The 63,606-nt window shown below is 58.2% G+C and overlaps 8 protein-coding genes across 28 annotated transcripts; 4 read left to right on the top strand and 4 right to left on the bottom strand.

Moving 5' to 3' along the window:
* Positions 1–4,137: 4,137 nt before the first annotated feature.
* Positions 4,138–11,707, bottom strand: RRP9 (ribosomal RNA processing 9, U3 small nucleolar RNA binding protein). Its single transcript, XM_066244597.1, has 15 exons — positions 11,570–11,707; positions 11,158–11,240; positions 8,319–8,422; positions 7,914–7,981; positions 7,793–7,834; positions 7,391–7,517; positions 6,664–6,788; positions 6,491–6,583; positions 6,011–6,111; positions 5,799–5,933; positions 5,663–5,725; positions 5,305–5,450; positions 5,147–5,226; positions 4,424–4,497; positions 4,138–4,305 (listed from the first exon to the last, which is right to left on the bottom strand). Exons 1-15 carry the CDS (start codon positions 11,654–11,656, stop codon positions 4,212–4,214), a joined length of 1,422 nt encoding a protein of 473 aa, XP_066100694.1. The 5' UTR covers positions 11,657–11,707; the 3' UTR covers positions 4,138–4,211.
* Positions 11,708–12,375: 668 nt separating this feature from the next.
* On the top strand, positions 12,376–18,461 carry PARP3 (poly(ADP-ribose) polymerase family member 3). Of its 5 annotated transcripts, none has more exons than XM_066245308.1 (11): positions 12,376–12,521; positions 13,117–13,351; positions 13,908–14,033; positions 14,212–14,400; positions 14,618–14,750; positions 14,832–15,064; positions 15,300–15,446; positions 15,655–15,741; positions 15,999–16,176; positions 17,327–17,482; positions 17,996–18,461. In XM_066245308.1, exons 2-11 carry the CDS (start codon positions 13,172–13,174, stop codon positions 18,184–18,186), a joined length of 1,620 nt encoding a protein of 539 aa, XP_066101405.1. In that variant the 5' UTR covers positions 12,376–12,521; positions 13,117–13,171; the 3' UTR covers positions 18,187–18,461. The 5 variants fall into 5 exon arrangements, with proteins under 5 accessions (XP_066101405.1, XP_066101406.1, XP_066101407.1 ...); XM_066245309.1 differs by having other exon boundaries at positions 12,401–12,504; XM_066245310.1 differs by lacking the exon at positions 12,376–12,521 and adding an exon at positions 12,574–12,777.
* A 4,183-nt stretch (positions 18,462–22,644) lies between these two features.
* On the top strand, positions 22,645–23,748 carry GPR62 (G protein-coupled receptor 62). Its single transcript, XM_066245389.1, has one exon. It carries the CDS (start codon positions 22,705–22,707, stop codon positions 23,746–23,748), a length of 1,044 nt encoding a protein of 347 aa, XP_066101486.1. The 5' UTR covers positions 22,645–22,704.
* Positions 23,749–24,423: 675 nt separating this feature from the next.
* On the bottom strand, positions 24,424–34,218 carry PCBP4 (poly(rC) binding protein 4). Of its 4 annotated transcripts, none has more exons than XM_066244700.1 (15): positions 34,041–34,218; positions 30,422–30,529; positions 28,931–29,018; positions 28,035–28,179; positions 27,844–27,867; positions 27,693–27,725; positions 27,406–27,522; positions 27,109–27,240; positions 26,818–26,946; positions 26,507–26,581; positions 26,291–26,335; positions 26,152–26,215; positions 25,995–26,047; positions 25,731–25,900; positions 24,424–25,309 (listed from the first exon to the last, which is right to left on the bottom strand). In XM_066244700.1, exons 1-15 carry the CDS (start codon positions 34,144–34,146, stop codon positions 25,021–25,023), a joined length of 1,578 nt encoding a protein of 525 aa, XP_066100797.1. In that variant the 5' UTR covers positions 34,147–34,218; the 3' UTR covers positions 24,424–25,020. The 4 variants fall into 4 exon arrangements, with proteins under 4 accessions (XP_066100797.1, XP_066100800.1, XP_066100798.1 ...); XM_066244703.1 differs by having other exon boundaries at positions 24,424–25,112; positions 34,041–34,149; XM_066244701.1 differs by lacking the exon at positions 30,422–30,529 and having other exon boundaries at positions 34,041–34,149.
* Positions 34,219–35,219: 1,001 nt separating this feature from the next.
* ABHD14B (abhydrolase domain containing 14B) lies at positions 35,220–42,894 on the bottom strand. Of its 3 annotated transcripts, none has more exons than XM_066244721.1 (4): positions 42,755–42,894; positions 39,097–39,337; positions 36,601–36,842; positions 35,220–36,222 (listed from the first exon to the last, which is right to left on the bottom strand). In XM_066244721.1, the coding sequence occupies exons 2-4, from the start codon at positions 39,305–39,307 to the stop codon at positions 36,043–36,045; spliced, it is 633 nt and encodes a 210-aa protein (XP_066100818.1). In that variant the 5' UTR covers positions 39,308–39,337; positions 42,755–42,894; the 3' UTR covers positions 35,220–36,042. The 3 variants fall into 3 exon arrangements, with proteins under 3 accessions (XP_066100818.1, XP_066100817.1, XP_066100816.1); XM_066244720.1 differs by lacking the exon at positions 42,755–42,894 and adding an exon at positions 41,280–41,470; XM_066244719.1 differs by lacking the exon at positions 42,755–42,894 and adding an exon at positions 40,781–40,893.
* On the top strand, positions 40,663–46,968 carry ABHD14A (abhydrolase domain containing 14A). Of its 6 annotated transcripts, none has more exons than XM_066244717.1 (5): positions 40,663–40,772; positions 44,189–44,400; positions 44,563–44,678; positions 46,206–46,441; positions 46,642–46,968. In XM_066244717.1, exons 2-5 carry the CDS (start codon positions 44,207–44,209, stop codon positions 46,822–46,824), a joined length of 729 nt encoding a protein of 242 aa, XP_066100814.1. In that variant the 5' UTR covers positions 40,663–40,772; positions 44,189–44,206; the 3' UTR covers positions 46,825–46,968. The 6 variants fall into 6 exon arrangements, with proteins under 6 accessions (XP_066100814.1, XP_066100811.1, XP_066100808.1 ...); XM_066244714.1 differs by lacking the exon at positions 40,663–40,772 and adding an exon at positions 41,119–41,207; XM_066244711.1 differs by lacking the exon at positions 40,663–40,772 and adding an exon at positions 41,754–41,974.
* A 783-nt stretch (positions 46,969–47,751) lies between these two features.
* Positions 47,752–53,893, top strand: ACY1 (aminoacylase 1). 6 transcript variants are annotated; one of them, XM_066244706.1, is made up of 16 exons: positions 47,752–47,904; positions 48,962–49,018; positions 49,236–49,347; positions 50,257–50,321; positions 50,412–50,516; positions 50,841–50,935; positions 51,230–51,306; positions 51,413–51,502; positions 51,606–51,662; positions 51,972–52,045; positions 52,128–52,177; positions 52,284–52,428; positions 52,531–52,599; positions 53,094–53,173; positions 53,277–53,337; positions 53,418–53,893. In XM_066244706.1, the coding sequence occupies exons 3-16, from the start codon at positions 49,254–49,256 to the stop codon at positions 53,580–53,582; spliced, it is 1,227 nt and encodes a 408-aa protein (XP_066100803.1). In that variant the 5' UTR covers positions 47,752–47,904; positions 48,962–49,018; positions 49,236–49,253; the 3' UTR covers positions 53,583–53,893. The 6 variants fall into 6 exon arrangements, with proteins under 6 accessions (XP_066100803.1, XP_066100807.1, XP_066100802.1 ...); XM_066244710.1 differs by having other exon boundaries at positions 47,752–47,928; XM_066244705.1 differs by lacking the exon at positions 47,752–47,904 and adding an exon at positions 48,178–48,457.
* Positions 53,894–59,335: 5,442 nt separating this feature from the next.
* RPL29 (ribosomal protein L29) lies at positions 59,336–61,750 on the bottom strand. Of its 2 annotated transcripts, none has more exons than XM_066245477.1 (4): positions 61,643–61,750; positions 61,193–61,237; positions 60,817–60,881; positions 59,336–59,896 (listed from the first exon to the last, which is right to left on the bottom strand). In XM_066245477.1, the coding sequence occupies exons 2-4, from the start codon at positions 61,227–61,229 to the stop codon at positions 59,447–59,449; spliced, it is 552 nt and encodes a 183-aa protein (XP_066101574.1). In that variant the 5' UTR covers positions 61,230–61,237; positions 61,643–61,750; the 3' UTR covers positions 59,336–59,446. The 2 variants fall into 2 exon arrangements, with proteins under 2 accessions (XP_066101574.1, XP_066101573.1); XM_066245476.1 differs by having other exon boundaries at positions 61,193–61,391; positions 61,643–61,731.
* Between the last annotated feature and the right edge of the window lie 1,856 nt (positions 61,751–63,606).

The following is a 63,606-nucleotide window of genomic DNA, read 5'->3' as shown; positions in this document are numbered from 1 at the left end:
CAATGAACAGTCAGAAAATTTTTGATATAGAAGTGCAAAGTAGAAGAATTTACATCATCTGATTTCAAGACAATGACTTATTATCTTAAAAAACTATAAAGTTACAGTAATCAAGACAACATGGATTTAGTGAAGAGACAAACAGATCAATGAAAAAGAATAAAGCCAAAAATAGACTTACATTTACACAGTCTATTGATTTTCTTAATGCACCATGATAATTTCATGCAGAAAGGAAATGCATTATTCAATGGGGGGGGGGGATCTTGACCCTTATCTAACATCATAGAGAAAAAAATTTATTCACGATCTCTCATAGGTCTAAACAAAAACTAAAGCTAAAACTATAAAGCCCATAGAAGAAAACCCATGAGAATAACTTTGTGACTGTGGAGTTGACCAAGCTTTCTTAGACAGGATAGACAGAGCACTAAGTATAAAACACTGATAGACTACACTTGGTCCAAACAAAAACTGTCTGCTCATCAAAGGACAGCATTTATTCATTCACAGGTTTAGGAAAAGAACATTTACAAAGCACATATCTGACAAAGGACTCACACCCAGAACACAAGATGTTCTACAACTCAGTAAAGATAGGCAACCCAATAAAAATTGTCAAAGGGCTTTAACCAGTGTTTCATAAAAGAAGATACACAAAGGCTACAAAACACAGGAGATGTTGCTCAACATCATTACTTATTAGGGAAAGTTAAAATTTAAACCACAGTGGGATACCATAACATAGCCATTAAAGATGGCTAAATCATAAAGAAAAAAAAAACCGAGAACCAAATGCTGGCAAGATAAAAGAATTGCTTGACCAGGAAGTAGCACAGTGGATAGAGCATCAACCTGGGACATTGAGGACCCAGGTTCGAAACCCTGAGGTTGCTGGCTTGAGCGCGGGATCATAGACAGGACCCCATGATCACTGGCTTGAGCAAAAAAAATGGTCACTGGCTGGAAGCCCAAGATTGTTGGCTTGAGTTCATGGTTGCTGGTTTGAGCAATGGGTCACTGGCTCAGCTGGAGCCCCACCTTCTTCCTGGTCAAGGCACATATCAATGAACAACTGAAGTGCTGCAACTATGAGTTGATGCTTCTCATCTGTCTCCCTTCTCGTCTGTCTGTCCCTCTCACTCTCTCATCACTCCCTCTTTCTCTCTCTCTCTCTCTCTCAAAAAAAAAGGATTTCCAATTTGGAAATCAGCGTGGCTGTTCCTGGTAACATTAAGCACACACCTACAGCTGCTCCATGACTTGGCCATTTCACTCCTAGGTATTCTCTCAGGAGAAATTTAAGTGTGTCTTCACAAAGACTTGTACAGGAACATTATAATGCTCGCAGCCTAACAGCCAAACACTGGAAACAAGTCAAGTGTTTATGAGCAGAAGAAAGGATAAGTTTTTAGTATACTCGGGGTTGTCTGGTGAACCCCGGTTGGGGCACATGTGGAAGTCGGTTTCACTATCTCCTCTCCTCTCACTAAAAAACAAAAAAACTGAATATACTCACAAAATGACATACTGTTAAACAATAAAAAGCAAAGAATTAATGATATATGCATTGACATGGAGATTATTTTTTCAATTACCATTTACATTCAATATTTTATATTAGTTTTGGGTGTGACAAGGATATATCTTACAGACATATCCAAAGAAAGCCAAACATAAAACAGAACATACTGTGTAACTGCATTTATATAAAGTTTTTTTTTTTAATTTTATTTATTTATTTTTTACAGAGTCAGAAAGAGGGATAGACAGGGACAGACAGACAGGAATGGAGAGAGATGAGAAGCATCAATCATTAGTTTTTCATTGCGCGTTGCAACACCTTAGTTGTTCATTGATTGCTTTCTCATATATGCCTTGACCATGGGCCCTCAGGCTGGTCAGGCCATTTTTTAAAAATAAAACATCGGGCCCTGGCCGGTTGGCTCAGCGGTAGAGCGTCAGCCTAGCGTGCGGAGGACCCGGGTTCGATTCCCGGCCAGGGCACACAGGAGAAGCGCCCATTTGCTTCTCCACCCTCCGCCGCGCTTTCTTCTCTGTCTCTCTCTTCCCCTCCCGCAGCCAAGGTTCCATTGGAGCAAAGATGGCCCGGGCGCTGGGGATGGCTCTGTGGCCTCTGCCTCAGGCGCTAGAGTGGCTCTGGTCTCAACATGGCGACGCCCAGGATGGGCAGAGCATCGCCCCCTGGTGGGCAGAGCGTCGCCCCTGGTGGGCGTGCCGGGTGGATCCCGGTCGGGCGCATGCGGGAGTCTGTCTGACTGTCTCTCCCTGTTTCCAGCTTCAGAAAAAAAAAAAAAATGAAAAAGAAAAAAATAAAAAAAATAAAACATCGTGCCTGGGCCCTGGACAGTTGGCTCAGTGGTAGAGCGTCGGCCTGGCATGCAGAAGTCCCGGGTTCGATTCCCGGCCAGGGCACACAGGAGAAGCGCCCATCTGCTTCTCCACCCTCCCCCTCTCCTTCCTCTCTGTCTCTCTCTTCCCCTCCTGCAGCCAAGGCTCCATTGGAGCAAAGATGGCCTGGGCGCTGGGGATGGCTCTGTGGCCTCTGCCTCAGGCGCTAGAATGGCTCTGATTGCAACAGAGCAATGCCCCAGATGGGCAGAGCATCACCCCCTGGTGGGCATGCTGGGTGGATCCCGGTCGGGCGCATACAGGAGTCTGACTGCCTCCCCATTTCCAGCTTCAGAAAAATACAAAAAACAAACAAACAAAAAAAAACATCGTGCCTGACCAGGCAGTGGCGCAGTGGATAGAGCATCGGACTGGAATGCCGAGGACCCAGGTTCGAGACCCCGAGATCGCCAGCTTGAGCGCTGGCTCATCTGGTTTGAGCTTGGACCCAAGGTCTCTGGTTCCAGTAAGGGGTTACTCGGTCTGCTGAAGGCCCGCGGTCAAGGCACATATGAGAAAGCAATCAATGATGGTCTACTTTGTGTTTTTTACAGCAACTAAAATAAAATGAGACCAACTACAGCAAGGCAGTCTCAGCTGATCATCCAGGACTGAGAGGAGAAATCATAGGAGGTATTATATTGTTTTAATGCCAAGGGCTTTCATCTTCCAACTTTAATTTCTCCCTGGGAAGGTGTCCAAAGGAAATGGGTTCATCTATTGGGGGCATTTCAATGTTGCTCATCACTGAGCACCAGTGAGCTCGGTCTGGGCAGAACACAGGGAGTGAATTCCATCAGCATCTTCTGATCATACAGGATGTTCAAGGCTTCTCTCTGAACCAGACCCTCTGGCCCCAGGGACCGATGGCAGGAGCAGGTCTGAGGGGGAGGCCCCACGAGCTCAGGAGTAGGAGGGAAGCTGTGTGGCTTCCTCCCAAGGAGCCCACGCTGCCCTCTGCGAACGGCAGGCTCAGCTGTTGGGCCTGACAGACCAGGGAATGCCAGACCAGAATCCTTAACCCTGTGCATCCCCACCGAGACGTCAGAGTTGTCTGTGCCCCCAGCTGCACCCCGCCCACCTCCCCGTCCCCTCTGCCTCTCACAAGAGAGCTCCAGCTGGTAAAACGAGAAGACCCAGCATTCCTGACACAGGGACCTGGCAGGACTGCTGCTGTGAGGGGTCACACAGCCTGGCTGTCACTCAGACCAAGGGCACAGCCGTTCCCGTGTCTGCAGGCAGTACAGTACCAGGTCTCACCCTCCTCAGGGCATCTGTCCCCTCCAGCTTCCTGACCTGGAGGCCTGGCTGTCATTTCAGTCCAGCCCCAAAGCCTGCCCTTACACACACGTGGACCGTGGGCTCCTTAGCTGAGGGGTCGGTAGCTTCTGACCCCGTCCAGCCCAGAGCGGAGGGCAGGGAACTGGCCTAACAAGGTCAGAGAGGACATTCAGGGGCCAGCAGCCAAGAGCTAGCTGCAAGCTCCAACCTCCAGTTCCCCAGAAAAGGACAAGAGCCTCAGGACAGCAGAGGAGTGGGACAGACAGACTGCTGAGTTCTGACCCTCCCCGGGCCTTTTAAAATCCACAGACCCACTGTCCCCTCCCTCCCCGCAGTCTCCCCTCTCCCCACGGAACCCCACCCTCCCCGCCGTCCCCCTCCCTCCCTCCCTGCCTCCCCCTAGAGTCCCCTCCCTCCCTCCCCACCCAAGAAGCTACAGGAGACGAGGCCCAAAAGAAGACTTTTACTACAAAGAGGGCCGCATGGCCTGGGATGGACTTAAATAAAGGGGAGAGAAGTCAGGAGCCCACGGCCGTGGGTCTGGGGGCCCTCCGGAGGGGGATGATGCAGACAGAGTTGCGAGCCTCCTTGATCCGCCACCACCGGCCCAGCCTGCAGGGGTGAGGGAGAGGCTAAGGCTGGGGGCTGCCCCCCACCCCACCCCCACTCCCACCCAGCTGCCAGTCAGTGCCACCGTCTCCTCCCCTCCCCCTCCAGGGCTACCTCATACCTGTGCTCCTGCCCTACACCGGCCACCAGGAAGTCCCCAGCACTGGAGAACTTGAGACTGTTGATGAAGCCCACCTGAGAACAAGGAGGGAGGGCACCACAGGCCTGAGAACAGATGCGCCCCCCCCCACCCCCGCCTGAGCATCAAAGTCAAGGGCTGGGCCTCAGACCTGGCTCCAGTCCTGCTCTGCATCTTGTCACCGCCTGCAGGGCCTCAGCCTCCGCACGGTGGCACAGGGAGGCGCAGCGCCAGCCTCGCAGTAGTTTGTGAGAATTAAGGAAGCAATGCCAGCCTCACAGTAGTTTGTGAGAATTAAGGAAGCAATGCGTGCCAAGTTGGTCAGGGCCTGGCTCCTGGCTGTGGGGTCTCAGAGACCCCACGCCCATCCCCGCTGACCCGCGCTCTGCACTGTCACCACAAGTCTCTGACAGACCTGCCACTCTTCCCGGGGTCACCTGAGTCGGCATGCCCCACCCAGGCAGAACCTCAGACCCAGCCCTCCACGCCCACACCCAGGCCGCCCCCACCTCCTACCCCAGCACCCACGCAGGGAGAAGGAGGGAGGGAGGGTCCCAGCCGGGTCCCAGCCAGCCCCGTGCTAGCAGCTGAACTAGAAAGAGAAGTCACATGGCCCTGCTCGGAGGAGGAACCTTCTGATAGGAAAAAGCAGTCAGGGGACGTGGGAAGTGTGGCAGACAGGCCGGGCGGTCAAGCCCCACTCACCAGGGGGATGTCACACAGAGGGTCCAGCCGCCGGAAGCCCTCCCCACACTGCCAGAGCCGCACGCAGGAGCTGTGGGAGCCTGCGGGGACGGGAGGCCATGAGCGCCCTGCACCAGCCCGCCCTGGGGTCCCTCTTCTCTGCTGCCCAGTGCACTCACCGGTGGCCACGAGGTCCGTGTTGAGCAGGGCTGCCACAGACGACACCCAGAGGGGCTGCTCCAGGCCTGGCTCCCCCTGCAGCCCATGGGCCTCACGCTGCAGCGCAAGCGGCCGCTTCTTGGAGAGGCCCCACAAGGCCACCGAGCTGGGGACAGGGAGCGGAGTCAGCGAAGGGGCCAGAAGCAGGCCACATGTGGAAAGGGATCACGTGTACTCCAGCCACAGGACGCAGACAAGGTCGCCGGGGCCCCTGTCCTCAGTGTCCTCAGCTATGCAAAGTGGTTACAACGGCTCCCAAGCACGGGGGACTAGAAGAGGGAGTTCAGGAGCAGTGGCAGGGATGAGACACACTCTTACCCGTCGTCCGCGCCTGACACCATGTGCTCCTCATTGATGAGCTGGACACTGTCGATGGAGCCCCTGAGAAAGAAGCAGTGAGGGGTGTGGCCCTGCCAGCCCCGCCCACAGAGCCCTGCCCACACCGCTGCCTTACTGGTGGCCATAGAAGACCAGCTGGGACTCTTCTGGGATCTTCCACACCCGCAGGGTCCCGTCTCGGCCCCCCGCTGTCACACAGCACTCCCTGCTCAGGGCATCCAGTGCAGCCACCGCATCCTGGTGCCCGAAACTGGAGGGAAAAGAGAGGACGGGGTCACCTGTGAACGTGCACACGTGCTCCCGCGCACCTTCCCCACGCACACTCACAGCGTCTCCACGTAGGAGTTCTCCGCCACGTTCCACACCTTCACAGAGCGATCATGGGACGTGCTGTAGAGCTGGTGGGTACCCCTGCGGAATGCCAGCCCCTAGGGGTGCACAGAGAGAGGGCAAAGGGGCCTGGACTACAGCAGGTGACAGAGAGGCCAGGCCCAGAGAGGGACTTCCTGAAAAGCAAGTCAAATGGCACAGGGAGCCAGCATTGCAGGGCCTGTTCCCCTGCCGCACCCGCCCCGGAACAGCTGCAGACTTCTCAGGGCCTCCCGCTCCCTGGCGAGCTCAGCTCAGTCCCCCAGCTCTCTCTTTGCCCCATTCGTGACTCTGACAATGCCGCTCGCTAAGCCAGAGTGCAGGTTCCCTGAGGACGGGAAGCCTCTGCCTCATTCACCTCACGCCCCAGGGTCCAGCACCGAGCCGGACCACTCAGGCGCCCGACCAGTGTCCGCCCCAGGAGGCCCAGCCGCTCACCGACACAGCGTCCCGGTGCCCAGTGAAGGTGTGCAGGTGCCTGCAGCTCTGGGCCTCCCAGACGAGAATGAGCTTGCTGCGGTCGCCCGACGCCTGTGGGGAGAAGGACAATGGCCACAGGCACCCGCTGTGTGCCCAGACTCCCACCAGCCCCAGGGTCCACCCTGCCTCACGAGGTATTTGCCGTCGGAGGAGATGGCCATGCAGAGGACGTGGCTGCTGTGGCCAGGGGGCTGCCCCTCAGCTCCCTTCTTGGCCCGTGGGATCACGTGAAGCTTCCGTCCACTCTCCACACTCCCTGACAACGGAGGGAATAAAGAGGCTACTGGGAGAGGGGGCAGAGCTGGCCGACAAGCCCCTCGACGGCAGCACGGAGCCACGGGGGAAGTCCTGCCCTCAGCTCAGACCGGGCTCAGCCACTGTGAGCCCCTGGACAGGTCACCTCGCTTTCCTCATCTGTCAAGTGGGAACAGTAACACTGAAGGGCAGCCGTGAAGCCCGGAGAAGGGAGAGGAAAGTGCTGCGGGACTGATGGTTCAAGTCCGTCCTGTTACGGTTGTGGGTGGAGGAGGCTGGGCGCCGTGGAAGACCAGGAAGTCGTCCCAGGACGGTGCAGAGCCTCAAGGGTCCTCTGGTCTGGCTGCTCACCAGCAGCACGGATTCCCACGAAACCATCATCCCACCACGGCTCGCTCGTGTCCAGTGACAGTGACAGGGAGCTCACAAGCCCCATTCCCAGGCAGAAGCCGCCGCTGTCACCCAGAAGCACTTCTTCGGGAGCAAACCTGTCTCTAGAAGCTTCCCCACTGGGCCTTAGTTTGCCCTGCTTTCTCCTTCCTCCCAGACCAGCCCTCCCAGGTGAGCCCCGGGGGCTGCACCCTGACTCGGGCCCTTACTCACACTTAATAATGGTGCAGTCTTTGGCGGCAGAAAAGATGGCTAAGTCATCGGGGGTGATAACCAAACACGTGATGGAGAGCTGGTGGCCCCGTAAGACTCGAATGTCGGCTGGGGACGGAGCCTGGATCTGGGTGGGCAGGGCTGGGTCACTGCAACTGGGGGTAGGAAGCCCCTACATGCATGCAGGCACGCTCTCACACACACACGCACGCATGCTCACACCATCCTTTTCTGCCTCCCTGACCAGACGGAAACTGGAACTGACCCTGTCTGTCCTAGTATCCGCCATGCTCCCAAGAAAAGACCCTGTAGCCTGAATCCCCAGTTGGGCCATCTGCCCATCAACCCAGGTGGAAACACCCATTCCCTCAAATCTTACTCCAAAGCACCCCGCCTACTCACCTCCTTTGCCACTGACTTCTGCAGCCTGCCCCTCTGCTCGAGCTGGAGGGAGAGGACCGGGGTGAGGGCCCAGGAACCAGACCAGCCCCCCCGCCCCCCCACATTTTTCCACCACACGCACCACGTCATCCTTCAGGCGCCCCGCCACCTGGTCCTCCTCAAACTCGCGGGCTTCAGCCTTCTCCTCCTCTGTGAAGGGTAGAGCAGACCAAGTAAACCCAGCCCAGACCTCACCACCTCAGTCCTGGGCCCCAAACATAGGCTGTATCCACGGGCACAGGGGAGGGAGAGGCAGGACTTTCCTCCCGCCCACCCTCTGCCTTTACTTATCAGATCTGTATAAAGCCCCCTGAAGGTCCAGCCCACCCAGGAAGCCCGCTAGAGCTCTGGCCACCCTCCCACAGGGCAGCCAGCACCAACAGCCCCAACAGGCACTGGGTTCCTGTGTCAGTCACCCGTCCAGTGGCAGGGGCAGCGGCAGGCGTGGCCCAGGCTCTGCCCCTCCCCTCCCTGCTCACAGGCTCACCCTGCTGCCTGAGCTGCTCCAGGTAGAGCTTGGCCAAGCGCAGCTTCTTCTCCTGTGCGGTCTCCTCCAGCTCCTCCTGCTCCTCTGTCCTCCTGGGAGCCACGCTGTGGGGAGCAGGGGGCTGGGTCCGAGGGGGCTCACCCCACTCCTCCAGTTCGGACACTAGGACCGTGCCTCCTGGCCACTTCCCCACCAGTCCCTGCCCCCACCCCCCGCCCACTCTCACGCCCAAAGCTTACAGGAGCAGAAAACTGAAGAAGTGATTTACCAAAGGGACCACCCACTGCCTGACGGAAGCGTGAAAACAGACCCAAGCCCAGAGAGATCACTGTGAAACCACTCAACTCTGGAGGGAAAGAAGGGTCTACAGCAGCGGTTCTCAACCTGTGGGTTGCGACCCCAACGGGGTCACCTAAAGCCATCGGAAAATACATAATGCATATCAGGTATTTACATTCCAAATCATAACTGTAGCAAAATTACAGTTATGAAGTAGCCACCAAAATTATTTTTTGGTTTGGGGTCACCGCAACATGAGGAACTGTATTGCGGGGTCACGGCTAAATTAGAAAGGTTGAGAACCACTGGTCTACAGGCTCCTGAGAAAAATCAGGTCTTAAGGGGTCAGGAATCAACATGGCTTCAGACATCTCAACAGCAACCCTGGCAGCAGGGAGACACATTCCACACACACAAAATCCTGAAGTGCTAACCCCCGGAATTCCACGCCACTTACACCATCAATGACAAGGTACTGGCAAGTGTCCAAAGTGCCACAGAATTGGCCTTTCAAGGATGGAGGGTGTGCTCGCCAACAGGAGGGCAGAGGAAGGAGGTCAGCACGGGAAACAGAAGACCCAACACGGAGAGCAGGGACAGCAGCTCCCAGAACCACCGCCACCCCCAGACGTGGGGAGCAGCCAATGCAAGGACCTGAGAGGCAGACCCGCTGGGCCTGTCACCACCTCACTGGCACGGCACTGTCCTCTACCCTGAGGACGGGATAGCAGGGAAGCTTCACCGGCCTTGGCTGGACCTAGTGTTGGTGCAGTGCCCGCTTTTCCTCTACACCCCAGTCCCGGGGCCCGCTGAGATGCTCACTTCACTCAAGACAAGTCTCCTAAACGCAGGGCAGCCCGTCCCCCGATCACACATTTTCAGAACTCTAGCCCCTGCCAGGTGCCCCAGCTGGTTCCCGGGACTCAGCCACAACCTTGCCCGTGACTTTCCCAGAAAGATCTTGGGAACTCTCAAGGCCACACCATGCTCCAGAGACCAGTTAGTATCTTACACAGCCAAGACCAGAACTTCTATTCAGTTGACCCAAGTTAATCAATCTATTCGTTAGGGGTTCACATATGGCAGTCAGAACTCTAAAGAAAATGAAAGGAAGTTAGTCATGCGCCGTATAATTCCACCCATATAATATCCGGGAGAAGGCAAAACTCTAGGAATAGTGGCAATGGGAGGGGAAAAGAACCGATGACAAAGGAGAAGGGGGAATTCTGGAGGGTGACGAAACTCTTCTCTACCTTCACTGTGGTGTGTATCTGTCAAAACCCACAGGACTGTACACTAAAAAGGTGAATGTTCCTATATGTAAATTATACCTGAATGAGAAAAGGAAAAAAGGAAAAAGAGAAGGAAGAAGGGAAGGAGGGAAGGAGGAAGGGAGGGAGGGAGGGAAGAAGGAAGGAAACCAAAGAAATGACTGTAACTCAGGTGAAGAATAGCATTTGGCACTTCTAAGTTTCTGCAAATGGTCTACTTCTTCATCTCAGTGGTGGGTGCACCAAGGTTCATCATATCCTCATCCTTCTCTATAGGACAAATGCATTTCATTAACTCTTCTGTATCTGACATGTTTTACAACACATTTTTGAAGTATTTAAAAGTGCTTAGCAGAGGGCTTGGCACCCACCCACCCACAGTAACCTTAGAACTAAGAAAAGTAGTTTAAGTCTTTCTGTGAGCAGATTAAGGCCAACACATACTCAATTTTCAAAGCAAAATTTCCAAAAGCAACTCTTAAAACAGGCACCAGGACTGCCTGTTATAACTTCCAATCCGCAGGGCCAAGCCTGACACTTTGCTAGCTCCCTTTGAGACACTGCCACATGCTCCACCCTGTCACATGCAGAATGAGGGAGGTATTCAAAGCCCCCTGCAAGCTGGAATCATCCACCACCTGGCCTTCCATCCTCCCCACCTCCCATCCTGGCACACTTACACCCCAGACTTCTCCCAGATCCCTGAATGCCTTCCCTAGGTTTCCATGAGGGACTCCTCCTCATCTCTCCAGGCCTTATTCAAATGTCCCCTCCCCTGTTCCCACAACACACAGCCCAGTACAACACATTCCATCTTCACCTGCCTGCTCATCTCTGTACTCTCAAAAGTGAAGCTAGTGCCTGGCCTCTTTTGAGAGTCAGGAGGGAGACCAGTAATTGTGAAATTGTAGGAAAAAAGAATGAAAAACTAGCCAGCCTTTCTTGTGTCCCTGTCCCCTTCCACATCAGTCCAGCCTGTGCTCAGGGAGGGAGGGAGGGAAGAAGGAAGGAAACCAAAGAAATGACTAACTCAGGTGAGGAATACATGAGCCAGAAAGGACTCATTGGTCTCCCATTGGGGCTGCAGGGGGGTCCTCTCCCCACATAGAGACCCTGCGAGGAAGGAGACGGTATTTCTCAGGATCAGATACTGGAGGAAAGAGTCAAGATCTGAGTACCAAGGGCCCCTGAGAGTTCTGGGTTCTAGGCCCAGCTGTGCCCCAATCCACTGAGACTTCCATACACTATGGGCCAGTGTTCCCTTCCACTAAGTGGAAGGCAGAGCTCACCTCTCACTCTCGGAGTCGCTGGAGATCTCCTCATTCATCTTGCTGCCACTTTTGAACTTGCTCCTGTCCCCAGCAGAGTCGGCCTGGGAATTACATGATTCTTTCTTTGGTCAGGGGTCCCGACCACTCCGACACTGACCAAGGGCCCCTCGCGGTCTCTCGAAGCCGTGGGACTGGGAAAGGTGGTGGCCTCTGGCTCAAGGGCAAGGCCTTCCATGATATGGCAGGTGGAGAGAGAGAGAGAGAGAGAGAGAGAGAGAGAGAGAGAGAGAGAGAGAGAGAGAGACACGAAGGTGACTCCAGCTGGAGTCCCGGGAGAAGGGCCGGGGAGAGGGCCGAGGAAGGGATGGGAAGGGATGATGGTGGTTCCAGTAGCACGTGGATCGGAGGGCCGCAGAAGCGTCATGCTCACCTTACGCCGCCGCTTGCCCGCCCCGGCACCGGCACGGGACCCCGAGGCCGGCTTTGCCCGCTTTCGTACCACCGCTGTAGCTGACATGCTGCCCACCGTGTGTGGTGCAGCCGCCGCTGAAGGACTCACGTGGTGGCTGAATGCAGGCGGGCCTGGCAACACTCCGCGCCCTGATAGGCCCCCACCGCCCCGCCTCCCACGGCCCCATTGGGTCCTTCGATAGGTTCTGTCACGCCCCCAAGCACCCATAGGGTAAACGACTGTGGCCACGCCTCCTAGGGTTCCCATAGGCTCCCGCTCCGGACTCCAGTCGGCAGCAAACCTGTTCCCGACTCTTCCGGCCCAAAGCTGTGGCGCATGCGTACTGCTCCTTAGCGGACGTATAAGGATAGGCGAACCCCAGAGCCTCTTCTGCGTTTTCGCCCCTTGAACACTGGGGGGCGCCAGAGAGACGGGGTTTCGAGTCCCGCAATGTGACTCCACCCTGTCAGGGGCGGGAACGAGAGTCTACCAGTCGCACTAGATAACTGGAGGGGTGACCCAGGCAGCCCCGGAGAAAGGGAGGGCAGTGTTTGCACCTAGACCCAAGGTCACTGGGCAACCGGTGGACACGAATTGTATGCCTCAGGCCAAAGGCGCAGCCCTAAGAGCGCGTCAGTCCTCTGGGCCTTGGCAGTGACTTGATCCAGTGTCCACCCCTCCGTGGGACAGGCCGCAGGCCTAGGCCTGACTCAGCCTCTGACTCAACCGACTGGTGGCCAAAGAGCTGGAATCCTACACCACCTCACCTCCTTTTTCCCCGCCTCTGGCGATTGTCGGGAAGTCCCTCCCTAAGTCACACTTAAGGCTTACAGAGGGTTGCTAGAAAGGCCCCTAGAACTGGGACAGCTTTAGGAGGTCCTGATACTGGGCCCCGTGGCCACCTTCTCTTTCAGGTCTCTGTTTCTCTTGGGTGAGTCCCCTATGGCCCTGCCCACCATCTTCTCAGGGCAGGGTGGAGCTGCCCTCTCCCACTGACAATTCAAGGCCTCTGACCTGGGACCCTGGCGGGCACCTCAGAACTACTGAGCTCACTGGGCAGGGTTTCTGTGTCACTGGGTCCCAAGCTCTGGAGGAACAGATCCGGCCCCAGGAGTACTGCCCCCGGCAGCCACTACCCTCTCCTGGGTAGCTGGCATGACTCAGCCCAGCATCCATCTCAAGTGCAGGTCAGAGGCAGCTGAGAAGGGGGAGGAGCAGGCAGAGCCCAGAGAGGACTCTGGAGGGAGAAGGCAGCCTATGTGGGAAGGAACATTCTCCTTTCACTTTCTGCACCAGCTGGGACATACTGGAGAAACGAAACCAGAAGAAATCACTCTTCCTTGACCAAAGTAGGCAGACAGACAGGGTCCCAGCCTGACCCCTATGACCACAGAAAGGGATATGTCTGGGGTGCAAAGAACTGGTTTTGGCCTGGGGCTGGAATAGGGAATGGAGGCAGGTGGAGAGAGTGGCAGCTCACCAGAGGGCAAACCCAGAGTGAGCCAAGTTGCCTCTGCACCCAACAGGTGGGTCCCAGAGGTCCTGGAAGCCTGAAGCCCCTCTTGGCACTCCAAAACAGCCATGGCTCCCAAGCGCAAGGCCCCTGTGCAGCAGGAGGGCCCTGAGAAGAAGAAGGGACGGCCGGGGGTAGAAGAGGACAGTTTCCACTCCACCGCTGAGGCCCTCAGAGCCGCACCCGCAGAGAAGCGCATAATCCGAGTGGACCCCTCGTGTCCACTCAGCCGCAGCCCCGGCGCCCAGGTAAGCCTGCTCGGGAGCCTGCAACCTCCTAGGTATAGATACACTCCACCTCCTCCCCTCCCCACTGGGGCTTGGCTCTGGCCACATAGCTCTAGGCTCCCAAGGAAGCCAACTCCCAAGACTCCAAAGATCAGGCAGGGCTACATCCTATCAGATCTGGACCAGTCGTTTCTGTGCTTAGACCACAGGGCGGGCACCTGAGCTGCCCAGGCCTCTCCCTGCCACACTTAAAGCAGGGCTTTGACCCCCTGAGTCTCCCCAGGGCTCACCTATGCTCCCTCAGACCAGCCCCACAGGACAGGCCTATCTCCCGCTGAGATCCCTCATAGGGCAGGGCTGTGGGCCCAGTTGTGTCCCCCCAGAACCTCTCCCCACTGCCCAGGTTTAGCCATGTCTCCTCAGACTTCGTCCCCCAGGACAGAATCAGGACCTCTTCAAGCCTTCCCAGACAGGGCCTCCTCTGGTGCCCCCGTGCTGTCAGGGTACGGCTGGGTAAGCTGGCCCACCCAGGGGCAGCCCCCACCAGCCTGCCCTGCCCAGGCCCCCTGCCACCCAGGTATATGGAGACTATGACTGCACCCTGAACCAGACCAACATCGGGAACAACAACAACAAATTCTACATCATCCAGCTGCTGCAAGACGGCGACCGCTTCCTCTGCTGGAACCGCTGGGGCCGCGTGGTGAGTGCCCGCCCTGCTCCCGCCTGCCCGCCCCTCTCCCTGCTACCCAGGGTCCCCACAGTGCACTCAGGCCAGAAGGTCACAGACGCTGACCCTCCCAGGCGCTTGGCACGGGGCCTGGCCGGCAGAGGCCAGCAGGGGTCGTGGCGGGCACCCCGCTGAAGGCCGTCGATTGCAGGGAGAGGTGGGCCAGTCGAAGCTCACCCCCTTCGCGTCACTGGAGGACGCGAAGAAAGACTTTGAGAAGAAGTTTCGGGACAAGACCAAGAACAGCTGGGCGGAGCGGGACTCCTTTGTGGCCCACCCGGGCAAGTACACGCTGATCGAAGTGCACGGGGAGGACGAGGCCCAGGAAGCCGTGGTGAAGGTGAAGTGGCCAGGGAGCGCGGGCGGCCGGGCTGAGGGAGGGGACGGGCAGACCCCGCCAGCCAGCTGGGCTCTGCTCTGGCCAGCGCGCTGCGCAGCCTCGGGCACGGGCCCCCCCACCGGCCGCGGTCTGGCCAACGCCGGGCTAGTGCCCGGCCCTGCTCCAGGCACAGGTGCCCGCCCAGCCGCTCCCCTCCACATGAGCCCTCTGCCTCTAGGTGGACGGAGGCCCAGTGAAGACTGTGGGTCAGCGGGTGCGGCCCTGCTCCCTGGACCCGGCCACGCAGAAGCTCATCACCAACATCTTCAGCAAGGACATGTTCAGGGACGCCATGGCCCTCATGAACCTGGGTGAGGGCAGGGAGACCGGCAGGGGGGCGGGGGGCCGGCAGGGGCCGGGGGCTGAGTCTCCCCACTCTCCGCACCCCCTAGACGTGAAGAAGATGCCCCTGGGAAAGCTGAGCAAGCAGCAGATCGCTCGTGGCTTTGAGGCCCTGGAGGCCCTGGAGGCGGCCCTGAGAGCCCCTGCAGAGGGGGACAGGGACCGCAGCCTGGAGGAGCTGTCCTCGCACTTCTACACCGTCATTCCCCACAACTTCCGCCGCCACCGGCCCCCGCCCATCGACTCCCTCGAGTTGCTGCAGGCCAAGAAGGACATGCTGCTGGTGAGGGCTGGCGGCTGGGCCCCCCGACAGACTGGGCCAGGGAGATGGGGGACAGATGGCCCGGAAGGCCCGGAGAGACGGGCTGTGGTGTGCAGGTCACAGGGCAGACACCCGGGGTTGGGAAGAGCAGGTAGACTCTGGGCAAGGGGGGTGGCCGTGGTCGCAGTCATGTGGGAGGGGGAGGGGAGGTGAGAGGTCGAGTGGGCGGAGGAGCTGCCAGTGCCCCTCGCCGCAGGTGCTGGCGGACATCGAGCTGGCCCAGACCCTGCAGGCAGCCCCCGAGGAGCAGAAGGTGGAGGAGGTGCCGCACCCGCTGGATCGCAATTACCAGCTCCTCAGGTGCCAGCTCCAGCTGCTGGACCCAGAGACACCCGAGTACAAGGTGGGCTGGGCCAGGCTTGTACACAGGGGAGCCAGGCTGACGGTGGGCACCGGCCTGCTGCCCTCTGCGCCCAGAGCAGTCCCTCGCCCTCAGCCTCCTCTCTCTGTGTCCTTGGGGCTTGAGGAGAGCTCGGGGTGGGGAGGGGGCTGGCGGGGGGTCACCCACACGTCCCTCGCCCTGGGCCCCCAAGAGTCTGCTCTCCCCGCAGATGATCCACACCTACTTACAACAGACGGGCAACAGCCACAGGCGCCCTGTTCTTCAGCACGTTTGGAGAGTGGACCGAGAAGGGGAGGTGAGGGAGCATCCCCAACGCCCTCCCTTCCTCATCTCCGCTCTGACTCTTAGGGAGATGATCTCAACTTATGTGTCCCTGCCTGAGTTGTCTTAGCAACTCTGCCGGTGTCCACCGGGCCTGGGTCTTGTGAGTGTATGCCCGAGGGTGTGAGCGGCCAGCGGGACCCCAGGCCCCGGTCAGACTCTCTGGATGGCAGGGAGAAGCACCCGAGCGGGGCCGGCATGGCTCCCCCGTTTTTCACCTCCGCCCCTCAGGGAGATAGGTTCCAGGCCCACTCCCAGCTGGATAACCGGAAGCTGCTGTGGCATGGCACCAACGTGGCTGTGGTGGCCGCCATCCTCACCAGTGGGCTCCGCATCATGCCACATTCCGGCGGCCGCGTGGGCAAGGGCATCTACTTTGCCTCGGAGAACAGCAAGTCGGCCAGCTATGGTGAGGCGGCCCGAGGCCAAACCCTGGCTGGGCCTGGGGGTTGGTGGGTCTGGCCCGGAGTTGACCCAGTCTGTGGAGGAGCCGGGAGAGAAACCCTTGAGTGGGGACTGACCAGAGCACTCGTGGGGCATCCTGGGGTTGGGGGCACTCGGGCTTCCTAGAGGGGCTGTGGGGATTAAGTGAGCATGCTGACCAGGCCTGGGAGCGGCGGCCGGAGGACCCTTTGAGGTAAAGCAGCCAGGGGGTGTCACAGAGGCTGGGAGGCTGTGGCAGGTCAGGACCGCCAAGTGTGGCCTGACAGTAAAGCTGAGAGCAGACGCCTGTATGGGCAGCGGCCTGGGGCCCGGAGGACCTGGGGGCCCTGCCCAGAGAGCAATGGGAGCGTGTCTGGACCTGATACAGCGGGGCTCAGTGGCTGTAGCCACTGGAGGGTGGCAGACACCAGAGGCCGCGGGGAGGCGGTGCTCTCCTCGGGCAGACGTGACGGGCACCCAGCCCAGGGCAGAGGAGGTGGGAGAGGAGGGTATCCAGGAGAGGGAGAGGGAGGAGGCGGGACGGCAGCACGTGCAAAAGGGTCAAAGGTATCTCTAGTGACCCCCAAGTTTCGGTCCAGAGGTGTCTTCACTGAGGTGACCTCACCAGACCGGCTCCTCAGCCCAGGCTAACCCCATCCGTGGAGACCACCGCCTCCCACATAGCCAAGACAGCACAGTCCAAGGGCAGATGGCGCTGAGGTTCCCGGATGTCTGAAGCTGCCCAAGGCCGAGGGTTCTGGCAGAAGGGCAGGGGCGCCTAAGAAAGTGTGGCCAGTGGCCTCAGGAGAGCCAGTGCAAGGGGGTCCCGGAATAAGGGGTGAGGGGTGCTGGTGGCAAGATCAGCAGAGCGGGCCGGGGGAAAAGTACCCTGCCCTGGACTGGCCACCGGGAGGCCATGGCTGACCTTGGTGTGGGCCGTGGGGGTGCAGAGGCCTGGCCCCAGGGAGAGAGACGGGGGGACGGCCAGACACCAGGTATGTCTAAGGGTGGAGGAAGAGTGGGCGCGTCTCTGTGCTGGGGCAGCAGCCAGAGGAAGTGGCAGTGCAGCCTAGGGGGGTCAGGGCATCAGGCAGGAGGGCTGAGCCACACAGCCTGAGCCTCCCTGTGGCCTCCAGTTACTGGCATGTCATGTGGGGCCCAGCACATTGGCTACATGTTCCTGGGAGAGGTGGCCCTGGGCAGAGAGCACCACATCACCAGGGACGATCCCAGCTTGCAGCATTCACCCCCCGGCTTCGACAGCGTCATCGCCCGAGGCCACACAGAGCCTGGTGAGTCCCCAGTCCCCAGCAGCTGTGCAGCCTGTGGGTGGAGGTGGGGCTGAGATGGGGGACCAGGGTGCTTCCGAGGGAGGGAGGGGAGAAGGGGCTGCGGAAAGGCTTCCTCGCTGCAGTCATCTACTTTGTCTTTCAACAAGTCATCCCTGGGTATCCAGGAGGGCTTCAAAGAAGAGGTGTCATTGACTGGTCATTGAAAGATGAGTAGGTGTTTCCCAGGCAGAGACGGGGGAGAGGATAGTCCAGGCAGAAAGCCCAGTCTATGTGGTGGTTTGCAAGTTGGCAAGATGGGAATGTGTGGGTGTTCCTTGTGGCAGAAGTGTTGAACACGGGGCAGAACTGACTGGTAAGGCCAAGGACCGGTGACCTTGGGGTCACCCGTGGCCCTTGCTGTACACTGCAGATTCATCCCAGGACAGCGAGCTGGAGCTGGACGGCCAGCGAGTGGCAGTGCCCCAGGGCCAGCCCAAGCCCTGCCCAGAGTTCAGCCATTCTTCATTCTCCCAGAGCGAGTACCTCATCTACGAGGAGAGCCAGTGCCGCCTGCGCTACCTGCTGGAGGTGCAGCTCTGAGCTGCCTGCCCTCCCCACCGCCGCCCTGCTGGGGATGGACTGTCAGTCACAACCTTCTTGCCCACCTCTGCTGGCCCACGCCACACCTGCTGGCCCTCCGATCTCCCTGCCGTGTCCCACAGTGATCCTCACTTCCTCCGGTCCCTGTTAGCCCTGGCCTGGCTGCGGCCCCAGAGTCTCTCCTCCTCCGTCCGGTTTTGGGTGTGACGGACTGGTGTTATTCCTGGGACAACAACACAGGAGCCTGTTCAAGGCTGTGCAGCTCAAGGGGCACAGCCTGAGAGTGGATCAGACCCTATATCTACCTGGGCCCAGACTGTCTATTTAAAAGAGGTATGATCACCAACATAGGCTGAACTTGAGGCGCGCACAGCCATGCTTATTAAACACTGCTCGCTCACCCCCTGGCTCTGTTTGTCTGTGCTCCGGTGACCCACCCCCGCACACGGAACCCCAGCCTCACACTCACCCCCACCCTGGTCCATCGACGTCCATCACTGCAACAACCCACCTCCTGTAATCCTTGAGCCTCCGAGGGCGACCCTCACCATCAACTCAGAACTGTTGGTCATTTGGGGACCCACCTGCTGATTCTGGCCATTAGCCCAGAGGGCCAGGCCAACCAAGCATTGCTCGTGTCTTGGCACCCACGTGCGTGTCTTACAAACGAGCTGAGCGTATACCCAAGGGGCCCAGCTCTGAAAGCGCTGTTAGCACCCCAGGTGACCCTGTCCTGACACAAGGGTGTGGGTGTGAGAGAGCAGGTCACGACCCAGCCCAGGGTCATGCACAGCGTCTAGTCATCATGTTCCTTTAGTCTCCTTGAAGCTGAAACCTTTCCTCAGACATTTTTTTTTCTCCCATGCCTTTGACATTCTTGGCACTCCTGAAGAGCACAGGTCAGGTGTTGTGTAGACTGTCCCTCAGTCTCAGTGTGTCTGATGTTTTGTCATGACCAGATTCAGGTACTGCAGTTTGGGTGGCAATGGAACACATGATTGATGCCTCCTCGGGACATTCTTCTTCTGTTAGGAGGGACTTGTCACCAACAAGGTGACTAACTTTGATTGCTTCATTATGGCGGTGCCACCAGGGGTCTCTCCACTGGAAAGTTACCATTTCTCCCATTTGTACTCAGTAATCTATGGGTAAAATAATTGGAGAGATAAATGTTCCGTTCCTCATCAACTGCCACCCACAAGCTTGAAAATTCATTGACGATTTTTGCTTCAATCAATAACCTGAATGGGCTGTTGCTAAGGGTGGTGGCAAACAGCAGTTTCCTAACTCCATGATTTCTTTTTTATGCTTATTAATTCATATTCCTCTCCCTCTATTATTAGTTTGAATCTATAGATTCTTGTTTTGTGCCATTGGTTACAACCCCATCACTGTCATTATTTATTTAGAGTCTCAAACTGTCCCAGACCTGGCCGACAGAGAGTCCTTCACGCTGACTCTTGTGTCTCCGTGATTTCTGAGCACTTCCTGGCTTTCTGCCATCACAAGATGTCCCATGCTCATCATCTTGCACAACCCTGGAGCCAGTCATTTCTCCAAGGACCCCCAGTTCCCTGGAGCAGGAAATGGTACTTAGCATACAAGATCTGGGCCTAGGTGTGCTCTTTGATGCTGGGTATCATTGCTTGAAGCCCTTGTAGCAAAATAGCTAGGATGTATGTGTGTGTGAATAAAGAAACACATCTATCTCTGTCTCCTTCTCCAGTTCTAATCCAACACCACAGGCTACTTTCACTCTTCTCCAATTCCACGTTTGTACTTCCCTTCTCTGACAGTAAGACTCTTGGTTTCCACTAACATCAATATTTTTTACTCGTCTGCTCAATCACACTCAGAAAGGAGACTCGGAATTCCTATCTCCATGGCCATTGTGAAAAACAAACTTTCTAAGCCGGGCTCAAGATTTAGTGACTGTTTTTGGAGATTATCTTTCTGCCTTTAGCCCGAGGTCAAAGAGTTTGAAACTGTTAACGTGTTACTTGGATCAGTTACTTATTCACCTTCAGTGTGGTTATGTTGTTCATTTGAAATACAGGTAGGTTCATTTGTTTCTGCTTATGCTCGCCTTTAGGGGGTTTTCATCATCTTTATTGATTTATTATTTTCAATTCTAGAACATCAACAGAGTTCCAGAAAGTCCCACCTATTCAGAAGTGGGTGCTCAGAAGGGCGTCCGTCCGTCTCCCAACCCTTCACTGCATTCCTATCCACCTGCCGTAGGAAGCCAGGGTTATTAGTTTCTGGTTTACTTCTTTGGGCAACATAAAAAATAAAAAAAATAATTAAAAAAAAAGATAAAAACAGATCAACTACAAAGTTTTAATTCAGTGGAAATATTTTGGAGGAACATGCACTCTCCAACCTACCGCAGTCCCCACCCCTCCCTATCGCTCTCCCCAGTCCATTCCCCCCCCCCTTTTTAAAGGAGTTTTCACCTGGAAAGAGCACTTTATTTTTTTTTTTTTGAGCACTTTATTTTTTTTTTTTTTGAGCACTTTATTTTTTTAACTGATTTTAGAGAAAGAGGAAGGGAGGGAGAGAGAGAAACATCGATTTGTTCCTGTATGGGCCCTGACCCAGGATTGAACCCGCAACCTCTGCACATCAGATTGATGCTCCAACTCACCAAGCCACCCAGCCAGGCCCTGATCCATTTTCCTATTTGCTATTCCTGCCCTGGCCTTCCCCAGGCCCTGGAGGCTCAGGGGCTACTCCAGGCCTGCAGGCCTAACTGGGCAAGGAGAAGGCCAATGCCTTCTCTTCCCTCTGAACAAAAGCATCAAAAATCCAGCTTTGCCCTGGCCGAGCGGCTCAGTAGATGGAGCATCATCCCGCCACACTGAGGTCACAAGTTCAAGGTCGTGGGTTCAATCCCTGGTTAGGGCACATACAAGAAGCAACCAGTGAGTGCACAACTAAGTGGAACAATGAGTTGATGCTTCTCTCTCCCTCCCTCTTCTTCTCCCTCTCTCTCTCTCCCCCTCTCTTTCCCAAAAGGGGGAAAATTTTAAAGAAAAATTAAATACTTCTGGGGAAAAAATCCAGCTTCACCTAGAGGTGAACGCCTACACTGAAGCTGTGAGGAGCCTCGAAAGCAGGTGAGCTGGGCCCCAGCTACAACTCACCTGGGACACATTCCTTCCCTGTCTGGGCGCCAGTTTTCTCACCTGAATAATGGAGAATTGGGCTGGGGCCCCTTAAATCCCAGCAGGAAGCAAGTCAAACCAGGAAGCTAGTCAAACCCAGAGGTCCATCCCCCTAGTCTCTACCACCTAGAGCTGTACTGACCCCGACCATGTGCCTGTGATGGGTTCTAGGGGCACAAGCATGACCAAGACACAGACAAGGTCCCTGCTCTCATGGGGCTTACATTCTAGTAACACAGGCTCTAAACAACCCCATGCAGAGATGTGAAATACAGAATGAATTAGGTAGGAAAAGTGCCAGGAATAACAATTAAGCAGGGTAAAAAGAATAAGGATGGGAAACTGGAATGATCTCGAAAGAAATCAATGGTCAGTGAAGTCCTCTCTCAAGCAGAGACCTGAATTAGGTGAGGGGGCGAGCCACGCACAGATCTGAGGGCAGGAAACAGCAAGTGCAAAGATCCTGAGGTGGGAACCAGTTTGGCATGTGAGAGGACCAGCAAGAAGACTGCTCTGGCTGGGAGTAGCACAGGCAGAGAGGAGGGTGAAGTCAGAGAGATGGGGAGGTTCTACTCTGATGACAGGGAGCTCCTAGCGGGATGAGCGCAGAGTCACGGCCTAACCTGAATTGTTTTTGGAGGAACCCGCTCCAGCCACTATGAAGAGTGGAGCATAGGGTGTGTGTCAGTCAAGGTCCAGTCAGCAAGGCAGAAATCACTCTAGGTGTCCCAGAGGAGAGGGATTTGATACAGGAAAGGAACAAACGACAAATGGAGACAATGAGGCAACCCAAAGATTAGCAGCAGCTGGAAGCTGCTACCACTCTTAGGTTGGAGTGATAATAGAAGGAAATGGTATCCCAACGTCCAAGGGCCACAGGGCCGCCCACAGGCAGCAGTACCATGGAGGGGCTGCCTGAAGGAGAAAGAGGCTGCCCTCTGGGGAAAGACCGCAGCCCCAGGCTGAGCACAAGAGGGAGAACTCCGTGGCCTCTGCTGCCGTCTCCTTCTGCACCCCGCTCCGCGAGCCGGCCTCTGCCTGCTCTGGGCCCCTCCACAGGCGCCTGGGCACTTTCACGGCACACCCTCCAGCCTCCAGCTGGCAGCTGCTAGGACCCAGGGGGCTGGTGCCAGGCCCTGCCCCTCCCTTGCCAGCTCTGTGTCTGTAAAGGGCAACATCAGAGTGACAGCCAGTACCATCTCCAGCAGGGGCTGAGCTGCTGGGGCAGAGGAGAGGGCCCCAGCCCCGGCCTTGCAGCCCTCCATGGGGCCTGCCAAGCCCCCGCGAGGATGGCGGCCTGGGCAGCAGAGCCAGCGCCTGGGCGGCCTTTGAGGTGAGTGGCCAGAGGAGCAGGAGACAGGTGATGGAGATAGGGGGAGGGGAGCCTTTCCATTTCGCTTTCTGCATCCCAGCACAGGAAGAAGCCTGAGTTTCTATAGCCAACGCCACAGGGCCGAAGGCCAAGTCGCAGGCTCCATGTGGCTGATCCTGGCGGTTGTCGTGGAGGCAGCAGCACTGCTGGGCAACGGCGCGCTGCTAGTCGTGGTGCTGCGCACGCCGGGACTGCGCGACGCGCTCTACCTGATGCACCTGTGCATCGTGGACCTGCTGGCAGCCGCCTCCATCATGCCGCTGGGCCTGCTGGCCGCGCCACCGGGGCTGGGCCGCGTGCGCCTGGACCCCGCGTCCTGCCACGCCACGCGCGTCCTCTCGGCCGCGCTGCTGCCCGCCTGCACGCTCGGCGTGGCGGCGTTGGGGCTGGCGCGCTGCCGCCTCATCGTCCACCCGCTGCGGCCCGGCGCGCGGCCGCCGCCCTCCCTGGTGCTCACGGCCGTTTGGGCCGCGGCGGCGCTGCTGGGCGCGCTCGCCCTGCTCGGGCCGCCGCCCGCCCCGCCCCCAGCCCCCGCGCGCTGCTCCGTCCTGGCCGGGGGGCTCGGGCCCTTCCGGCCGCTCTGGGCGCTGCTGGCCTTCGCGCTGCCCGCCCTCCTGCTGCTCGGCGCCTACGGCAGCATCTTCCTGGTGGCGCGCCGCGCTGCCCTGCGGCCCCCGCCACCCGCGCGCGGGGCCCGCCTGCGCTCCGACTCTCTGGATAGCCGCCTCTCCATCCTACCCGCCCTCCGGCCTCGTCTGCCAGGGGGCAAGGCGGCCCTGGCCCCCGCGCTGGCCGTGGGTCAGTTCGCAGCCTGCTGGCTGCCCTACGGCTGTGCGTGCCTGGCCCCCGCTGCGCAGGCCGCGAAGGTCGAGGCAGCCGTCACCTGGGTAGCCTACTCGGCCTTCGCAGCTCACCCCTTCCTGTACGGCCTGCTGCAGCGCCCCGTGCGCCGCGCGCTGGGCCGCCTTGTCCGCCAAGCGCTGCCCCGGCGCCCGTGGGCCTGCACTCTGCGGACCTGGCTCCCGCGGGCACTCCTGCAGCACCTCCAGAGACCTCCAGAGGGCCCTGCCTTGGGCCATTCTGAGGCACCCGAACAAAACCAGGATCTGGCAGGAGAGGAGATCCTCAGCGTGCCAAAGGCCACCTGAGACAAATCTGAACTGGAACCAATAAAAGGAGGGTGGTATCGGAAGAGGCCCATCCAGCCTCCTGCACATGTGGTGGCAGGTGCCCTGCCGAAACTTCTGACTTTGGGAGTAGAGAAAGGGGGCCTGCAATCTGGTAAGGCCTAGAGGCTACCGGGAGCTAGGAATCCCGGGTTCTGGGCCTAACTGCATGGCCTTGTGCACAGACCAACCCTTCCCTAGGCCTCGTTTTCCCCATCTGTACCCTGGACTGTCTCTAAGGGTTTCTCCAGCTCAGTGGTTTGGACACCCACGGATGGTCCCCAGGCCAACGAAGGGGCAGAGGTGGGCAGAATCCCAGAGAGGGCTCTAAGGGCCCACAGCTAAAGGGATGGGTCAAGCAGGGCAGGGCCTGGGTTGCCGCCACAGCAGGCTGGGCCATTGGGGAAACGCTCAGGAAGACTTCCCTGACGTCTATGCCGAGAGGCTCGACAAACTACTGCACCTCCTCCCATCAGCTTCTAAAATGCTCAGAAAACCACTGGCTCAGTTTGGTGCTAGAGGCAGGAGGCTGGACCTGTCTCCTTGAGGGTCCTGAAGCCCCAGGACCAGGGCTGGTAGATTCACAGATGGGGGTCCTCTGGAGCCAGCTGCACCCATTTTCTGGAGATTTTGCCAACATCCACAGTGTTTCACAGCTTCCTGGTCTCAGAATATTTATTCAAAAACAGGGATTGAAAAAACTGTACAGAGTGTCTGCTGCTGAGAACTCAGCCCGGCCCCCATGCGACTCCCCCAGCTGCCTGGCAGGGCCCCTTCTCTGGGTCGCCTTCTGCCAAGCCCAGCCAGTCCATTCCAGTCAAAAGGGTATCTGTGGAAGCTGCAGGGGTCTGCAGGGAGGTGGGGAGAGAGGCGTGGCCCCCAGCCACCCCCAGCCCTTCTCCCGGATCCCCACAGGGGGGCAGTACGCTGGGAAGCCCTAAGGGGTGGGGAGTGCATGAGTGACCCCCAAAGTGGGGGCGCTAAGGATGCTCCCTGCATCCAAGCACAGAGCTAGAGGGAGGGAAGCCCCCTACCCAGGGCTTGCCGCAGCTCCCAGAACCCTGGGCCAGAAACCACCCCCACTCTGAGCGCAAGAACTCCCACAGACCGGGGCCGGGCAGGGCTGCCTCAGCCATGCTTCTGGGCATTAGTGGTGTTTGGGAGCCCAGGCTGGAGTCTCCCTGGGCAGGCTGGGTGCGGAGGCGGCCCCTGCCGGCGGTCTCGCCTGCCGCCGCTCCTGTGCCTCCGCCGGCCTCAGTAGGGCGAGAACTTCTGCCGCTCAGCTTTCTTGCTCCCATTGGCCGCTGCCATCTTGGCAGTGTAGGCCGCCAAGCCCGGCGGTGGCCCTGGGGAGGCAGGTGGTAGAGCCAAGAAGGGCACAGGCTTGAGGCCGATGAAGTTGGACAGGGAGATGGCGTAGGGCGTGCCCAGCAGGCCTGGGGGAGCCGTGGGCAGTGCCGTCAGGGGCGGCGAGAAGGGGGCAGGCAGGTCTGCGGGGGCGGAGCCGGGCGTCCCCCCAGAGGTAGACTTGGCCGTTTCTAGACTGGAGAGAGGGATATGGGGTGGGGGTGGGGGGGAGATGAAGGGGAAGATGGGATGAGAGGGGACAACAAGGGCAAAACCAGGGGTGAGATTAGATGAAAGAAAGGGAGAGAGGGGAATGGAGGGACGGCCACACGGGGTAGGGATGTTAGGGGGGAGATGGGAGAGGTGGAAGGGCAGGGAGGGAAGACAGGACAGCAGATGTCATTTGGAGTGAGGGGGGGAATGGGGAGGCCAAAGGCCCAGGGCAGAGAGCGAGGCGTGGGTCCAGAGGACGCAGGAAGGGATGTAGAGGGGAAGGTTCCGCCACATGGAGGGACTGAGGCTGAGGACCGACCCAGACAGAGAGGTCAGCTCTCCCCACCCGCCTCGCCTTCCTCAGGCACATAAGCCCCGTGATCCTCACGCCCGTCCACGCTCACCAGGCAGTGATGAGGTACTGAGCCAGGGCGATGGAGACCGGGGACCCAGTGATGGTCACGTGCCGCTCACCAGCGCCCTCTGCTTGGTTCCCGATCTTGATGTGTGCCCCTGACATCTGCCGGATCTCACTGATCTTGCTGCCCTGGCGCCCAATCACGCAGCCAATCAGCTGGGGGGGGGGGAGGGGAGCGGAATTCAACTCTAGGCAAGGCCCAGACCCCTGGGCCCCCCACCCATCCGCAAACCACCCCACCCCTGCTCACGTCATTGGGAACCAAAAACTCCTGTGAGCTGGTCTGCACGCCAGGATCCAGTCCTAGGGAGAAGAGGGGTTGGGCATGGTCTGGGCCTTTCCCACTTCCTAGGGGCTGCCTGGCCCCTTGGGGTCTGCCCCTGACTCCTTCTGCGGGGGCTGCTTACCTGGCACCATGCTCGGTGAGGCAAAGGGGACTGCGTGGCCCGAGAGCTGCTGGAGCTTGGTGACCTGAGCCAAAGAAGAAGGGTCAGAAGTCAGAGGAGGCTTGATTCAGGAGGGGGTGCCTGGGCTGTGGACACTCACCTCAGCTGGGGTCACAGCCCCGTACTGACCCTGCACGGAGAAGCCCTGTGGGGGGACAGAGTGGGTGAAAGAGGGTCACTGTGACAGGTCAGGGCAGTGGGGCCAGAGTCCTTCCTCCCCGGCTCGCCCTGGACCCCCAATTCCTCCTTCCATCCCCTCCACCATCTCAATCCCCCTTGTCCAAAAATGCTGCCACCCCTCTGCTGGTCCCCTCACCTGGTTGGCGGAGAGAAGGACGGTACCTAAGGAGAGGCTGGGGTGATACGGGATAGTGGCTCCTTTGGGTGGGGACTGGAAGGCACACATGTGGAGGCTCCATCAGGACCCTCTCAGGCCACCCTGACCTCACAAGGGTCCTATGTTCTCAAGGCCCATCCCGTGACCCCCAGGAAAAGGCATCTGACACCCAGAGCTCCAGCTCCCTCCCCACTGCCCCCCACCCTGCTGTCCCAGGCTTAGGACTCAGAGCCTAACCAGACAGGCCACAGGCCCAGCCCCTGCCCCTTCTCCCGGCCCTTGAACAGAACCTCCAGGATGACAGCGCAGATCTGGCGCACACACAGGATGATGGCATCGGGCACCCCGGACACGGTGACAGCGCGCTCTGTGGAGTTGGGGAGCAGGTCTCCCGCCACCTGCACCTGGGCACCGGTTGTCTGCAAGCCAAGGACAGGGTCCACTTCTAGCTGCTCCCATGGCCCAGGGGAGGGCTGCTCAGGCTCAGAGCTCCCTGGGGGACAGGAAGCCAGAAGCCCAGGTCTGCTCTCTCAGCGGGAGGGGGGGGACTCCTTGGGGAGGTGGCACTCCCTTCCCCGCACCTCTCTGATCTCCTTGATCTTGGTGCCAGCCTTCCCAATCAGTGAGCCGCACTGGCTGGCGGGGATGACAAGGCGGAGGGTCACCGGAGGTCTGGAGACAGTCCCACCGTTGGCAGGGGCAGAGCAGAGGTCCTGGGCAAAAAGACCGTGGGTTGGCCTCGCACCCCCCTGCTGCTCCCCCACCCTGGGGGGAGGCCCTCCCGCAGCCCCAGTCCAATGTGAGAGCCCTGGGCCTGGCCTCCTCTCCCACCCATAGCCAGAGTCCTGTCCCTCCCAGGGGACCAGCCAGTCACGCACCTCATCTAGCTTGAAGGCGATCATGGACACCGCGTGGAAGACTGCCGCGGTCGACCCGGTGATGGTGGTGATGCGCTCCGGGCAGGAGCCCTCAGAGATGGTGATCCGGGCGCTGCTCTGTGGGGGCGGGACACGCCAGGGCAGTGGGCCCCTTCCTCCCTTTCTCGCCAGCGACCCCCCTGCCCACCTCCCTCACAGGCCCCCCCCCTCCAGGGGCACTCGCTGGGCCTCCCTTCCCCTCCGAACCCAGGGCCCCCCAGTGGCTTCGCCCCCCACCCCATCCTCACCTGCTCCCGGATCCGTTTCACCGTCTCTCCTTTCTGCAGGAGGAAACACAGGCCAAGGCCCTTAGCCCGAGCGGTCGGGTCGGGTCGGAGCCTCCGCTCCTGGACGGAGGCCTCCGGTTGAAGGGGACAAGGAACAGAACTCGGCACCTACCTTCCCAATGATGCTGCCCACCTCCTGCAAACAAGACGGAGGCGGAGTCAGGGGTGACCGAGTGCAGGCCTGGCCCCTTCGGCCTGCCTGCGTGCCCACCCCCTGCAGGACACAGGACACCTGGGACCGGAGGCCAGGCCTGCCCCCGCCTTGCCCCGCGCCCCTGCCACGCCCCGGCAGAGACCCCTCACCTTGCCGTGCATCAACATCCGCAGCGTGAGGGTGATGCTGAGCTCCGGCTCCTCCTCCAGCCCCGCATCTGAGCCGCTCATCCTGTCAGGCGGGGCTGGGGCCTCGGAGGCCTGCGGCTGTGTCCACGCTGCGGCCTGGTCGGCTCTGGCAGGGCACCGGGACGGGGGTTAAGCAGGAGCCCCGCTGTCTTTTGGGTCCCCTGCCCTTCCATGCGGACCCCGTAGCTGCACTAGACAAACTCTGAGAGAAGGGAGGCGACAGGGACCCCGAGTCTCAGCTCTCCCACTGACTGGGGTGCCTGCGTGGGACTCCCAAATGGGTGCAACCCTGGACAGCTCACGGCACCCATCTGAGCCACAGAGTCCCCATGTGGGCGAAGGGGAAACCAAGTCCTACCCCCAAAGAGTTGTGAGAATTAAAATGAGTTAAACGCACAAGGGGTAGGCACCCAGTACATCGGAAGAAAGAATGAACGAGGAGGCCTCTGGGAGTCCAGAGAGAGGGAGGCTGCTCCCCGGCCTCTTGGAAGAGGAGGCCCCTCTGAATGAGGCATAGCCATGGGTCTAGGGAGGAGTGGAAGGGAAGACGACGAGGCTCACGGAGGGGCCCTCTGGCTTCTGCCTCCCCCCTGCCTAGCAGTAGTGGCTTGGGGGCACAGGCTGGGAACCCCCCCTCCAGAGGCTGTCTTTGCCCCCTGGAGCTCACTGAAGCAGAGGCATCCTGTGGACAGCTCTGAGCAGGGGTTCGTTCAGCACTAGGGAGCGGGGGTGGCGGCGGCCGGGGGTCTGCACAGTGGCTTTCCAAGCCCGCTCCCGGCTGGCCACCTTCCCAGCCCGGAGCACTTTCTATTCTACCACAAACAAGTCACTTGGGCTCCCAGTCTCGATTTCCTTACCCACAAGATGGAGGGAGTGCTTCCCCCCTGGGACTGGGTGATGGGTAAGAAAGCGATTTGGGGGGCTGGGAAATGTCAGGTCTGGTAGCTGATGGAGAAAGGAGGAGCCAGAGATTAGCTGCTGGGATTAGCCCAGTCGCCAGCCCTCCCTGCCCCTCCCTGCCCGACCCCTTTCCAAGCCCTGACTTAATCCTGAACCTTAATCCTGCCTGGAAATCCCTCTCCTCCAGGGCTGTCTCCTGCCAGAGCTCAGCCTCGATGGGAGCTCACTGGGGGACCAGAACCCAAGAGGGACACGGGGCCTAGGACCCACTGGTGCCGGGACCGGGCCCTAACCCTGCGCTTCCCTCCTGCCTGGTGGAGTGCCCAGCCTACAGCCCCCCAGACAAACTCTGCACACCACACCCCTCAGCCCCTGCCCTGTCCTGACACGAGTCACGGGCATGAAGCTCTGTCCAGTACCCTCTCTGGAACCGACCCTCCAACTAGCCAGAGCTTGGGCATGGAGTCGGAAGGATGGCCCCCAGCTGGGCTCTTTCCCAGGAAGCCTGAGAAAGCCACTGCATGGTATGAGGCTTGTTTCTTCATCTGTACAATCGGGGTGACAACCCTGTCCCCCCAAGCATCCAGTAACTGTTGCCTCCCCGGAAGTTGCGCCTCCTCCATTCTCCTTCGCCCAGAGGCCCTCCAGAGGTCAGAGGTCAACTGTGGCCACAGGGACTAGGCTCTGTGAGCATCCTAGGCGGCCTCGTGCTGGCTGCCCTTGTGAGCCTTCCCCCAGCAGCCGGCACGTCCCCCGCGGAGCCCTGGTGACAACGTGCTCGGTGTCCGCCTCCCGGACAGCCAGCCCAGGAGCTCCTCACAGCAGGAGCCAGGGCTGACACCTTCCTGTGTCCCCAGAGCTCGGGCCAGATAAGGTGCTCAGAACACACTGGCTAGCTGGACAGGTGAATTCACCAAGCAGGACGGGAACCTCATGCCTACAGAGGGTCTGTAACCTGCCCAAGGTCACAGGGAGCCGGGGCGTGGCGGGACCAGCAAGGTCCTGATCGGCCACAGGTCCCCTCTGCCGTCCCTTTCCGTATGTCCCATATGAGTCCGTGAGTCCTCTTTGGAGGAGGGGACTCTTCAGAGGTGGGGAGCAGGCTGTAGTAGTCTCTGAGCCCCCGCCTGGCGAGCGGCCGTGGGCTGTGTTTAGGAAGGACTAACGGCTTGCCTAGAGCCGTGGTCCTAAGTGTCAGGGTTCTCAGGGGCACAGGAACCCCTTTGGGGTGACAACTGGTGGGAGGCCTGACATCGTCCTCCCACCATTTCCACATCACCTCCTGGGGGCCCAAACCCCGGGAAAAACAGATCAGAAGGGCTGGAACGTGGCCAGAACTGGGGCTCCTGCCCAGAAAAGGGTAAGATTTGCGGTAGAGCCCCACTGCCCCAAATTCAGTGGGTGACCTTGGCCAGGCCTTCGCCTGACCTGGACCTCAGTTTACCCACCTGTGCTCTGTGGGTGTGCACTCACGTGCCCAGGTGTGGGGGGCAGGGAGGGAGTTGCTGGTGTCTTTGTGTCCTTCCTGTTCTGAGGGACCCCAAGGTCTTTCCTGTCTTTAGGAGAACAAGGAACAAGGGAGCCTACACAGGTCGCCCAAACTCCTCTCCGAGGGGTCCTCAGAACAAGCAGCCGATTAGGCACACTGGCTCCCCTTCTGCCCTCACTGGGACTACGGGGAGTTACTTGCTGCCCCAGCCTGGTGGGTCCTGGGTCCCTGCTGGGCCATCCACAGGGTAGCCACGCCTCATGCCACACTGACCTCCAGCTCACCTCTGGGGGCAGCCAGCCCCCTCGAGTCAGCAGGGCTCCCTGGCAGAACATACCCAGCTTAGACCAGGCCTCCGACCTCCGTGTGTTCCCCCCTGCTCCCCAGACCCCCCTCCCCAGACCAGTGCCCACTCCTTCTGTCTCTGGCTTCCTGCCACTCAGGCTGGAGAGGGTGTGGGGGGGTGACAGCTGTGTAAGCGATGGTGGCTGCCCCTTCCTGCCCCTCCCCCCCAGCTGTCTCTCTCTCATGACAGCTGCCCAATCAAAGGGCTGGGGGCTTAGCCAGCTCCCCCTACATGCAGGGATCAAGTGTCCACCCAGGCTTTGTTCTGGAGCAAGAACAATCCGGGGGAGGGGAGGGCTCCTGGGCCCAGGCTGCTCCAGTGGCCTGGCCCTCCCCTCGGGGGATTCCCTCCGCTCTGCTGGCCAGAGCATCTGGACCAACTCGGGCTTGTAGACCCACCTGGGCTCGGGGGAGAGAGGGGTCCAGCCTCCAAGTGCACCCCCCACCCCGGCTCCCCCAGCATCCCTCAGCTCCCCCACCCCCTAACCCAGCAGCCTCCCACACCTATTCCAAAAGCAGCCATTGCTGGCCACACCCAGTGATGCTAGGGAATGCCCAGGACAGGCAGAGCAGGGCGTGGCCAGGGCTGGACACCGGGCCTGGGGGCTCCGAGGGCTTCGGCCTCCCCGTCCTTGGCCTTCCCGCATGCTCACCCTTGCTGATGAGCCGGCCTCCACAGAACTGACCCGGCATCCTTGGACCCATGTGCCCAGCCTCTCAGCCTTACAGCCTCCCAGGATGGCCATCCATACCCACTTCTTGGGGGCGTGTGGGGCGGAGGGGCCTGCAGGGGAGCAGCCCAGGGCTCCCCAGCCCCAGCCTCTGGTTCTGGGCGCAGGGCCGTCTTGTGCACTCAGTACTAGGCGGAGTAGCGACGCTCTGACAATTTGGTACCAGAAATGCAACAACCTTCTCAGAGCACCATTAGGCACTGCCCCCCGAATCCGCACAGCCAGGGGAAAGCAAGGCAGGCCCGGGCCCAGGCGGGTGCTCCGGAAGAAAGGGCGGGTTCGTGGCACAGCCCCACCCACTGGTACCCATTCTGCACTGTCTCACCCAGATTGAGAAAGGTCTCTAGCTTCCATCCTCCATCCTGGAGACCGGCTCACTGGGCTACCCAGCAGCCGTCCTTGGCTCTTCGGTGCTCAAAGAATGGAGATTGATCGCCATAGACATGACTCAAGGGCCTTCAGGATCTGTCCCCTGCCAACTTCTCCTGTCTCATCCCCACCCCATCCCCCACACAGCAGGCCGCAAAACACGCCTAGCACCTTCAGGCCTCTGGGCCTTTGCCCAGGCTGATCCTAGCTTGAAATGTCCTTCCCCCCCATTCTGTCAGAGTCCTCAGATGCTACCTCCCTGTGAAGCCCCTGCCCACCTTCCAAGTAAGATGTCATCGCTCGGGCCTCTAGGCCCCCCAAAGATATGTCTACAACTAGAAGGAGCCCCAGTTGGGCATTTCGGAGCCTGTCTTCCCACAGGAGCCAGGACCAGGCTCAGTGTGCAAGGAGAAGAGAGGGCTCATGGGGTCTGAAGCGTCAGGGACCAGGGATGGGGCAAAGGGTCTCAGAAGAGCGGTGAGGGCGGGACAAGAAGATCCAGGGTGTGGGGGGCCAATCACGTGAGAGCCAGGGTCTGCCGAACGCGATTCCCAGCACCCCCCGGCCCCTATTCCTGCTGTTTCTCTAGGTCTAGGGGCTCCCCAGGCATGCCCGTGGAGTGGGGGGATTCGTGCGGTGCTTTGAGACTTCCGGGGGGCCCGAAGTGGGTTTCCCATGAGGAATAGGAGCTAGAGGAACAGCCCGGGTGTGGCATCAGTTTCGCAAAGCCAAGCTCAGCATGTCACAGCTAAAAGGGCCTCAGAAGAGAGGAGCCTGAGGCCCAGAGAGGAAGGGGCTTGTTGGTAAGGCGACAGGAGAAGCCACTGGCGGAGCTGGGAGAACCCAGGGTCCACTGAGGTAGCTCAGACCTCTTTCCCCAGGAGGTCTGCGCCACAGGGCAATGGTGATGGAGCCCAGAGGGGGGGCAGTGATGGGAGCAAGAAGGGTGGACAGAGCCTGTCTGGGGACACAGGGCGGGGCAAAGCCAGCCTCCCTGTGGCCTGGGCCTGGCAGGGTGTGTGGGCCGTCAGCTCCCAGCCCCCCACCCTGAGCATGCAAGAAGAACAATCCCCTTGTGTTCAGGCAGCCTGAGTCTGCATGCTGATGAAGGCCGGGGGGTGGGGGCTGGGATGGGGGCGTCTTGGAGGCTGAGAGCGTTCCAGGGCCCAGAAGGGCTAGGGGACCTTCAGAGGAAAAAGGATGGGGACCCAGGTGTCAGCCCTGAGGCAAGGAGAGTAACCCAAGAAACAGTGAGGGCCGGAGTTAAGGTTAAGTCCCGGGCTTCTAAGAGCTCTTTGTGGGGGAAGGAGGGCCCTGAGGACACAGGCCTGGTTGGTCCAGCATGAAGGTGATCATCCTGGGCTTGGTGGGAACCAGCAGTCCACATTCTGGCAGGAGGGAATGCAACTGGCCCCGGGTCCATCCCGTGAAGACCACTCCCCAGGGTGCTGGGGCCACGTGGGGCAGTGGGTGCCACAGGTCTCAAGATGGCGGGCCTGGGACAGGGGAGTGAGGAGGCAGGCACCTCCCTATTCTGACCAGGCAGGCTCCAGGACCAGGCTGAAGTAAGTAGCCAAAGCCCCCCAAAGCCCCCAGGATGCCTACTAGAAAGCCAAGCCAGAGCTGAGGGGCTGAAGAGCCACAGGGCACTAGGGACCACTGTGAGCCTCCAGTTGTCATCTCCACACACCCCTGGCTTGGGGGTCTGTGTCTGGCCCCATCAGAGACTGCAGAGAATGGGAAGGGGTGTGTACTGAGCCAGGAACTGCAGGGCAATGGCAGATGGGGACAGAGCTGGAACAGAACCACAATCCGGGGCAGGAGGTCGAAAGCAGAGCAGGTCCAAAAAACAGAAACAGCAGGTGAGATGAGGGCCTCGAATCTGGGGTTTCAGGTCCAGGAAGCTCCTCCCCGCTGTTGGGGGCTCCTCTGCTGCCCAGCGCCCCCCAACTGTGCTGGCCTAGGCCCGTGTGGAACAAGCACCGTGTTCCTCGCAGTCTTCCAGTCCCCCAAACTCAGGACCCCGGCCTGTGCATTCCGGCGCCGGCTCCCCGCCCCCCGGCCGAACCCCCAAACTTCGCGGCCCGCGGTGCCCCGCCCGGCCCGCGGTGCCCCGCCCGGCCCGCGCCCTACCTCGCTGGGGCTGTCCTGCGGCGGCAGCGGCGGCGGCGCGGCGGCTGGGCCGCTCAGTCCCACATTGTCCCCGGGAGAGGCGGCCGCTCACAACTGCGAGTGACATCAGCTGCGAACAATGAGGGGTTTGACAGGCGCGGAGCCCGGCCGGCCCGGAGCCCGGCTCCGCGCCCCCCCCACCCCCACCCCCTGGCCCGCCCGGCCCGGCCCCTCCCCGCCCCCTCCCCGGATCCGATTACAGCGCGGCGGGCCCGCCCCAGCCGCCCCAGTGCCGCAGCCGCCTGCCCCGCCCCGCGCGCCGCGGTGCGCCCCGCGCGGCGGCCGCTTCCGGGAGGGCTGGGCGGCCTTCCCCTCGCCGAGCTCCGGACCGCCGGGAATGGGGGGCGCAAGGCGATCGGGCCAGAAGCGGCGCAGTCCTTCCCGTGCCGCCCGCGCTGCGCCCGGCCCCGCGACCCTTCTTCCGGCCGGGCCGCCTGCCCGGCGCCTCTGCCAAGCCCCCCGCGTTCCCACCCTGGCCTCGGCCCGGCCGCCAGCCGCGCTCCGACTCGGGTCCCTAGGAACCCGTGCTTCCACCCTCCGCGGGGCCGGGCTCCCGGCTCTCCTGCTCTGCGCCCTCCTTCCCTGCGCGGGGCTCTCGCCCACCGAGACCCGCACCCCGCAGCCACCCACGACTTCGGCGAGGCCCGGCCCTCGTCCGCCCGGGACAGGTTACCGGACCAGCCGAAGGAGGAGCCTGAGAACGGTGTAACCTGGGCAGCCCGCCCATGGTTCCCCCAAAGCTACCCCCGAATTCTTTTTGGGGCTAGGGTCGCAAGGGAGTCGACGCAGTTAAGTACAGTGGTAGGGAATAGGTAAGAGGAGGAGGAGGCCGAGTTGTCCCCAGGCCCCCTGCCTTCCCCACCGCCACCGCCCCCGGGGAGCAAATCTACCTCCCCCTCTATTCCTTAATCGGCTCAGCCTGGTCCCACTGACCTCCACCTCCCCCCACAGCTGAGTCTCTTGGCACCTGGATGTGTGGGGGTGGGAAAGGGAATCCAATCTCCCTTCCCCTCCATCTGGCCTGGTGGACAAAGGGCAGGGGGACCATCTGGTCCAGCCAGGATGGGGGAGGGGCCCACTGCAGCGGGCCCAAGGGGTGGGGGAGGGGCGGCGCTCTGGAGGCAGCAAGAGCCTGAGGGGTCTAATTGCATCACTTTATTTCCCCGACCTCCACTCTCCTCCCCATCCTCCCAACCTCAGAGCAGGAAAAGAGCTTGGCTGAGAAGACCCAGGCCTAATAACCTGGAAGGCATAGCCATAGAGCATCCACAAGGAGGGGGCAAAGCAGGGAGATCTGTGGGGCAAAGGGGTGGTTCTCTCTGGGGGGCAGTTCTGATGTGAAGTCAGTTGCAACCTGTGGGTGAGTGGAGTTCAGGGTAGGTCACACCCTAAGCCTGGCTGAGGATCTCCTGTAAGGACTGGTCCCTGGGGTCCCCACCTTCCCAAACAGTAGGGTGCCGTACGGTTGGGAGGGCACACATGCCTGGAGCTTATGTGGAGGCACAGAACATGGGTGTCAGTGCGGGTAATACAAAGCTGCCCCGAGCAGGCTTGTCAGTCAGGTGCACGTACCAGTGTAAGCATTCATGTGGGAATGTATGTGTCTGTGGCCTAAGGGCAAAGGTAGGGGCTGCATGTGCCCTGCCCGTGTGTGGGGCAGCCAAGGAGAAGGTGGGAGGGCTGGGCTGGGCAGAGCAGAGGAAGAAGTGAGAGCTGAGCAGGAAAGCCTATAGCAGAAGCTCATCTAATAGGTTACCCTCCACCAGATCACATTCCTTGATTCCTGAATTGTTTTCTCTTGATTTCATTTCCTCAGTGTATCACTGCAAGAGAAAGAGGAAAAGACAAACAGACCCCAAAAGACAAGCACCCAGACAGACACACACATACACCTGTTGCATGTGCATGGAGAGAGAGAACCCCAGGCAGGCCAGTAGCCCACCCTCAACAGCAGGGCTGGGCCTCATGCTAACCCCTGCAGGAAGTCCATCAGCCCTGCATGCCACTCATCAGGTTTTTCAAGGTAACAAGTGTGCCCCGCCCCCTTCATGACAAACACCCGGTGGTTGGGCAGCTGCTTCAGATGCTCAAAGCCAGTGTGACCCAGGGGGTCCTGGTCTCCATAGACAATAAAAGCTGTGGTCTGGAGAAAGAAAAGGGAGGCAGAGTCAACAGGGACCCACTACACCAGCCCCAGCCTCCCAGAGCTAAGCTCCAGCCCTCTCCATCACTTCAGTCTCTCCCTGGGGTCACTGCAGATGAGGGGGAGAGACACTCTGGCCCTGTGCGATGGGCGTAGCCAACTTCCAAGGGGCAGGGGTGTGGAGTCGTGTCTGTCCCAGCACAGTGTGGCACAAGGCTTGGCTCAGTAGTCTTAAGTAAATCAAAAGGGTGGAGTTTGGTGGTTCAACTCCTCCTAGAAGCTACCCCTTGACTAACCGACCCCCAGATAAGGAGAGGCCCCAAGAGGGACTCTTTCTTGCTCCTGGCAGGGGCATCTCAACCTCCCACAATGGGGTACCTTCACGCTGGCATAGTCGGCAGCACTGATTTTGTCAGTGCAGATGGGGGCCACTGGCACGTAGCCTCGGAGCTTGGAGTCAGGGGCCGTGAGGAAGGGCAGGGAGTACATGCCACTCAGCGATGGGCTAATCACAACTGGGGCGTCCAGGTCCAAGGCACTGATCACAGCTGCCAGGAAGCCACTGGGGACCAGCTCCCCGACAGGGGCAGGGGCTGTGGCTTCCTTGGAACGCCCCAGACCTGCAGGGATTTACATGTGGGAGAGATAAGACAAGAACCATGAGTAGGAAAACAGGAAGAGGGTCCTTTCCTCCAGGAAGCCCTCCTAGGTTAGTTTGTCTGTGCCATGTTCCTGCAACATGCAGTGTGCCCAAGTTTATTCCTACAGCAGCCTAGATCTGTCCTATCTGTGGCAAGCATGAAGTATTTCCCTCTTGCCTGTGCCCATGTCCCCTAGCGGCATAGGGCTCCGGAAAGAATCAGTCCAACACAGCTGAATCCAAGTCCCAATTTTTTTTTTTTTTTTCATTTTTCTGAAGCTGGAAACAGGGAGAGACAGTCAGACAGACTCCTGCATGCACCCGACCGGGATCCACCCAGCACGCCCACCAGGGGGCGACGCTCTGCGCACCAGGGGGCGATGCTCTGCCCATCCTGGGTGTTGCCATGTTGCGACCAGAGCCACTCTAGCGCCTGAGGCAGAGGCCAAGGAGCCATCCCCAGCGCCCGGGCCATCTTTGCTCCAATGGAGCCTTGGCTGCAGGAGGGGAAGAGAGAGACAGAGAGGAAAGCGCGGCGGAGGGGTGGAGAAGCAAATGGGCGCTTCTCCTGTGTGCCCTGGCCGGGAATCGAACCCGGGTCCTCCGCATGCTAGGCCGACGCTCTACCGCTGAGCCAACTGGCCAGGGCAAGTCCCAATTTTTTTGTATAATATCTACATGATCTTGGGAAAATCCCCTCGTCTCCCCATCTGTTAAAGGGAGAAAAAAAGTATCTGCCATTTAAGAATGTTGTGAAAACTAAGTGAGTTAACTGCTCACAGGGCACCTGTCCCAGGGATGGCAGGATAGGTAAGATGGTGGCTGAGGGGCTGGTTCTACATACATACCTCCCTTCCAGTTAGTCCCCTCCTTCCCCCAGAAAGATTAGCTCCAGACCTTAGCCTTGAAACCCCAGCCCAACCCACTGTCAGAACCAGGCCTGTCCAGGCCTGGAGGCCTCCCGTTCGTTGGGCACTAAAACCATACCAGCCATGGCCAGTGAGGGGCGCAGGTCAGCCAGGTAGTCCCTTCCACACTTGGCGCCTGGGCCCAGGGCCTACTGGTCCAGGTTATGACTGGCAGTCTGAGGCTACCCCTGCCTCCCAGAGAAGCCAGCTTAGGGCTTTCTACCTGGGATCTTGACCAGTGGCTTAGCCACCAACCAGGCCCCGCCCTGCTCCAGAGCGGCTGGAACACTCAGTCTCACTCCTCAGCTTCAAACAGAACCTACGTTTATGGCTCCGTCAAAATACTTGACTTCCGGTTGGCTAAGCACCAATTATTCTGTGTCTGGTACTGGCCACATTATCACGTGGATGGTATCATTCCATTCTCACTACAGCCAACCCCCAAAAGGAGTGTGGTTATCTCCCATCACAGATGAGGAAATGGAGGCTCGGAGACACTGAGACTGACCCAGGCAACAGTTACAGCAGCAGCGCAGTGTCCCGACAACCTCCAGATCAAGGCTGGAGAAGCTTTTTTTTTTTTTAATTTTATTTATTTATTTTTTTACAGAGACAGAGAGTGAGTCAGAGAGAGGGATAGACAGGGACAGACAGACAGGAACGGAGAGAGATGAGAAGGATCAATCATTAGTTTTTCGTTGCCCATTGCGACACCTTAGTTGTTCATTGATTGTTTTCTCATATGTGCCTTGACCGCGGGCCTTCAGCAGACCGAGTAACCCCTTGCTGAAGCCAGGGACCTTAGGTTCAAGCTGGTGGGCTTTTCCTCAAACCAGATGAGCCCACACTCAAGCTGGCGACCTCGGGGTCGCGAACCCGGGTCCTCTGCATCCCAGTCCGATGCTCTATCCACTGCGCCACCGCCTGGTCAGGCAATCATTAGTTTTTCATTGCGCGTTGCAACACCTTAGTTGTTCATTGATTGCTTTCTCACATGTGCCTTGACCTTCAGCAGACCGAGCAACCCCTTGCTGGAGCCAGCAACCCTGGGTCCAAGCTGGTGAGCCACGCTCAAACCAGATGAGCCCGCACTCAAGCTGGCGACCTCGGGGGTCTCGAACCTGGGTCCTTCCGCATCCCAGTCCGACGCTCTATCCACTGCGCCACCACCAGGTCAGGCAAGGCTGGAGAAGCTTAACAGTCCTTGCAGTGTGTACTGTGCGTGCCCCAGCCCCGGCTGACTGCTTCCAGACTCTCAGCCCCAAGCCCTGCTGGGTCCCCAAGGAGGTCCCCACCACCCCTGTCCAAAAGCCTGCCCAGAAATACCTGGCAGGTCGATGGCCACGGCCCGGTAGCCGGCCTGGGCCAGCCTCTGCAGCGTGCCCAGAGTCTGCCAGGTCTCGGAGGAGAAGCGGATCCCGTGCAACAGCAACACGGGGAATCGGGCAGCCTGCCCACCGCCTGGCAGGACCTCCCTGAAGAAGAGGCTCTGGCCCTGCACCTGGATGGTGCCCTCGCGCTGCTCCACGCCTGCCATGCTGCTGCTGCTGCTGTGCCGATGCAGCGCCTGCGGTTCAAAGCCGGGCTGATGAGCCATAGAACAACCTGCCCAGGTGGCGCAGGAAGGCTGCCAGACCGGAGCAGGGTGCCAGGGAGCACCAAGGAGGCCTCCCGGAGGCTCCCCAAACTCAGCCACTCACTCAATCATGTGGCCTTCAGCCTCAGCTTCCTTATCTGAAACATGGGTCATTAAAGCCTATCTCAAGAAATTACCAAGTTTAACCTGGCCGGTTAGCTCAGTCGGTTAAGAGCATCGCCCTGAAACAACAAGGTTATGGGTTCGATCCCAAGTCAGGGCACACATGGGAAGCAACCAAAAAATGCAGGACTGAGTGGAACAACAGGTGCTTCCCTTCCCCCTCCCCTCTCTCTCCCTTTCTCTCTCTTTCTAAAAATCAATAAAAATTAAGCCTTGGCCAGGTAGTTCGGTTGGTTGGAGTGTTGTCTCAGAGTGTAGAGGGGCCCATACAGGAGCAGCTCGATGTTCCTGTCTCTCTCTTTCTCCCTGCCTCTCTCAAAAAAAGAAAAGGAAAAGAGAAAGAAGGGAAGAAGAAAAAGAATCTGACCAGGAGGTGGTACAGTGGATAGAGCATTGGCCTGGGACATTGAGTTCAAAACACCAAGGTTGCAGGCTTGAAGACCAAGGTCGCTGGCTTGAAGCCCAAGGTCTGGTTCGGCGGGAGGCCAGGTCAAAACACATGAGAAAGCAATCAATGAACAACTAAGGTACCACAACTATGAGTTGATGCTTCATATCTCCCTTCCTGTATTGTCTGTCCAGGTCTGTCTGTCTCTCTTGCGTACGAAAACAAATTACCAAGTTTAAAAGCAAAAAAGAATTGGTAAGTGAGGGTGTATGCCCTTGGGAAAAAAACTCAGTACTGGGGCATCACATGATTATTGTTCTCATTGGTATCCTTTTTCCACAAATGGAGACAATACAATAGCACTCAGCTCAAAGGTGGTTGATGTGATTGAATCCCAGCATGTAAAACACTGGGCATCCTGGCACTTAGTACAGAGCATGGTAGTTGCTAAATTATCAGTAAGTAGCTATTTTGCTCATCAACTTCTTCCTCTCCAAAGCACTGTATGGGCCATAGGCTGGCACCGCAGGCAGGAGGGGGCAGGGAATGAAGAAAACCACCCATTTTCTGGAAGCAGAAACCGGAGCGCTAAGTCTGGAAGGGTTTGGAGTTCCCGCCCGCAAGGGACGCGGGATGTGCCGCGCTCTGACGCCGCGGTTCAGGCACGCCGTCACGAGTGCCGGCTCGTTTTGTCCCCTCCGAGGACTTTAGTGCTGGCTCGCCGGGCCTGGCAAGACGCACGCGGAAGGGTGGGGACAACCCGAGGGAAGGAACCTGGGGAGCCGAGTGGGAAAGGGAGACTCTGGGAGTAGGTGGGGGTTCTAACTGGAAAGAGAGAGGATCAGGGTGCGCAGAGTAAGTACCTGGGGAGCTGCGTGTGCTCGCTCAGTCGGAAGGCAGGCGAGTGCTAGCTGGGAATGGGGCCTCGGGCGGGAAAAAGGGAGGGGCTGGGGCGGGGAAGCAGGGTTGTGGCTAGGCCGTGCTCCGGGGCGCCCTCTTGTGACCACAATCCACTGCAGGACCTCAGTTTCCCCAAGCCTCCCTCTACGCCCCCGCCCCGGGTCCTGTGTGCCCCAAGCACTGGACTGAGTGCTTTCCCAAGACCCTCAGCGACCTGCCCCATATGCACATGGTGCGCCTTGAGAAGGAGGGTTCCTTTGGAGTCACATCCCTGCTGCTCCCTCTTCTCCCCCATCCCCAGCCTGAACTGCCCAGGTCCACAGTTGTACACCAGGCATGCAGTTGAGACCCAACAGGTTTGAGTGCAACGTTCTGCCAGTGCCCAGCCAGGTAGCCTTGATGGTTTTCCCAACGCCTCTGAGCCTCTGTCCTTGCCTGTAGAATGGGTATGAGGTTGCCTACCTTGCAAAGGACCAATAAAGGAGTGGCGTGCAGAGCCTCCTGCACGCTCCCGAGCGCGCGCACAGCTTCTCTGTCCCAGGCCACCACATGGTGCCTGAGCCTGAGGGCAGTGCAGACGTCGGTCACGTGTCACCAAACAGGCTAGGTGCCATGAAGAGATGTGAAAGAGCCCGGAGGCCACCCTGGGCTCTGACCGCGTGTGTGCCAGTGTGTATCTGTAAGGTCAGGGAAGTGGCTGAGCCAGCCCTAGTGCTGCTGCGTAACAATAATATCTGGCGTTTACACAGCGCAACAAGGCCTCCCTACCAGGCACTGTTCTAAGGCTTGGTGAGTCCTTAAGAGAACCCTTATAGTAATCCCACTTTACAGACGAGATACGCTCTGCTGGAAATAAACTGGATGGCTCTCTCACGGCTGTCAGGCCTAAAACGGTCCAGAAAAACTGGATGGGGGCCGGGCATGCGGGCTTTGGGGCGCCGCCCCCAGTCCTCCCTCCGTCGGGGTTACTGGGCGCAAGGCTGGCCACTGCGGACTGCGCAAGCGCGCCTCGGTGGCCTCGCTCTCCGCCGCCTAGTGCAGGCGGGAGCCTGCAGAGCGGCGAAGGCGGCGCCATGGTCGCGGGGATGTTTGGCTGCTGGTTCCGCGTGGGCGGGGCCCGGCCAGCGGTAGCCAGCCGGGTCCTCTCAGTCGGCCGGGTGAGTATCCCTGGGGAGTGAGGCCAGCAGGGTGCCTGGGGGCAGGCCATCCTTGCTCCGCCCCTTGCCCCGGCGTCCTGAGCAGAATCCTGCGGGAGGGGCAGGCGCTGGGGCAGCGAGTGAGCGTGTGTTCTTGGGGTTCTGGGTGTATGTGTGTCGGTGTGGTGTATGTTGGTGTGTGTGCCTATGTTGGAGGGTGTCGGTGTGTCCGCCCGCTTGTTGTCTGTGTATGTCTACTGTGCATATTTGTGTGTGTGATTTTGAGGGTGTGTACTGTGTCTGCATGTGTATTTCTGTGTGTCCGTGCCTGTACACGTGTGTTTCTTGTGTGCGTGTGTAATTTTAGGGTTGTGCGAATGACGATGTGCTTGAAATTTGAGAATCTGCGTGTGATTTTGAAACCGTTTGTATCCATCTGTCCGTCTGCCTTCCTGATGCCTGGCGGTGTGCTTGATTTTGAGGGCGTGTATTTCAAGGGATCAACTGCGCACAGGCTAATGCCAGTTGAAGAGACTGCGTCTAAGTGCCCAGAATAGCTTATTCCAGCGAAAAGAGGTGAGGGCAAAACTCCATGTTTGTGTGCACGCGTGTATACCTGTGTGTCATTGTCGACGTGTACGTCAAGGACTGAAGCAAGTACATACTTCTCCACCCTCAGCCCCAGCCCCTGTATCTGTAGCTAGACCTGGTTGCCTGATACTCGCAGGGTAAGGCTATCGAGTGCTCCAGCCTCCTGAGTTGCCAAGGCAACGGCCGAATCCCCGCCCCTCCCTTCCTTACCTGAATACGCGCCCGGGTGGCCTAGGCCCAGCACAAGGAGGGGACCGCGGGGAAGCCCTGTCTGGTGGGAACCGAAGCCAGCGCGTTGGTGGCCCACATCAGTGGCTGTTCCTGGTCAGACTGAAAAGAGCGGTGCACTCTTCTGCCACTCAGCTGCTGGGACACCACCTGATCCGGGGGCCTGGCGGTGAGGGCTTGGGTGGGCTAGAGACCGTTCCCCAACTTGGGTACAATGCCCAGATGGCACTTTATAAGATGTGTTTACTGGAATCTGGGAACAAGCAAGTGTGCTTCTCCTAGGCCCAAGAAATAATGACCAGCTGGCCCCGGGTCAAGTCCACCTTGATGAAACTTCACAGGAGGTTTGCAGGGGACAGCCTCCGGGAGGGCTGCCAGCCAGCAAGTGGCAGAACAGTCTCCGAGCCAGGGCTGACTGCTTTGTCAGGGTCCTAGCTCTGAGGTCTGTCCGCTGGGCTGGCAAAGGACCAGGGCCGGAGGAGTCCATGAAGCAGGTCACTTGGCATGAAGCTGGAGGCGGAGAGTGGGGGTGGAGGTGGGGCACTCATCTCTCCAGCCTCCATGCTGCCCTTTCCCTTTCTTTGGGCCATTCTCCTGCCTGGCCCCACCCCCCTCATGCCTCAGCTTCTCCTGCTCCACAGATGCTCCATGCCCTCTCCTCCCACTTAATGTCAGCTGGAAAGTAGTAATAATAATAATAATAACATCAGCTGGCCTGGAGAATTAAATATTCCCATTAATTGTGAAACATTCTGATTTTAGCATTATTGTATACAGTGTGATAAAAAGAACCATTTCCAAACATGCCCGTGGCGGGATGTCTCTTCACAGAGATTCTCACCTTTGACAGCCCTCGCCATTGTCCCACCGGCCAGGCTCACTGTCCATGTGTCACCTCCCAGTCCCATGCTTTCCTCCTTGGCAAACCAAGTGTGGCCCAGTGGTTAGAAGTCCAGCCCTGGGTTCAAACCCTACCTCCCCTGCTTGCTGGCACTCTGCACTTTAAGCAAGAGTCTACCTCTCTGAGTCTCAGTTTCCTCCAATGTAAGGGACCTAGATTTATATCTGTTCCCCGCTATTTTTGTATACGAAGGGCCAAGTGCACGGCCTGGCTGTCAAAGCACTGGATGAACAGAAGTAGTCTTAGCCGGCACAGTAGTAACAGTGGGCACTGGGCATGCTGTGTGCCAAGGGGACATCTCAGATGCACCTTCTCACACTGCGGGGTACCTGAACCCTTGCCTTGCTGCGGGGTAGTTGGGTATGAACCCTCAGAACCTTGCCCAGAGCAGGAGAAAGGGGCAAAGGCTGAGCTTATCCTCTCCTGGGAGCTTCTGGGTGGGGTTTGGGGATGGGGTCCAGGGGGCCTCATGAGGCCTCAGCCCAGCCTCATCTCCCTCTCCTCTCCTCCTCCAGACTGTGGTACAGACCTCCATGAGCCGGTCCCAGATAGCCCTGCTGGGCCTGGGCCTGCTGCTTATACTGCTACTGTACATGGGGCTGCCAGGCCCCCCTGAGCAGACCTCCTGGCTCTGGGGAGACCCCAATGTCACAATCCTGGCAGGTCTCACCCCTGGCAACTCCCCCGTCTTTTACCGCGAGGTGCTCCCACTCCACCAGGCACGCAGGTGGGTGCTGGCCCCAGGGTACAGTGGAAGGACTAGGCCTGAGGGGAGTCCCCGTGTGAGACCCCAGCTCAACTCTGGGCGCTCAAGGCCTGGGAGGGCAGTGGGAGAAACCCAGGGAAAAGTGGGCCACTGTCAGACCCACCGTCCCCTGTATGCCCGCAGGGTGGAGGTGGTGCTGCTCCATGGAAAAGCCTTTAACTCCCACACGTGGGAGCAGCTGGGCACACTGCAGTTGCTGGCACAGAGGGGCTACCGGGCTGTGGCCCTGGACCTCCCAGGTGAGAGCCCCCACCTCTGCGTCTGGGGAGGCAGCCTACAGCAGGCCCAAGGGGACAGCTTCCCAGAGGGAAACTTGGAGGGTAGGAAAGCCCTAAGATGTGGCCCGGGGGCATCGGAACCCCAGTGTCTGGATGAGCAGTGGCAGGTCGCACTACAAGATGGCAACCCAAAAAGGTCTGTGTCTTGATTTTCTCCCTTGTAAACTTGTGTGGGTTGCTGCACATCACGGAGCAAACGGAAACATGCCCGCCCGGCTTCGCTGGATTGCTTGGGGAAATCTCACTGCAATTTTTATGACAAACTAAGGAGACTTTTGGGTTTGTTTTTTTTTTAGCTGTTCAATGGTTTATGCTCTTAACTCTTGTCGTTAAAAAAATCCACCAAGAGTGACATCCTCAGGGACCCGTGCCACATTGCCCTCCCTCACTGCAGCGGTTTGGGCGAGCTAGACCTGCTCTGGACATTTCCATACATTAGAGATAGGGACAACATGCAGGACTGTGTGCTGGGGGGTGTAACCATGATTGGTGTCCTGCCTGCTTAGTGAACCTATTCGCAACTTGCTTTTCTCCCCTCATACCACGTCTCAGGAGTCATGTCGGTCGCTGTGACCCTCCTCTCTATAGTGCGCGTCATGGGAGGGATGGACAGATTATGTAGATTGATTTAGTGTCAGCTGAAAATGCTTGAGTACTGAAGCTGAACCATCTTCGGACATGCTTCTTGGAGCATGTGGGCAATAACTTCTGTAGGATAGCTATCAAGGACAACTGATAGATTAAAGGACACACATCCTGGCCCTGGCCGGTTGGCTCAGTGGTAGAGCGTCGGCCTAGCGTCCAGAAGTCCCGGGTTCGACTCCCGGCCAGGGCACACAGGAGAAGCGCCCATGTGCTTCTCCACCCCTCCCCCTCTCCTTCCTCTCTGTCTCTCTCTTCCCCTCCAGCAGCGAGGCTCCATTGGAGCAAAGATGGCCCGGGTGCTGGGGATGGCTCCTTGGCCTCTGCCCCAGGTGCTAGAGTGGCTCTGGTCGTGACAGAGCGACGCCCCGGAGGGGCAGAGCATCGCCCCCTGGTGGGCAGAGCGTCGCCCCCTGGTGGGCGTGCTGGGTGGATCCCGGTCGGGTGCATGCGGGAGTCTGTCTGACTGTCTCTCCCCGTTTCCAGCTTCAGAAAAATACAAAAACAAAAACAAAGGACACACATCCTTTAAATTTTGACAATTATTACCTTATCCTCCAAAACTGCTTATGGACTTATTTCCCCCATCAGTCCTGTATGAAAGTGCCCCTTTCCCCCCATTTCCCACAACACTGCGGATTATCCGTCTTTTTTAGTTTTGCCAATCTGATGAGTGAAAGATGTCTTTCTAGCAAGCCTATGACATCACAAAAAAATAGCTTCTGGGACATCTTGGGTAGCACGTGCCATGTTCCACTGCTCCCCGCCTCTCTCCCCCACAGGGGTGGGCAGAAACCCGGAGCTCCCTCCCAGACTCCCTCAGTGGGTGCCTCCTGCCGCCCCCAGGTTTTGGGAACTCTGCCCCCTCAAAGGAGGCCAGCACAGAGGGGGGGCGGGCAGAGCTGCTGGCTCGAGTGCTGCGGGACCTGGAGGTGCAGAACGCCGTGCTGGTGAGCCCTTCGCTGAGCGGCCTCTATGCCCTGCCCTTCCTGATGCGAGACCACCACCGGCTGCATGGATTCGTGCCCATCGCACCCGCCTCCACCCAGAACTACACCCAGGAACAATTCTGGGCCGTGAAGGTACTGGGAGAAGGGTCTCCAAAGGTCCTGGCTCCCTCTCGCGGAGGAAAGGACTTGGTGGTTCTCACTTGGAGGACACGTGGCCCCACCCCTGATCCGGATGGAAAAGATGGGTGTTGGGGGAAGATTTCCTAAGGAGATGGCTTGAGGGCCAGTCTCCATCAGGCCGTCAGATCACAGCCCCTTGCCTTGTCCTGCAGACCCCGACTCTCATCCTGTATGGGGAACTGGACCGCATCCTGGCTCGGGAGTCACTGCGGCAGCTCCGCCACCTGCCCAACCACTCCGTGGTAAAGCTGCACAACGCAGGCCACGCCTGCTACCTCCACAAGCCAAAGGACTTCCACCTTGTCCTCCTTGCCTTCCTTGACCACCTGCCTTGAGCTCACCTGCTTAGCTTAGAAGGTCTGGACCAGTCCCCCCACCAGGGAGGCAGCTGCTGGGATTAGAGGACAGAGGGCCAGGCCCAGTCAGGACCTCTCACTTCCTCTCACAAAGCACAATAAATAAAAGCATTTTTTCATTCACAGGGAGTGACAGGTCCTGTTTCCTGGTGTTGCTGCGGGGGTGGGGGTGGAAAAGTCTGTGACTGCTTCAGGGCTAGGAGCTGGAGGGAGGGCTCCAACAGCCCAGGAAGGCTAAAAACACAAAACATGAGCTGCTTCCTAGCTGGCTGCCCTCATCACTGTGACTCAGCTTCCTCACCTGTAAAATGGGCACAATAGTAACACCAAGCTCAGAAGGTGGCTTTTGGATTGGATGAGTCTGGGTAAGTGGAACTGTTGCCCACACCACGCTGGGTTGGGGTGGGAGTGTAATACTACTGCTGCCTGACTACTGGGATTGGTGAGCAATCCAGGGCCTGGCAGCTGGGCTGCGTGAGTCAGGAATCTAGCACCAATGGCCAAAAGAAGCAGGATGTGTAGAGGTAGTGGTGGAGAACGTGGCATAACGATGAAGATGGCGACCCTGGCGGATAGCTCAGTTGGTTGGAGCATTGTCCTGAAATGCTAAGATTGCGGGTTTGATCCTGGTCAGGGCACATACAAGAAGAATCAACGGATGAATGCATAAATAACAACAAATGGATGTTTCACTCTCTCTCTCTCTCTAACATGAAACAAACAAAACAGCATTACTGGTGAACCACCAAGTCTGTTAGTCCCTGGGTATGTATGGGTCAGCAGTCCACACTTAAACCTCAAGAAGGTTGGGATGGACCTTGACCCTACCCTCCCAGCCTGCCTCTTCTTGGGCCAGAGGTTAAAGTCTTTCCGCCTGCCCCTCCCCAAACTGACTCAGCCACTGGAGCAGGGGGCAGAACTGGCTGAGAGTCCAGAAGGCAACCAGGCACACAAGTGAGCAGCTACGGCTGTGTACGGCTTGTGGGTGGCCAGTGGGACATCTGCGTCTTTATCTTCCCTCTCTGGTGGCTGCAGGAGACCCAAGGAGCCTGGCACAGGTGAGTCAAGTGTGCCACCTGTATGGTGAGTTTCCCCACCTCTCACACAACATCACCGTTACATGCTTTCACCACGACAGCCTCTGTCACACCCAACCACCATCTCACATGTGTATTGGCGTATACATACATGATCATACCCACTGATACAGTTAGACTGGCTCACACTGCGGCTGGTCACATGATCACAGCGCGGTCACCATGCACCTGCCAGTCTATTTATCCTTCATTTCTGGCACGTTGTCCTGGCGTCTGCTCTGTGCCCTATTAACAGGGACAAACTCCTGCGGGTACACGGCGTTCACAGGCTAGAAGACAGATTAACCAATAACCTCCCTACACGGGGAACTGAGGCCGTGAGGGAGGCCCTCCATGAGGAGCTGAGATACCGAAAGGGGAGAAGGAGGACCCTCGCGGGAGGAGGTTGAAGGGGCACGCAGAGGACAGCTCCACCCCGGCTTTGCATGCTACGCTCCTGAGGGCGAGGGGGCGACCGACGTTTCACGTCTGCACCCGCCCCGCTCTCTTCCGGCCCAATCCGGAGGCCGCAGGAGGTGGGGCTCTATGAGGGCGGGGCTACGGGACGCTGCCCGCGCCGGGGGCGGGGCCCGGAGGGGCGTGTCCTGCCGGACGGGACGGGACCTGAGAGGGGGCGGGGCCACCCGGGAGCCGGCGGCAAATGCGGCGGCTCGGCGATCGGACCCAAGATCCGAACCTGGGGTTACCTACCTGGCGGAGGCTGGAACCAGGGGCGGCAGGAGACGCGGGTATTCGCAGTCTTCGGCCCCGCCCCCGCGATCCTATTCGAGCCACGTGGTGGGCCGCGGGCGGTTCGGAGCCTGCGACCTCGCAGGACCCTGTGTCCGGGCCACAGCTCCAGGCGGGTGCCGAGAGGCGAGGGCGGGCCTAAGGCCTGCAGAGAGCGAGGTGGAGGGCCCTGGAAAGGGGTAGAGGAATCTGGGGCTCCTTATCATGAAATCGAGCAATTGGAGAGAATTATTTTGAGGAGAGCGGGGGAGTTCATGTCGGGGTTCAAATCTGACTCTGCTCCTTTCTAGCTGTCGCTGAACCTCTCTGAGCCTCAGCTTTCTCCTCTGTAAAGTGGGCATTCAGAGGTACGAACTTCATGGGGCTCTTTGGGGGATTAAACAAGGAAATGTGTTTGAAGTGACCAGCACAGCGCCTGAAACAACTGGGAAGTCTAACCAGGGTGTCCTCTCCCAGTGGGACGGCGGGGGGGGGGGGGGGGGGGCGGACACCACCCTGGGCCGGGCTGTGTGCACTGGGCCCCAGCGGCTGGGAGCAGTGGGTAGCCACTCGCTTTGCCCCCAGCTCACCACACGCAGCGCCATGGCCGGCCAGGGTCGGGAAGATGAGCACCCATCCGTGACGCTTTTCCGACAGTACCTGCGCATCCGCACCGTCCAGCCCAAGCCCGACTACGGTGAGAACGCAGTGGTTCCAGGGCCTGTGTTGGGGGCATCAGGGACGGGCACTCTTTTTAAACCGAGCTCTAACTCCTGTCATCCAGCTGAGCCCCACTAGGCTACCCCAAATGGTGCCTCAACCCCTCTGGCTGGTCTGCAGCCCATCCAGGCTGTTGGAGGGACCTTCCCTGCAGAGGCTGTTCCCCTCCAAAGTTACTCCTAGTGGTAGTTTAAGAACAACTTCACTTCACTCCTCTGGGATTGGGGTGTGGGAGGGGAGACTGCAGCAGTCACATGGTAGAAGAAGCCTTCAGAAGTCTACTGGGGCTGGATAAAGACCAAAGGTCTTAGGAAGTTGAGTTTGATGGCTGGGAATTATGTGCATGGGTCCAAATTCCTGCTGTGATTTTCCACCTGGGAGATGCTGGGTGACTCTTTTTTTTTTTTTTTTAATTTTTTAATTTTTATTTATTCATTTTAGAAAGGAGAGGGTGGGGGGAGAGAAGGGGGGAGGAACAGGAAGCATCAACTCCCATATGTGCCTTGACCAGGCAAGCCCAGGGTTTTGAACCAGCGACCTCAGCATTTCCAGGTTGATGCTTTATCCACTGTGCCACCACAGGTCAGGCTGGGTGACTCTTAATGTCTCTGCACCATAGTTTCCCATCTTTAAGGAAGACAATAACACCAGCTTCTAACCTTGGATTTCCCACCTGGTCTTCCAAAAAGTGTCGCTGATTGACTAAAAATACCTTCCCGCTTGCGGTCAGAAATGCAGGTGTCTCTGAGGAATATGGAATTGTGTTGGGGAGGTAGCATCCCATTTTGGGGTCTGCTCCCTTCTCTGGGTGTACCCCCAAGCTCTGCCTGGGCCAGGGGGGAAGCCTGGGAAGGCAGAAGCAGGCCCCAAGACTCTGTGTCCACAGGGGCTGCCACGGCCTTCCTTGAGGAGAGAGCTGGCCAACTGGGCCTGGGCTGTCAAAAAGTGGAGGTGAGCCTGGGACCAAATGTGGGGTGGGGCATTGAGCCCGGGGCACCTCCTCACCCTGCATTGAACCTTCTTCCTCCTGGCTCTCTCCAGGTAGCACCTGGTTCCGTGGTCACCGTGCTGACCTGGCCAGGCACCAACCCCAAACTTGCCTCGCTCTTGCTCAACTCCCACATGGATGTGGTACCTGTCTTCAAGGTGTGTGGGGGGCGGGAAAGATGGGGGATAAGATGAGGCAGACCCTCAGTCAACCTCAGGGAACCCCCGGGGCTGGTCCTGGCACTGCGTGACCTCATTCGGCGTCACTCCACTCTGGCAGCCTCTGTCCAGCCACTGTTTCATGCCTGGGGTGGGACACAGAGGAGAGATGGCCGTCCCCTGCCCTCTTCAGTCCTATCCTGTCCCCTTCACCTCCCCGTCTGTCAGCCCAACAGTGAGCCCGTTAGGCAGGGCCACAGTTGAGCACAGTGGATGAATGACTGATTTGGGACCTTGGTCCCCTCTTCCCATACCTGCCCCCAGGAATACTGGAGCCATGACCCCTTTGAGGCTTTCAAGGATGCTGATGGCTACATCTATGCCAGGGGTGCCCAGGACATGAAGTGTGTGAGCATCCAGTGAGTATCCTCCATTCCCAGTCCCCCATAGTGTCCCCACTGGCCCATTGGAATGACCCAAAATCTGGGGAGTGATTGGAGAACCTCAAGGCCAAGAGACATCTTGACCCCTGATATTGGACAGGAATTTCTGCTGTCCCCATTGCATGGATGGGGAGACTGAGGCACAGGGGCTTTCCTGAATCCCCTGCCAGGCTTTGACAGTGCAGGACCCAGGGCCTACAGCTCCGCCTGCCTGTCCAAGCGTCTGGCGGCCCCCTCAGCACCTGGCTTACACCCTCCTGCCGCGCGCAGGTACCTGGAGGCTGTGAGGAGGCTGAAGGATGAAGGCCACCACTTCCCCAGAACTATCCACATGACCTTTGTGCCAGGTAAGAGTGGCTTGGGGAGGGGAACCTTTGAGGAGGGAACCTTTCGGGAGGGCGGTGGTGTGTTGGGGGAATGACTCCCTTACCTCATGTCCTGCTGCTTTTACAGATGAGGAGATTGGGGGTCACCAAGGCATGGAGCTGTTTGTACAGCGGCCAGAGTTCAAGGCCCTGAGGGCTGGCTTTGCCCTGGATGAGGGTGAGCAGGGTAGCAGACCACCAAGAGGCCAGCAGGGTTCAGGGAGGCTGCTAGTGGCGGCTGGGCCACTCCACCCTCTGAACCCCCTTCCCTCCCTCCTTAGGCTTGGCCAACCCCACGGACGCCTTCACTGTCTTCTACAGTGAGCGGAGCCCCTGGTGTGAGTATGGTTTGGAGGTAGAGGGTCCCTGTGAGATGGGAGACGAGGCCAGCAGGGGCAGGGCCCTGGATAGGACTGGAACCCGGGGCCTCTGCCTCCCAGTCCCTTCCTGGCTGGGCTCCTCCTTCCCAGCTTCTAAGGCCTGGCACTCGCTGGGGGCAGAAACCAGCCCTGCACTGTGTGTTCTGCGGGGGACAGAGCCCCGCCAGGGGAGCTTGGACTGAGGGGCAGATCCAGGCCCACCGTGGGGCTGAGTGCTTTCCCAGCCTCTTCCACGATGAAGGACCCCCTTCCCCCTGCGTCTCCCAGGGGTGCGGGTCACGAGCACTGGGAACCCTGGCCACGGCTCGAGATTCATCGAGGACACAGCTGCAGAGAAGCTGGTGGGTGGTGCGCGGGGAAGGATTCGGGTTCCCCGAGGCTCTGTCCTGGGACCTCTCTCACGTCCGTCTCGCACTCTCCTAGCACAAGGTTGTGAGCTCCGTGCTGGCTTTCCGGGAAAGGGAGAGGCTGAGGTGAGGCCGCCTGGCGTGGCCGGGTGGGAGGCTGTGCTGCACGGCAGGGACGCTGAGCCTGTGTTTTACCTCTTGTCCCCCTTGCTGCCCCTGCCCCCCACCGCAGGCTGCAGTCAGACCCCCACATGAAGCCAGGGGCCGTGACCTCTGTGAACCTGACTAAGCTGGAGGGCGGCGTGGCATACAACGTGGTACCTGCCACTGTGAGCGCCGGCTTCGACTTCCGTGTGGCACCGGATGTGGACCTGAAGGTGCCGCCTCCACCTGGGTTTGGAGGGGGGAGCCCGCATCCTCAGTCCTGCCCTAGAGGCTCAGGGGCAGACCGAGGGGTCAGCTTCTCTCCCTTCTCGTAGGCTTTCGAGAAGCAGCTGTGGGGCTGGTGCCAGGCCGCTGGCCAGGGGGTCACCTTTGAGTTTATTCAGGTATCTACCCAGTGACGGGAGTCCTGGGGGCTGGGGGGACCGGGCTGCTGGGTGTACGTCACTGCGGGAGTGTGCTTGGGGCGCCTGCGCACGTCTGGGCATTGCTTTAGCTCTGAGACCCACATGCGAGTCACCAACAAACAAGCATTAGTTGTGGAGGCCGCCATTGGACGCTGGGGAACAGTGTAGGGAGTCAGACGACGTGGTTTAGTCCTTACGTGAGTCGAGTACTTAGTGGATAGTACTTTTATGTAAGTGTAAACATACGGTTCAGGAAAGGGTGGGACCTCGTCCTCGGGGGCCTGTAACTGAAGTATTTGACCAGAAGGTCCAGATCTGCAGCCTTTGAGGAACTGAAAGAGGGCCTATGGCCGGACCGGCCAGCTGGCTACCTGGGTGGGTGTGTGCCCTGTACTGGGCACATACCCACCCTGTGAAGACAGGGCAAGGTGCCCAGGCCCTGTCCTGATCCTGCCATACTCCTCTCCCGTCAGAAGTGGACAGAGCCCCGAGTGACAGCCACAGATGACTCAAACCCCTGGTGGGCAGCCTTTAGTGGGGTCTGCAAGGACATGTGAGTGCCCATCCTGCTCTCTTCCTTCCCTCCCTTTCGGCCACCTCCTTCCCTGTGCCCTCCCCTGCCTGCCTCCCCATCCACTTGGCGATGCCCTCTGCAGGAACCTCACCCTGGAGCCGGAGATCTTCCCTGCCGCCACCGACAGCCGCTATCTCCGCGCGGTGAGCCGCTCGCCACAGGGTGGGCAGCGGGGTGCCCCTGGACCTGGCCTTCCCCCTGACAGCTCCTCCTCACGCTGCAGGTGGGGGTCCCGGCTCTGGGCTTCTCCCCCATGAACCGCACACCTGTGCTGCTGCACGACCACGACGAGCGGCTGCACGAGGCGGTGTTCCTCCGTGGGATTGACATATACACACGGCTGCTGTCCGCCCTGGCCAGCGTGCCCGCCCTGCCCAGTGACAGCTGAGCCCCACGCTCCCCAGCCCAGGAGCTTCCACGCTGACCAGTGCCAGGAAACCCTCTTCTCTGCCCAACAATAAAGTCTGTGTGCAGACAGGGGCCACTGAAATCCTAACACCAAGGACACTCACGGACCAGGGATGCTCGTTTCTCTGAGGACGCACTGTGACCACCCCCATTACACAGATGAGGAAACAGCCTGGCTCTGGGCACGTCCCCCTCACCCCATGCTGCTATGTCCTTCGACAGAGCACACCCATCCTGAACCCCCCAGCCATGTCTGTAACCCGTAACGAGCGGCCATCATTTCTGTTCTCAGCAGCCACCATGTCTAGATCTTAGTTATGGGGTCAACGATACTATTCCCCTTGAAGGGGACATCAAAACAGAGATCCTAGGGAATTACTCCCGGCTTTCTGGGAGCACATCCAGGATTCAGAACTGGAGGCCAGCAGGGCCCCCGCCAGGTGTGAGGCAAGAGGAGGGACAGCTGGCAAGACATGACTGCTAGCACTGTCACCTCTCAGGTTGACGGAAAGGGTGTGGCCCTCCTCCAGTTTGGGGAGCAGGTCACGGAGGGCCAGGAGACCTGGTACACCAGGTCAGTTCATCACAGGGTCCCCAGCACCCTGGAGAGGGATCATGGTCAGCGTGTACAGAGTGGCCCACAGGTGGGCTTCAGCCAGCCAGCCTCCCTGGGGGCCCAGGCAGTGCCAAGAGTCAGCTAGGACCCTGTGAGCTGAGCCGCTCCACTTGCTAACCTGGGCTAGTCTTGTTCTGACCTCCTGCAGCAGGAGCAGGGGTGACAGGGAAGTTGTGGCCGAAAGGAGAGCCCAGAGCCCGCAGGCTAGCGCTGACGGTAACAGCGCCTGCTCGTGCAGCTCCAACAAGGAGACGGGGCCTCCCCCCCCACCCCGTGAACCCTCTCTCTGCAGCCCCTTGGTACGGTCACTGAACCCCACTTCAGACGCTGCTAGAGAGCTGCCCGAGACTACAGGGCCTGCAGGTGAGGCAGTCAGGATTGGAGACTCAAGGAGTTGTGTTTCCTACATGCAAAGCAGCCTCCCTGTGTAAGCTGGAGGCTGAGGGCAGCAAGCCGACTGTGACCTTAAGAAAGCCTGGTTGAAACTCCTGACCTGGGGTCTCCTGAGATGGGGGTCCGGCCTCCCCCTTTAAGACAAGCAGGATAAGGGGGGAGAGGGCAGAGGAGGCCTGTCCTAGGGACTGGAGCCCAGACCACACTTTGAAGGCCATTTGATCTGGTGACCTCAGGCTGGATCAAATCACCTTTGGGACACAAAACTCCTGCTCCCTGTCTAGATCCCAGCTCCTATATGACACCACCAGCAGGTAAGGGGCAGCTGGTCACCACAGCACATGTCAGTCAAGACCTAGCAGCCCAGCTCTGGCAAACTAAACCCTCCTGGGGCCCCGCATGGACTGTCTGGGTTCCAAAGCTACTTCCATCCCTTTATAGCTGTGACCTTGAACAAGTCTCCTTCCCAGGGAAACAAAGGTAGTAGGAGACCCTATACCCTGGGTGGCAACGCCCTGGCATAACAAACCCTTTTTGAGCCTCCCAAGTGCCCAAGGTTGGACCACAAGTTACGTGACCACCATGCTCCAGGCTGGTTTCGAGGATTAGCAGTAACTTGTACGAGGTGAATTATGGGCAGCAGCAAGATGACATGGATGTCCTTGTTGCAGCATGGCAGGCGATAAAAGTAGTAGGTAGGACGGCTGGCTGGCCGGGCGCTGGGGCTGACCCACTCCTGATGATGGGAAAATGCCTACATCCCTGCCAGGCGTTTTAAATTTATTGTGTTGGTTTCAAGTATCCTGCTCAATATAACAGGGGCAGGGCAAGGGTCCTGTTCCAGGAACCAGAACTCAGTGGGGGGTATAGGGCACGGGTCAGCCAGACCGTCTTGGGAAGTAAACAGCTATTTGATTAACCTGGATCTAGCTTGCAGCCTGGCAGCAGTCACATCACGGAAGTCTCCACACCCCACCACCCACGACTGGCTCCCCTGCTCCCCTCCTCCTGCAGGTGCCCCGAGTAGTCAGCCAGGGCCTTTAGTAGCAGGAAGGCAGCTCATCTGATTACCAATTGCCCTCACTGGAGACACAGCCCACAGCAACAACACAGATATCTGCCAGAAAACAGGCTGATTAAAAGAAGCAGTCCAAGCTGTCAGGGAAGGAGGAAGAGGGGATGAGATCAAAGAAAGTGAAGGAATTAGCTAACATCATATATACATAACACATACATACAGTACAGACAACAGGGTAGCATGTAGGGTGCGGAGGCATGGGGCAGGGGGGAATGAGGGTGGGAAGAGACTGTCGGGCATGGAGGGCACCGTGCGGTGTGTACAGGTTGTTATATTGAGCAGGATACTTGACACCAACACAAAACACAAAGAAGCAATCTAAATATTAGTAACAATGTGTTTTCTGCCCAATTCCTCAGGTAGCCTGGGCTTGGTGTTGGATCACCGGGGTGGGGCATTTACCTGAGATTTCACATGTTAGCAAAGGAGATCTGGTATAAAAAACAACATCCAGTTTGGGTGATGGCACAGGGCCTCCCTGTAACCGGATGCCACAAGAAGAGCGGCAGCCTGAGGTCAGAAAGCCAAGCATTTCTAGGGACTGGAACTGGGAGATGTGACTGTAGCCGCAGCCTTGGGAATCTGGCCAGGCTGTGTAAACCACACGTGTTAGCTGGCAGAGGTGGTTTTCTGTCGTGAGACGAACAGGAGGGCAGGATATGCCAGCCCAGGACACCTACCTCCTCCTTTCAACGGTGCATATCCCAGTCCACACACAGTATGTCTCTGTAGGTCCCAAATGCATTAGGGTGACAGGCTCCCAGTAGGGACTGGGTAGTTCCTCCCCACCCAGGGGCAGGAAGTAACTGTCCCAACTGGTAGAACATCCCATTGCAGATTCCAGTCCATAGGCCCAATTCCAGGGACAATAGGGCTTGGTGTCCTCATTATCACGGCCAAGCCACAGTCAACCCTTTCAGAATGGCCCAGCTGCCAGTACACAGGGTCAGGCCAAGGTTCAGGCATGATGACCAACCAGGCCGCTCTTGACTCAGCCCACTGGCTACCGTTTCCCTCCAGAGTATCAGTAGATGGGTGAGTGGCGACTGCCACCCAGGTGGGTGGGCTACCCCGGCTCCAGCCATCTGTGTGCCTGGCTCCAGTTGAACTTCCCACTCTTTGCAGACAGCAGGGCCTGACACCAGGACAGGGGCAGGAGCCCACGGAGGTCGTATGTATTCAGAGGGCCTCATAGCTGCTGCCCCTCTAGACACAGCCCGTCTCTGCTGCAGGTGGGCAGGCCGTGTAGTCCGCATGGAAGTTTGAGCTGGCCAGGGGCTGGCTGGGGCGGTAGGGGGGAGTGTCTGGTCAATCCACCCTTGCTGGCAAGTTCTTACTCTGGCTCCTCTCTGGGGGTACCTGACCTCTGCCCCCCCTCCAGAGTGGGGACCACAACCCCCAGGGCACTCACTTCTTTTGCTGTGCTGCCCTGCCCATCCTTCTGGGGTTACTAAGACATCTGGTTCAGACGGCAGAAATGCTAGGCGATCCCGAGAGCTTGCATCTGCTTGACTTGTGTTTGTGCTCAGGGGCAGCCTGTTGTCCAGCCCCACAATCCCCTTGTGTCAAATGGGTATAAAAATTTACCAATACCTCAGAATTCCCACCAAAGCCTGTATATATACTGCTTTTACATTTTTGGTATAGGGGAGGTTTGCACTTTTTCTATGACAACCTCAAGGAAAACAGTCTTACCTGACCACTGGGCTCCCAGAAACTTTTACTGCAGCGCCCAGGCCTTGCATGTCCTGTGGCTCACCGGCTGTCCTCCCGAGGTGGCCCAGGAGAGCCTGCCAGGCTTTCCACAGCCAAGGCAAGTGTTCACAGCACCAGCGTCCACCAAAGCGGTGACTATTTCTGGGGGACCAATTATTGGTGAGTTCCATAAGCAGCTTCTGGTGGCCCTCAATTAAGGACAATCTTGGCCTTCATCCTATACTTGGGAAGGGGGGAGGCACCCAGGCAGCATAAAACTATAGATGGCCTCTTTTTTTTTTTTTTTTTTTTTAAAAACTATTTTTTTTTTTTAATTTTATTTATTCATTTTTAGAGAGGAGAGAGAGAGACAGAGAGGGAGAGAGACAGAGAGAGAGAAGGGGGAAGGAGCTGGAAGCATCAACTCCCATATGTGCCTTGACCAGGCAAGCCCAGGGTTTCGAACCGGCGACCTCAGCATTTCCAGGTCAATGCTTTATCCACTGCGCCACCACAGGTCAGGCAGCCTCTCTTGCTCCACATGTCTGATGGGATAGCTGAGGGTATAGGACAAAATTGTTCAGCCCTTAAAGCCTTCCATAATCCTTACTGAATCAGGTTGACAATCAAATTTTTTTTGGGGGGGGGGGGTATTTTTCTGAAGCTAGAAACGGGGACAGACTCCCGCATGCGCCCGACCGGGATCCACCTGGCACGCCCACCAGGGGGCGATGCTCTGCCCCTCCGGGGCTTCGCTCTGCTGCGACCAGAGCCACTCTAGTGCCTGGGGCAGAGGCCAAGGAGCCATCCTCAGCGCCCGGGCCATCTTTGCTCCAATGGAGCCTCGGCTGAGGGAGGGGAGGAGAGAGACAGAGAAGAAGGAGAAGGGGAGGGGTGGAGAAGCAGATGGGTGCTTCTCCTGTGTGCCCTGGCCGGGAACCGAACCCAGGACTTCTGCACGCCAGGCCGATGCTCTACCACTGAGCCAACCGGCCAGGGCCACAATCAACTTTTTAATATTCATGCCCTCATTAGCTGATTCTTGTATGTGCCCTGACCAGCAAACCCACAACCTTGGCATTATTGGGATACCCTAACCAACTGAGCTACCCAGCCAGGGCTGACCCATCTTTACTCTTGGGGTGCCTGAGGAAGCATCTGGGTTAGCCTCCGGGTCCTTTCTTTCCCCCTGCCCTTTGCCCTCCAATCCCGAGCTTCCGCCTTCTCCACGGCTCTGACATGAAGACCAGTTGGTTTCCCCAAGATCTGCACGTGGCAATCCTACCACAGGGCTCAGTGCAGAGCTCAGCGTTCAGTACTGTGTACTAGAGGCTGTACACAAAACCTTTTGCTTTCATTCCTGCTGCGAAGTGACCTGGTCAGGCGGCTCAAACACTGGGGCAGAGACCGCTTGGTGCTGGCCCGCCCTCCCAAGAAATCTGGGGACCACTGCAGACTTTCAGGGCCCACCTTGCCCCAGAAGACCTCCCCCATTTGGCCAGGCCTCCCTGCAGGGCAGAACGATCCAATCTGTGATGTGACAGTCACATCATGGCAATCTCTCAGTACCCAGGGCACCCAGCCCACCCACACCACCAGGGCAGTGGATGCTGGCCAGGTCCTAAGAATAGCCTCAGCTGGGAACACTTCATGCCCCAATGCAACTAGTTCTTCAGTGGACTCTCTTCCCTTCCTGCTGTATAGGTGTCAAAACCCAACCAGGGTATTTGGGGATACTCCCTTTCCTCACCAGCCTGCCTCCAACCTCTCCAAATGACTAGGTAGGCCTCCTTCTTTCATGCCAGAGCACCACCACCTCTGAAGCCCATCCACACACACAACCTACCAGCCAAAAGGACTAAACTCTTCTCCCACAGAAAACAGAGGTACCAACCCCACCCGAACCCTAGTCCCAGCCCTAGGATCACAGACACAAGCTGACACCATCGAATCCTGCGCCTCAGGTTTATTTGTACAAACAGAACAGGACACCAGCTCCACACAGACAGCAGCCCAGGGGTCACACCAGTCCTTCTGTCCTCACATAAGCAGCCAGAGACCTCTACTGAGGAGCCTTTGTGGGGGCCTGGGCACCTTTGGGAGCCGGAGCCTGGGCACCTTTGGGAGCCGGAGCCTGGGCACCTTTGGGAGCCGGAACTTGAGCTCCTTTGGAAGTTGGAGTCGGAGCCGCAGCCTGAGCCGCAGGCTGGGGCTTGGTCTGAGCCTTGGTCTGAGCCTTGGCCTTGGCCTTTGGCCGGGAGAGCCTGAGACCCTTGGCGATGCGGGCACGAGCCCGTTTCCCGAGCTTGGGGTGAGCGATGTAGGCGAGTCGGCTGAGCTTGCGACTGCCGCCCTTGGGGATCTTGCGCTTGACCTCCTTGGGCTTGACAAGGGCCTTGATGGCCTCAGCACGTGCAGTCATGGCCTTGGCGTTGTTGGCCTGCATCTTCTTCAGGCCTTTCTTGTTGTGCTTCTTGGCAAAGCGCATGTTCCGCAGGAACTTGGGGTCTACCTAGAAGGCAGGAAAGGTGCAGGCGCCTCCAAGTTCAGCATGCAGGGAACCCCTAGTCACCCCTAGTTCCCCTCTCTGTGGCGGTACCCAGGAAACTACTGGGCTCCAGCCACAGCCTACTGGGAGCTTGGACAGCATCAAATCAACTTTAAACATCCAACCACAGAAACTGGTCTGCAGAGAAACTCAAGCTACCACCCCGGAAACTAATATTCCACTCTGCTAGTGCTATATACAAACCACACTCTCGGGCCACATGCCCAGAGCCCAGCAGAGCTCAAATGCCCGGACAGAAGACACGAAGGCTGCCCTCCACCCCCCAACCTCAGACGGAAGGGCTTGCGTTTCCCACAGCAGGGCTATGGCTGAGGTCCGAAACACCCTCAGGGCCACCTTGCCCCCTTAAGAGGAAAGTGTTCTGTTAAATCCCAAGCCCAATACCACAGAGCCACAGCAAATGTGACCCAGACACGGAAATCAAGGCTCAGAGGTTTAGCGATTTGCCCCACAGATCACAAACCAAGGGTACAGGGAGGAGCCGAGGGAAGACAGAGCTCAGTTCCCCTCAGACCCGACAGCCCCCGTCTTAGAGCTAATCCTCAGAACTCCCCGACACAGGAAAGGAAGCCGTTCCCAAGCCCAGCACTGGGTCAGATCAAGGTCCTATGGCTGGTCAGTGTGGAACGGACAGCTCATAAGGTGTGCAGAACACACAGACAAGCCACTCCTCCTCTTGGAAATCCAGGCAAAAGCTGGCTGGGCCAAGAAACAGTAAGCTTCGGGAGGCCGGGTAAACCGACGGTCAGTTAATAACGGTGATCAGGAAGACGGTGGAACTGGAAACAGCTCCAGGACAGACCCTGATGGGGCAGGTGGAGCCTGACAGCCTCATTTCCGTGTGATTCCCTGTACACACTTACCCCTTTAAGAGATTCGTATCTTTGTGACCGGGGTTTCTTGATGCCATTTCTGTGCCATTTTCGGGCTGTGGGCAGGAAAAAAAAAAGTCAAAATAAGACCACTCAGCGTCGCGGCTGCGGAGCCCGGGAGAACCGTTACTTCCCAGAGCGGGTCCTCTTGACACAAGGGAAACCCTTTACCGCTGAGGTCAAAGCACTGTGGGTAGCTCGGTGGACCCCTGGCTTCTACATCTACAACCCCAAAGGTTAACAGTGGCTAAAACCACAATCAGCCCCAAGACTACAGCAGAAAGGGGCTCCCTTGCCCTAACCCGCCCATCCCTAATCCTTGCCAGGCTCTGGGGCGTGAGACGGCGGCTGGGCCAGAGGAACTTACACTGGTTGTGCGTGGTGTGGTTCTTGGACTTGGCCATATCTCTACCTGGAGGGCGAGAGCGGAGATCAGGGCTGCGGGCTCGCCGGGCTGGGCCTACGTCTGCCGCCCTGATCTGGAAGAACGTGGGGCCAGAAGCCCGAACGAGAGTGCAGCACAGCGGCCTTGCATCGGCGGCCTCGACTCCCTCTGCAGGACGCGACTGCAGTACCCACAAACTCAGGTAATCATGCTCCGAACCCGACGTTCCCGCCGCAGAGTTGCTTTCTGCCCCCAATTCCGAGTTCTCCCCGACCCATCCGCTCCTCGACAACCCACGAACTCCTCCACCCCCGCCTCGCGGCCTCTGCTGCCCACAGCTAGGCAGCCAACTCCCTGTCCTCCCTTGGGCTTGCGCCCCATCGCCGACAGGGAGTCGCGGATGGCCTCGGATTTCGTGCGGCCAACACTCACCAAAGTCGGCAGCTGCCGAAACGCCTGTAGCCGGAAGAGAAAGAGGCCGCGGTGTAGCACCGGAAATGCAGTCGTCGAGGCCGAAAGGTACTACTGAAAAAGCTTCCCCTAGTGCCAGAAAGAAAGGTTCCTAAGGCCGGGAGTGCATGAGTCAGATGGGGCGGTGCTACGAGCTTGGCCCCGCCCCCATTGTTCTTGCGCTCCCCTCTCCCTTCTCCTTTTCCACCTGAACCAGCTTCTCGGGCCCAGGTCTTATTAAAGGCCTGAGAGTAGAGGGAGTCTTTGAGCGATGTATTAGGCAGGGAGTGAAAGGTTTCTGTTCTTTAAAAAGTACCCCTGGCGAGAACATTTGAGATCTCGCTCCTCGATGTCGTTTTTCTCAAATAAACTTTTTTTTATCTTTTTTTTTACAGAGACAGAGAGAGTCAGAGAGAGGAACAGATAGGGACACACATACAGGAAGGGAGGGAGATAAGAAGCATCAATTCTTTGTTGTGGCTCCTTGGTTGTTCATGGATTGCTTTCTCATACGTGTCTTGATGGGGGGGGGGCTACAGCAGAGTGAGTGACCTGTTGCTCAAGCCCACACTCAAGCTGGTGACCTTGGGGTTTTGAACCTGGGTCCTCTGCATCCCATTCTGATGCTCTATCCACCGTGCCACCACCTGGTCAGGCTCAGATAAACTCTTATAAAAATTAGGGTCTCATTTTAGACCATAAGTCTCACACACACACACACACACATTAAGATCCTGGCCAGGCAGCTCAGCTGGTTAGAGAATCATTCACATGTCAAGGTTGCCAGTTTAATCCTCAGCCAGGGTACACATAAGAATTAACCAATGAAAAATGTCAACCTGGAACACTGAGGTCACTGGTTTGAAACCCTGGGCTTGCCTGATCAAGGCACATGTAGGAGTTGATGCTTCCTGCTCCTCCCCACTTCTCTCTCTCTCTCTCTCTTCTCTCTAAAATGAAAAAATAAAGTCTTAAATTCATTAAAAAAAAGAAGAAGAAAGAAAAAGAAAGGAGCCTGACCAGGCGGTGGCGTAGTGGATAGAGCGTTGGACTGGGATGCAGAGGACCCAGGTTCGAGACCCCAAGGTCACCAGTTTGAGTGTGGGCTCATCTGGTTTGAGCAAAAGCTCACCAGCTTGAGCCCAAGGTCTCTGGCTCGAGCAAGGGGTTACTCGGTCTGCTGAAGGTCAAAGCACATATGAGAAAGCAATCAATGAACAACTAAGGTGTTGCAACAAAAAACTGATGATTGATGCTTCTCATCTCTCTCGGTTCCTGTCTGTTTGTCCCTATCTATCCCTCTCTCTGACTCTCTCTCTCTGTAAAAAAAAAAAAAAAAAAAAAAAAAAAAAAAAAAAAAAAAAAAAAAAAAAAGTTGGCTTAAAACAAATAACCAATGAGTGCATAAATAAGTGGGGCAACATATCAGCATTTCTCTCTCTCTCTCTCTCTCCCTCTCTCTGTCCTCCTTGTTCCTTTCCCTCTCCCTCAAACCAGTTTTTTAAAAAAGTGAACACTAGCCTGTGGTGGCGCAGAGCAGAGAGCGCTGACCTGGAACGCTGAGATCACTGGCTTGAAACCCTGGGCTTGCCCGGTCAAGGCATATACGACAAGCAATCAATCAGTGAACAACTAAAGTGAAGCAACTATGAATTGATATTTCTCACTCCCTGTCCCTCTCTCTCCTCTCTCTGTAAAATCAACAAATAAAATCTTAAAAAAAAAAAAAAGAATGCTAGACATGAGGATGGGCTCCAAGGGAGGGCCAAGATGAAGGGAAGTGACCATTCTCGGGGCACTGGGTCCCCTCAGTCCTGCAGTTCCAGGGAGACAGGGGTCACCAGTGTGCTAAGATAAGAGAGGCCATGTGGCCTGACCAGGTGGTGGGTGGCTCAGTGGATAGAGCATCGGACTGGGATGCAGAAGACCCAGGTTCGAGACCCCGA

This window comes from Saccopteryx bilineata, chromosome 10 (assembly GCF_036850765.1).
Source record: "Saccopteryx bilineata isolate mSacBil1 chromosome 10, mSacBil1_pri_phased_curated, whole genome shotgun sequence".
Classification (NCBI taxonomy): Eukaryota; Metazoa; Chordata; class Mammalia; order Chiroptera; family Emballonuridae; genus Saccopteryx; species Saccopteryx bilineata.
Note: the sequence above shows the minus strand (reverse complement) of the source record. Positions and strands in the feature narration are given on the sequence as shown.

Bases quoted from the DNA above. Each gene is read 5' to 3' on its own strand.
- RRP9 (XM_066244597.1), bottom strand. From the start codon at position 11,656: ATGTCAGCTACAGCGGTGGTACGAAAGCGGGCAAAGCCGGCCTCGGGG. The intron at 8,423-11,157 runs GTGAGCTCTGCC...TGCTCCCCACAG, and splicing joins AGCGACTCCGAGAGTGAGAG to CGTGGCTCCCAGGAGGACAG. The intron at 6,112-6,490 runs GTGAGCGGCTGG...GTGCACCCCTAG, and splicing joins GGCACCGGGACGCTGTGTCG to GGGCTGGCATTCCGCAGGGG.
- PARP3 (XM_066245308.1), top strand. From the start codon at position 13,172: ATGGCTCCCAAGCGCAAGGCCCCTGTGCAGCAGGAGGGCCCTGAGAAG. The intron at 13,352-13,907 runs GTAAGCCTGCTC...CCTGCCACCCAG, and splicing joins GCCGCAGCCCCGGCGCCCAG to GTATATGGAGACTATGACTG. The intron at 17,483-17,995 runs GTGAGTCCCCAG...TCATTCTCCCAG, and splicing joins CCGAGGCCACACAGAGCCTG to AGCGAGTACCTCATCTACGA.
- GPR62 (XM_066245389.1), top strand. From the start codon at position 22,705: ATGTGGCTGATCCTGGCGGTTGTCGTGGAGGCAGCAGCACTGCTGGGC.
- PCBP4 (XM_066244700.1), bottom strand. From the start codon at position 34,146: ATGTCACTCGCAGTTGTGAGCGGCCGCCTCTCCCGGGGACAATGTGGG. The intron at 27,868-28,034 runs GTGAGGGGTCTC...TCTTGTTTGCAG, and splicing joins GGATGTTGATGCACGGCAAG to GAGGTGGGCAGCATCATTGG. The intron at 27,523-27,692 runs GTGAGGATGGGG...CCGCCCCCACAG, and splicing joins TGAAACGGATCCGGGAGCAG to AGCAGCGCCCGGATCACCAT.
- ABHD14B (XM_066244721.1), bottom strand. From the start codon at position 39,307: ATGGCAGGCGTGGAGCAGCGCGAGGGCACCATCCAGGTGCAGGGCCAG. The intron at 36,843-39,096 runs GTATTTCTGGGC...AAATCCCTGCAG, and splicing joins CGTGGCCATCGACCTGCCAG to GTCTGGGGCGTTCCAAGGAA. The intron at 36,223-36,600 runs GTACCCCATTGT...TTCTTTCTCCAG, and splicing joins CCGACTATGCCAGCGTGAAG to ACCACAGCTTTTATTGTCTA.
- ABHD14A (XM_066244711.1), top strand. From the start codon at position 41,891: ATGGTCGCGGGGATGTTTGGCTGCTGGTTCCGCGTGGGCGGGGCCCGG. The intron at 41,975-44,188 runs GTGAGTATCCCT...CTCCTCCTCCAG, and splicing joins GGGTCCTCTCAGTCGGCCGG to ACTGTGGTACAGACCTCCAT. The intron at 46,442-46,641 runs GTACTGGGAGAA...CTTGTCCTGCAG, and splicing joins AACAATTCTGGGCCGTGAAG to ACCCCGACTCTCATCCTGTA.
- ACY1 (XM_066244706.1), top strand. From the start codon at position 49,254: ATGGCCGGCCAGGGTCGGGAAGATGAGCACCCATCCGTGACGCTTTTC. The intron at 51,663-51,971 runs GTGAGTATGGTT...TGCGTCTCCCAG, and splicing joins CAGTGAGCGGAGCCCCTGGT to GGGTGCGGGTCACGAGCACT. The intron at 53,338-53,417 runs GTGAGCCGCTCG...CTCACGCTGCAG, and splicing joins ACAGCCGCTATCTCCGCGCG to GTGGGGGTCCCGGCTCTGGG.
- RPL29 (XM_066245477.1), bottom strand. From the start codon at position 61,229: ATGGCCAAGTCCAAGAACCACACCACGCACAACCAGT. The intron at 60,882-61,192 runs GTAAGTTCCTCT...TCCTGCCCACAG, and splicing joins CCACACCACGCACAACCAGT to CCCGAAAATGGCACAGAAAT. The intron at 59,897-60,816 runs GTAAGTGTGTAC...CCTGCCTTCTAG, and splicing joins GATACGAATCTCTTAAAGGG to GTAGACCCCAAGTTCCTGCG.